Here is a 72,089-nt window from a genome sequence, read left to right on the forward strand (position 1 = left end):
ATGCACTTTAAGAATTCTACACCCTCTAAGCCTTTCACACTCTGACTATCCCAGTTAATATTGGGGAAGTTGAAATCCCCCACTATTATTACCCTATTATTTGCACATTTATCTGAGATTTGCCTACATATCTGGTCCTCTATCTCCCCCTGACTTTTTGGGGGCCTATAGTACACTCCCAGCAAAGTGCTTGCCCCCTTTTTGTTTTTAAGTTCTACCCATATGGCCTCATTAGAGGAACCTGTTAATATATCATCCCTCCTTACAGCAGTAATTGACTCCTTAATTAATATTGCGACACCCCCTCCTCTTTTACCACCCCCCCCCCCGTCTCGCCTGAAGATTCTACACCCCGGAATATTGAGCTGCCAGTCTTGCCCCTCCCTCAACCATGTCTCCGTGATAGCAACAATATCATACTCCCATGTGTTCATCAACACCTTCAGTTCATCCACCTTATTCGCAAGACTCCTTGCATTAAAATAAATGCCATCCAGCCTTGCCCTACTCCCTTGTGCCGTTACATATTTGCTCTGCCTTCCAAGCTGACTTGTTTTTTCCTCTATATTTGGCTGTACATCACCCCCATTATAGCTCCACTCTATCCCATCCCCCTGCCAAGTTAGTTTAAACCCCCCCCCAACAGTGCTAGCAAACCTCCCCGCAAGGATATTAGTCCCGTTCTGGTTCAGGTGCAACCCGTCCGACTTGTACAAGTCTCACCTTCCCCAGAAGCAGACCCAGTGATCCAGCAAACTAAAGCCCTCCCTCCTGCACCAACTCATTAGCCACGCATTCATCTGCTCTATCCTCCTATTCCTATACTCACTAGCACGTGGCACTGGGAGTAATCCAGAGATTACAACCTTTGAGGTCCTACTCTTTAATCTGCTACCTAGCTCCCTAAATTCTTGCTGCAGGACCTCATCCCTCTTCCTACCCATGTCGTTGGTCCCAATGTGAACCACGACCTCTGACTGTTCACCCTCCCCCTTCAGAATGCCCTGAAGCCGTTCAGTGACATCCTTGACCCTGGCACCAGGGAGGCAACAAACCATCCTGGAGTCACGTCTACGGCCTCAGAAATGCCTATCTGTTCCCCTTACGATAGAATCCCCTACCACAATTGCTCTCCCCCTCTTTTTCCTCCCTTCCTGAGCAGCAGAAGCACCCCCGGTGCCAGGAAGTTGGCTGCTGCTGCCTTCCTCTGGTAAGTCATCCCCCTCAACAGTATCCAACAGTGTAGAGGGAGCTTTACTCTGTATCTAATCCCTTGCTGTACCTGCCCTGGGAGTGTTTGATGGGACAGTGTAGAGGGGGCTTTACTCCGTATCTAACCCATGCTGTACCTGCCCTGTGAGTGTTTGATGGGACAGTGTAGAGGGAGCTTTACTCCGTATCTAACCCATGCTATACCTGCCCTGGGACTGTTTGATGGGACAGTGTAGAGGGAGCTTTACTCCGTATCTAACCCATGCTGTACCTGCCCTGGGAGTGTTTGATGGGGCAGTGTAGAGGGAGCTTTACTCCGTATCTAACCCGTGCTGTACCTGCTCTGGGAGTGTTTGATGGGACAGGGTAGAGGGAGCTTTACTCTGTATCTAACCCGTGCTGTACCTGCCCTGGGAGTGTTTGATGGGACAGTGAAGAGGGAGCTTTACTCTTTATCTAACCCGTGCTATACCTGCCCTGGGAGTGTTTGATGGGACAGTGTAGAGGGAGCTTTACTCTGTATCTAACCCGTGCTGTACCTGCTCTGGGAGTGTTTGATGGGACAGTGTAGAGGGAGCTATACTCTGTATCTAACCTGTGCTACACCTGCCCTGGGAGTGTTTGATAGGACAGTGTAGAGGAAGGTTTACTCTGTATCTAACCCCGTGCTGCACCTCCCCTGGGGGTGTTTGATGGGACAGAGTAGAGGGAGTTTTACTCCGTTTCTAACCCATGCTGTACCTGCCCTGAGAGTGTTTGATGGGACAGTGTAGAGGGAGCTTTACTCTGTATCTAACCCGTGCTGTACCTGCCATGGCAGTGTTTGATGGGACAGTTTAGAGGGAGATTTACTCTGTATCTAACCCGTGCTGTACCTGCCCTGGGGTTTTTTGATGGGACAGTGTAGAGGGAGCTTTACTCTGTATCTAACCCGTGCTGTACCTGCCCTGGGAGTGTTTGATGGGACAATGTAGAGGGAGCTTTGCCCTGTATCTAATCCATGCTGTACCTGCCCTGGGAGTGTTTGATGGGACAGTGTAGAGGGAGCTTTACTCTGTATCTAACCTATGCTTTACCTGCCCTGGGGGTGTTTGATGGGACAGTGTAGAGGGAGCTTTACTCTGTATCTAATCCGTGCTGTACCTTCCCTGGGAGTGTTTGATGGGACAGTGTAGAGGGAGCTTTACTTTGTATTTAACCCGTGCTGTATCTGACCTGGGAGTGTTTGACGGGACAGTGTAGAGGGAGCTTTACTCTGTATCTAACTCGTGGTGTCCCGGCTCTGGGAGTGTTTGATGGGAATGTGTAGAGGGAGCTTTACTCTGTACCTAACCCGTGCTGTAGCTGCCCTGGGAGTGTTTGACGGGACAGTGTAGAGGGAGATTTTCTCTGTATCTAACCCGTGCTGTACCTGCCCTGGGAGTGTTTGATGGGACAGTGTAGAGGGAGCTTTACTCTGTATCTAAACCGTGCTGTACCTGCCCTGGGAGTGTTTGATGGGACAGTGTAGAGGGAGCTTGACTCTTTATCTAACCCGTGCTGCACCAGCCTTGGGACTGTTTGATGGGACAGTGTCGAGGGAGCTTTACTCTGTATCTAACCCGTGCTGTACCAGCCCTGGGAGTGTTTGATGGGATAATACAGAGGGAGCCTATTGCCCATGATGCACCCTCCAATTACTGCTCCGATGGTGTCAGCACTTGATCCCCCTGAAGATCCCTCCAATTATTGCCCATGGCGCCCTTCCTGTTACAGGGAATAGACTTGTTTCAGAGCACAAATGAGGGAGAGGTAATATCCTTGCCGTATCCCAAACACCATTCCCACAAACCATCTCTCTCTGCCAAAGCAGGAGGGAGACACACCGATATAAAGAGAGGGGAGACTTTCTGGAGTATAAAGAAAGAGGTAGAAATGGGGGCCTTTGAATAGTGGGACCTCACATTCAGAGGATGGGAGCGAGAATTTATCAGTGGTAATTTTGGGAGTCAGTGCTCCCTGCCTGGAGTCTCAGTACGCGGGAGCAGGGTTGGAGACGGGACTGATTGTACAACCTGCGTTCATGCCCAGTGAGACTGCACACCAGGAGCAGAGCCTGGTCATGTGACTCTGTAATACCGAGAGTGGGAGGGGTTTGGCTGCTTTGTGACATGGTCCCTGGCTCCTTTCTGATGTCACCTGGAGACGGTTTACGCCCCTGGTTACACAGCATCAGTGGGAGTCAGTGTGTGTGGAGCTGGACATGGCAGCTGACACTGCCGGTGAGTCTAGTCCATATAAATAGGGGAAGGGAAAGGAAAGAACAATTTAATATTAAGGTAAGTAATTCAACCTAATGTCATTAATTACAAATATATTCAAATTAAATCTAATCATAGTCACAAAAATTGTATTCCAATTACAGATTCTAGAATTAATAATAATCTGTTTTATGTTAAAGGATTCTTGGACTGAACAGTATCTCTGAAAAGTGGAGAGAGGAGTCGAATCATCGTCACACTAACTGGGACTGGATGGAGGTGGCTGGATTCACAGAGCCGATCAGGTGGGACTAAGACCCCTCCAGAGGTGAGAGTTTAAACAGCCACAGGGAGCTGCCTGACAGCTGCCAGAAGACTCGGCCTTTGATGCGACAAGTTGACCCGACTTAACTTGTGTGTGAAGCTACCTGGGAGTGCTTGACACTTACATGTAGAGGGATTTTTATTCTGCATTCTTACTCTGCATTACCTGAGCTGGTGTGCATCATTGGATAGTGTCAGAGGAGCTGTACGCTGCATTTAACACATGCTGGATCTGAGTTGGCTGTGTTTGGTGAACCAATTTAGAGGGAGCTTTACTCTGTTTCTAACCCGTGCTGTACCAGCCCTGGGAGTGTTTGACAGGACAGTGCAGAGGGAGCTTTAGTCTGTATCTAACCCGTGCTGTACCAGCCCTGGGAGTGTTTGACAGGACAGTGTAGAGGGAGCTTTAGTCTGTATCTAACCCGTGCTGTACCAGCCCTGGGAGTGTTTGACAGGACAGTGTAGAGGGAGCTTTACTCTGTATCTAACCCGTGCTGCACCTACCCTGGGAGTGTTTGACGGGACAGTGTAGAGGGAGCTTTACTCTGTATCTAACCCGTGCTGTACCTGCCCTGGGAGTGTTTGATGGGACAGTGTAGAGGGAGCTTTACTCTGTATCTAACCCGTGCTGTACCTGCCCTGGGAGTGTTTGATGGGACAGTGTAGAGGGAGCTTTAGTCTGTATCTAACCCGTGCTGTACCAGCCCTGGGAGTGTTTGATGGGACAGTGTAGAGGGAGCTTTACTCTGTATCTAAACTGTGCTGTACCTGCCCTGGGAGTGTTTGATGGGACAGTGTCGAGGGAGCTTTACTCTGTATCTAACCCGTGCTGTACCTGCCCTGGGAGTGTTTGCTGGGACAGTGTAGAGGGAGCTTTACTCTGTATCTAACCCGTGCTGTACCTGCCCCGAGAGTGAGTCGAGAAGGCTGTAAAGTGCCTAATCGAAAGAGGAGGTGCTGTTCCTCGAGCTTACGTTGAGCTTCATTGGAACAGTGTAAGAGGGCCGAGGACGGAGCGGTCAGAGTGGGAGTAGAGCGGAGAATTAGTGACAGGCGACCTGAAGCTCGGGGTGACCCTTACGGACTGAACGGAGGTGATCTGCAAAGCGGTCGCACAATCTGCGTTTGGTCTCCCCAATGTAGAGGAGAATTAAAGTGACAGACTAATCTAATTGAAATTTTTTGATGAAGTAACAGGGAGGATCGATGAAGGGAATGCAATGGATGTTGTCCACATGGATTTTCGGAAGGTGTTTGACAAAGTACCACATAGAAGGCTGGTTAACAAAATTGAGGCTCATGCAATAGGTGGGTCAGTGGCAGCTTGGATAAGGAATTGGCTTAAGGACAGAAAACAGTGAGTTGTGGTAAATGGCTGTTTTTCAAACTGGAGGATGGTAGACAGTGGTGTTCCCCAAGGGTCAGTGCTGGGGCCACTGCTTTTCTGGATAGATAGATAGATAGATAAATATCGATATAGTAGATGCATTGCTGGTCATCTTCCAAAATTCGATAGTCTCTGGAACAGTTCCCATGGATTGGAGGGTAGCTAATGTTACCCCACTGTTCAAAAAAGGTGGAAGAGAGAAAACAGGGAATTATAGACTGGTAAGCCTGACATCAGTACAGGTAGGGGTCGGGGTCGGTGGGGGGGTCGGCAGGGGGTCGGGGTTGGCGGGGGTCGGGGTCGGCGGGGGGTCGTTGGCGGGGGTCGGGGTCGTGCGCACGACTTACGCTGACCCTCTGCTCAGCGTAAGTCATGCGCCACTCTTTCCACAGTCAGAACATTTAAATGCTCTCTCATCAGTGTGAACATGCTGGTGTCTCAGCAGGTTGGATGAATCAGTGAATCCCTTCCCACACACAGAGCAGGGAAATGGCCTCTCCCCAGTGTGACACCTCACATGCACCCCATGGCCCCGCCCTCTCCTGCTCCACAGGCGCCCAGCCCGCACCGCGCATGCTCAGCGCACACCCTGGGCCCCTGTCAATCATCCTCCCCCCGTGCCTGCGCGCTGGGCCCCTGAGCTCCAGGCTGCCGCACGGGGCTTTCTTTGTAAAGTTGGTGTTGCTTAAGAGCTGCAATCAGTGAGGAAAACATAGAAACATAGAAGATAGGAGCAGGAGTAGGCCATTCGGCCCCTTGAGCCTGCTCCGCCATTCAATGAGATCATGGCTGATCATCCAAATTCAGTACCCTGTCCCTGCTTTCTCCCCATATCCCTTGATCCCCCTAGCCTTAAGAAATATATCCAACTGCTTCTTGAATATATTTAATGAATTGGCCTCTACTGCCTTCTGTGGTAGAGAATTCCACAGGTTCACCACTCTCTGGGTGAAGAAATTCCTCATCTCTGTCCTAAATGGCTTACCCCTTATCCTTAGACTGTGGCCCCTGGTTCTGGACTCCCCGACCATCGGGAACATCCTTCCAGCATCTAGTCTGTCTAGTCCGGTTAGAATTTTATAAGTTTCAATGAGATCCTCTCTCATTCTTCTAAACTCCAGCAATTACAAGCCCAATCGACGCAATCTCTCCTCATACGTCATTCCTGCCATCCCAGGTATCAGCCTGGTGAATCTTCGCTGCACTCCTTCCATGGCAAAAACATCCTTCCTCAGATAAGGAGACCAAAACTGCACACAATACTCCAGATGTGGTCTCACCAAGGCCCTGTACAACTGCAGCAAGACATCCTTGTTCCTGTACTCAAACCCTCTCGCTACGAAGGCCAACATACCATTTGCCTTCTTAACCGCCTGCTGCACCTGCATGCTTACTTTCAGCGACTGATGCACAAGGATGCCCAGGTCTCATTGCGCTTCCCATTCTCCCAATCTATTGCCATTCAGATAATAATCTGCCTTCCTGTTTTTGACACCAAAGTGGATAACCTCGCATTTATCCACGTTATATTGCATCTGCCATGCTTCTGCCCAATCACCCAACCTGTCTAAATCATACTGCAGTTTCTCTGAATCCTCCTCACAGCACACACGCCCACCCAGCTTTGTGTCGTCTGCAAACTTGGAGATATTACATCCAGTTCCCTCATCCAGATCATTAATATATATTGTGAATAGCTAGGGTCCAAGGACCGATCCCTGTGGTACCCAAGTAGTCACTGCCTGCCACTCGGAAAAAGAGCCATTTATTCAACTCTTTGCTTTCTGTCTGCCAACCAGTTCTCTATCCAAGTCAATTCCTTGCCCCCAATCCCATGTGCCTTAATTTTACACGCTAATCTCTTATGCGGGACCTTATCGAAAGCCTTTTGAAAATCGAAATACACCACATCCACTGGTTCTCCCTTATCTATTTTACCAGTTACATCCTTAAAAAATTCCAGTAGATTAGTCAAGCACTATTTACCTTTTGCAAATCCATGTTGACTTTGTCCCATCCGGTCATTTTTTTTCCAAGTGTTCTGCTATTACATCTTTATAATGGACTCTAGTATTTTCCCCACTACCGATGTCAGGCTTACCGGTTTGTAATTCCCCGTTTTTTCTCTACCACCCCTTTTGAACATTTGGGTAACATTAGCTACCCGCCAATCCATGGGTACTGTTCCAGACTCTATCGAATTTTGGAAGATGACCTGCAATGCATCTACTATTTCTAGGGCCTCTTCCTTAAGTACCCTAGGATGCAGATTATCAGGCCCTGGGGATTTATCAACCCTCAATGCCATCAATTTCCCTAACACCATTTCCCTAAATATACTGATTTCATTCAGTTCCTCCCTGTCATTAGACCCTATGTTCCCCGGCATCTCTGGGAGGTTATTTGTGTCCTCCTTTGTGAAGACAGAACCAAAGTAAGAATTTAGTTGGTCTGCCATTTCTTTGTTCCCCATTATAAATTCCCCTGATTCTGACTGCAAGGGACCTATGCTTGACTTCACCAATCTTTTTCTCTTCACATATCTATAAAAGCTTTCACAGTCAGTTTTTATGTTCCCTGAAAGCTTACTCTCATACTCTATTTTCCCCCTTTTAATTAATCCCTTTGTCCTCCTTTGTTGAATCCTAAACTACTCCCAATCCTCAGGTTTACTGCTTTTTCTGGCCAATTTATATGTCCTCTCCTTGGATCTTATGCTATCCCTAATTTCCCTTGTTAGCCACGGTTGAGTCACCTTTTTTGTTTTATTTTTATGCCAAATTGGGATGAACAAAGTTTGTAGTTCATCCATGCGGTCTTTGAATGTTTGCCATTGCCCATCCACCGTCAACCCTTTGAGCGTCATTCCCCAATTAATCCTACCCAACTCGCGCCTCATACCATTGTCATCTCCTTTATTTAAATTCAGGACCCTAGTCTCTGAGTCAACTATTTCACTCTCCATTTTAATGAAGAATTCTATCATATTATGATCACTCTGACCCAAGGGGCCTCGCACAACAAGATTGCTAATTACTCCTTTCTCATTACAGAATACCCAGTCTAAGATGGCCTGATCTCTAGTTGGTTCCTTGATATATTGGTCCAGGAATTCCTCTTCCACAGTATTGTTACTAATTTGGTTAGCCCAATCTATATGTAGATTAAAGTCACCCATGATAACTGCTGTGCCCTTATTGCATGCGTCTCTAATTTCCCGTTTGATGCCATCCCCGACCTCCGCATTACTGTTTGGAGGTCTATATACCACTCCCACTAACGTTTTCTGCCCCTTGGTCTGGCACTTCAAGTACATATCTGTTCGGGTGAAAATTATGTAGCTTAAAGCAGCAACATAAAGCTTTAAATGCTCCGGGGCACTGACCACACACCAGCGAGTTCACACTGATGAGAGAGCATTTCAATGTTCTGTCTGTCAGAAGAGCTTTAAAAGCCCCACAGACCTGAAGCAACACCAGCTTGTTCACACTGAAGACAGGCCATTTACATGTTCTGACTGTGAGAAGAGCTTTAAATGCTCCAGGGCTCTGACCAAACACCAGCGAGTTCACACTGGGGAGAGTGAGTTCACCTGCTCTGTGTGTGGAAAGGGATTCTTGCAGTCCACCAACCTGCTGGCACACCAGCTTGTTCACACTGATGAGAGAGCGTTTACATGTTCTGACTGTGGGAAGAGCTTTAAAAGCTCCAATGACCTGCTGAGACACCAGCGAATTCACACTTCTGTAACGCAGGGCCCTGCAGACAGCTGGGGTGACGAGAACGTGGAATGGATGAATGTTTTATAAATTTTGTACTATTGTTTAATCTTTCAATCTGTTGTGCTGATGATTCCCTTGATTTGACTGTTAATGTTATTTTTGTTTTTCTCCTTATCACAGGCAATTGCCTATTAAAAGTCAACCATCACAACCAATAAAACCTGTAACATAACAAAAAAAGTTTAATGGAAACTTAAATGAAATTAAAATTCTATTTTCGGTGGTGATGATGCACGCCAGTCCCTCCGGTACCCACCGGTCACGGAAGGCCTCGAGCACGCCGGTGGACTGTTCATGTTATTACATTGAATGTACATCACAGAAACAGGCCATTCGGCCCAACTGGTCCATGCCGGGGTTTATGCTCCACACGAGCCTCCTCTGACATATCCTCCTATGTTTATCTGGCTTCTCCTTAAATCCATCAATGCCATTCACCTCAACTACTCCTTGTGGGAGTGAGTTCCACATTCTCATCACTCTCTGGGTAAAGACGTTTCTCCTGAATTCCCTCCTGGATTTATTAATGACTTATATTTATGGCCCCATAAATATGATGAGATTCTGTTAAGCTGCCCAGTATGTTGTTGTACTTTGTCTTTTTCTGATAAATGAAACATTACTGAGCCCCTGTACCCGTGTTATGGGATGAAGTGTGGGTGTGAATCTGATAATAACCTCATGGACCATATAGGTGTGATAACCAGACGGGCTTGTGGTTATAGTCTGGTCACAGATGGACTAAATTCCCTGAATTAGCAGGAGTTCAGGAGGCGGTCAACAGACGGGTCCAAACAATCCCATTTCCTGAGCGGTAACCAAGCTTGTGTATAAGAACAGGCCACTTAAGCCATTGTCAGTTGGAACAGACTCGAGAAGATCGCGAGTGAATCCACTGTACTTCTATTCTCCAGATTGAGGGAATTATCACCTGACCTGTGTTATGCAGCGCTCTTAATAAAGCCTGGAGAGACAATTTGTGTTCTTGTGAGCTTGATTATCTGGTGTCCGAAACCCTGGGACTCCCGATCATTAGAGTCAACCTCAGTGTGTGGAAAGGGATTCCCTAGTGTATCCCACCCACTGACACACCAGAGTGTCCACATTGTGACTGCGGTGGGTCGATTACACTGTTTCCGATGCCTTTAATCACATCCAGGACTGAACCATGTTAATTCGGGCAACTGGGGCTTGTTAATGTTAAGAGCCCCCAATAACTGGGCTGGTTTTAAAGATTCTTCCCTGTTCTCTCAGTACTCGTGAGCAGAGAGAAGCTGATGTTATAGAATCATAGAGCACAGTAGGATGCCTTTCGGCCCATCGTGCTGGTGCCGGCTCTCTGAAAGAGCGATGCAATTAGTCCCACTGCCCTGCTCTTTCCCCACAGCCCTGCAAATTTCTGCCTTTAGTATATATCCAATTCTCTTTTGAAAGTTACTATTGAATCTGCTTCCACCTCCCATTCAGGCAGTGCATTCCAGATCATCACAATTCGCTATGTAAAAAAAGTCTCCTCATTTCCTCTCTCGATTCTTTTGCCAATGATCTGAAATCTGTGTCCTCTCGTTACCGACCCTCCTGCCAGTGACAACAGCTTCTCCTTGTTTGCTCGATCAAAACCCCTGATAATTTTGAGCAGCTCGATCACAGCTCCACTTAACTGTCTCTGCTCCAAGTTATATTCTCCCAATCTATTGCCGTTCAGATAATAATCCGCCTTCCTGTTTTTGCCACCAAAGTGGATAACCTCGCATTTATCCACGTTATATTGCATCTGCCATGCTTCTGCCCAATCACCCCTGTCCAAATCATCCTGGAGTTTCTTGGCATCCTCCTCACAGCACACACGGCCACCCAGCTTTGTGACGTCTGCAAACTTGGAGATATTACATCTAGTTCCCTCGTCTAGATCATTAATATATATTGTGAATAGCTGGGGTCCTAGCACCGATCCCTGCGATATCGCTCTAGAATTCTTTAAAATAGGCTTTGCTGACTCAGCAAACCTGGTTTGCTTTGCTGTTTTTTGGTTGACTAAATAAAAGTTTTTTTATGGCTGCATGCAGGTATTTAATTGAGTTAGTCCAGGCTTGCTGTCAGTCCTGGCCCTGGTCCCGCCCCTTCCTGCACCTCATTGTCTGACACCGCTGTCAATCGACACCACGAGGGGGAAGGGAGGGTGATTGACAGGTGATGATTGATAGAATGGTATGTTGGCCTTCCCCTTCGCCTGGCACCTTCCCGTGCAAGCGGAGGAGATGTAACACCTGCCGCTATACCTCCCCCCTTCCCACTGTCCCGGGCTCCAAACACCCCTTCCAGGTGAAACAGCGATTTATTTGTACTTCACGCAATCTAGTATACTGTATTCGCTGCTCACGATGCGGTCTCCTCTACATTGGGCAGACCAAACGCAGATTGGGTGACCGCTTTGTGGAACACCTCCGTTCAGTCCGTAAGGGTGACCCCGAGCTTCCGGTCGCCTGTCATTTTAATTCACTGCTCCATTCCCACTTGGACCTCACCGTCCTTGGCCTCTTGTATTGTTCCACGGAAGCTCAACGTAAACTCGAGGAACAGCAGCTCATCTTCCGATTAGGCATTCTGCAGCCTTCCGGACTCAATATCGAGTTCAACAATTTCAGATCATAACCTCGGCCCCTATTTCATTTTTTCTTGTAATTTTTCCACTCTTTTCCCCCCCCCCCCCCCTTTCCTTTTGTTTCTCTCTCACACCTGGCAGCTATCTCTTGCCCTGCCGGTACACTTTACGCCTAATCTCAGCCTATTACCATCTCGTCTAGCTTCTAATCTCTTTTACTTCTTTTGTTTCTTTTATCCGATCGCAGCCCTGCCTTCAATCTAGTTTCTTTTCTTTCCAGTTTTGAAGAAGGGTTCGACCCGAAACGTCAACTCAAATTTCTCTCCACGGATGTTGCCTGACCTGCTGAGTTTTTCCAGCATTTTCTGTTGTTATTTCTGATTTCCAACATCTGCAGTATTTTGCTATCGTAGGAAGGTCCCGCCCCCTAGCCGCGCCGCCATTGGTTGGAGGACCAGGCCGCCCAGTTCAGTCCTCCCACCTCAGCCCTCTTCCTATTGGTCAGCGCTCCCGTCAGTCAGAATCACATTGCTCCGGCTCACTCCGCCACCCCGCGCGGCTCAATCCGCTCCGTTCGGCGTCTGCGAAGGTCCCGCCCGACTCTCAGGTTTGGTTTTTCTCGTATTTTACTTTATAATCTCGCTCTCCGCTCCCCCCTCACCTCGATTTAAATCGATTCCCCAACACTTGACTTTACCCCGGCCGCTGATTCCGCCTCTTCCCCGGGCCCGGCCTTCCGTCTGCTACCCGGAAGCCCCGCGCAGGCGCACTGGCAGCCTCGTGTTGCGCCTGCCCGCGCTGTGATTGGTGCAGAGGAAGGCAAGTGGGCGTGTTCGGGCCCCGGGCCCACGTGGGGGAGTCAAAGGCTGGCTGCAGCGCATGCGCAGCCCGCCTCGCACCGTTGGGAAGCTTTTCAAATTTTTTGTTTTGCGAAACAAATTGAAAACACTCATTAATTACCCCAACCTCCTCCCCTCTAAAGTGCGATTATTATTATTTTTGTTTTTCCTCATTTGTGTGCGGTGTCTTTTTTTTTACTTTGCGGTGGCGTGCGCCGATCCAACCGACCCCTGGGCGTTGCGTGCTGGCGTCAGCGCGTAATCGGGGGGGGGGTGTGATTGACGCGAGCCGCCCGCCAATCAGGAGCGAGGAATACGCTGGGCGGACCGGGCGGGCTGACGGTCCTCCAACCAATGGCGGCGTGGGGGGCGGGACCTCGGTGGGCTGCAGGCCGCTTTCCTGCTTTCATTGTCTGCAGGAGCTGTTACAGGGAAGGGGAGGAGGGGGTGGAAAAAACCCAGCTTGTGAGTGTTTATTCCTTTGTATTACCTTTATTGCAAGGCTGTTCATCAACTGCATTCATTTAAAAATAAGTGAACCTTTTCTCTTTTTGACTTTTATCCAGAACAAAGAGCCCTGGTGCTGTGAACATTTTGGTGGGCAGCCACTTTTAAAGGGACAAAGACCAGCATTCTTCCTCCTCTCTCTCTCTCGTATTTGTGGTGGGTGAGAGGGTGGGGGGGTGAGTCAAAGGGGACTGCGGCCCCTTTTCAACAAAAACAATTCCTTGGCCATTTAAAGGGGAATGGGTGCCCCCCAGGTATTTAAAGGGGCAGTGCCTCTCTGTTTCTGTATCATGTAAGAGCAGGGAGGTTCTGCTTGAACTGTACAAAACACCAGTTAGGCCACCGGCTAGAGTGCTGCGTGCAGTTCTGCTCGCCCCATTGCAGGAGTGATGTGACTGCTCGAGACAGGAGACTTACGAGGATGTTGCCAGGACTAGAGAATTTCAGCTACAAGGAAAGATTGAATACATAGAAACATAGAAGATAATCTACATCCTGGGGTACTTAAGGAAGTGGCCCTAGAAATAGTAGATGCATTGCTGGTCATCTTCCAAAATGCGATAGACTCTGGAACAGTACCCATGGATTGGCACGTAGCTAATGTTACCCCACTGTTCAAAAAAGGTGGTAGAGAGAAAACGGGGAATTACAGACCGGTAAGCCTGACGTTGGTAGTGGGGAAAATGCTAGAGTCCATTATAAAAGATGTAATAGCAGAGCACTTGGAAAACAGTGACTGGATCGGACAAAGTCAACATGGATTTACAAAAGGTAAATCGTGCTTGACTAATTTGGTCCTTGGACCCCAGCTATTCACAATATATATAAATGATCTGGACAAGGGAACTAGATGTAATATCTCCAAATTTGCAGACGACACAAAGTTGGGTGGGCGTGTGTGCTGTGAGGAGGATGTCGAGAAACTCCAGGATGATTTGGACATGTTGGGTGATTGGGCAGAAACATGGCAGATGCAATATAATGTGGATAAATGTGAGGTTATCCACTTTGGTGGCAAAAACAGGAAGGCAGATTATTATCTGAATGGCAATAGATTGGGAGAAGGGGTTAGTGCAACGAGACCTGGGTGTCCTTGTGCACCAGTCGCTGAAGGTAAGCATGCAGGTGCAGCAGGCGGTTAAGAAGGCAAATGGTATGTTGGCCTTCGTAGCGAGAGGGTTTGAGTACAGGAACAAGGATGTCTTGCTGCAGTTGTACAGGGCCTTGGTGAGACCACATCTTGAGTAGTGTGTGCAGTTTTGGTCGCCTTATCTGAGGAAGGATGTTCTTGCCATGGAAGAAGTTCAGCAAAGATTCACCAGGCTGATACCTGGGATGGCAGGAATGACGTATGAGGAGAGATTGGGACGATTGGGCTTGTACTCGCTGGAGTTTAGAAGAATGAGAGGGGATCTCATTGAAACTTATAAAATTCTGACAGGACTGGACAGAGTAGATGCAGGAAGGATGTTCCCGATGGTCGGGGAGTCCAGAACCAGGGGTCACAGTCTAAGGATAAGGGGTAGGCCATTTAGGACAGAAATGAGGTGGAATTTCTTCACCCAGAGAGTGGTGAACCTGTGGATTTCTCTACCACAGAAGGCAGTAGAGGCCAATACATTAACTATATTGAAGAAGGAGTTGGATATATTTCTTAAGGCATAAGGGATCAAGGGGTATACATAGATACATAGATACATAGAAGATAGGAGCAGGAGTAGGCCATTCGGCCCTTCGTGCCTGCTCCGCCATTCGATGAGATCATGGCTGATCCTTTAATTCAGTATCCCGTCCCCGCCTTCTCTCCGTAACCCTTAACCCCTTTTGCCCGTAGAAATATATCTAATTCCCTCTTAAATATATTTAATGAGCTGGCGTACACTGCCCTCTGTGGCAATGAGTTCCACAGGTTCACCACTCTCTGAGTGAAGAAATTCCCCCTCATCTCTGTCCTAAATGGTTTAGCCCTTATCCTTAAATTATGTCCTCTAGTTCTGTTCTCACCCGCCAAGGGAAACATTCCTTCTGCATCCAGTCTGTCTAGACCTGTCAGAATTTTATACACTTCTATGAGGTCCCCTCTCAATCTTCTAAACTCCAGTGTGTACATCCCTAAACTACATAGTCTCTCCTCATAGGTCATTCCCGCCATTCCTGGTATCAGCCTGGTGAATCGCCGCTGCACCCCCTCCATGGCAAGAACATCCTTCCTCAGATGAGGCGACCAAAACTGTACACAGTACTCGAGGTGTGGTCTCACCAGTGCCCTGTACAGCTGCAGCAAGGTATCCCTGTTCCTGTATTCTAACCCTTTTGCTATGAAGGCCAGCATACCGTTTGCCTTCTTGACCGCCTGTTGCACCTGCATGCTCGCCTTCAGCGACTGGTGTACAAGAACACCCAGGTCTCTCTGTACTTCCCCCTCTCCCAATCTATTGCCATTTAAATAATAATTTGCCCTCCCGTTCCTGCACCCAAGGTGGATAACTTCGCACTTGTCCACATTATAGTGCATCTGCCATTTATCCGCCCAATCGCCCAGTCTGTCCAAATCGCTCTGGAGCTTCCTGGTCTCTTCCTCTGAGCCCACCCCCCCTCCTAGTTTAGTGTCGTCTGCAAATTTGGAAATGCTGCATCCGACTCCCTGATCCAGGTCATTAATGTAAATTGTGAACAGCTGGGGGCCCAGGACAGATCCCTGTGGTACCCCACTTGTTACTGCCTGCCATTCAGAAAATGAGCCGTTTATTCCAACTCTCTGTTTTCTATCTGACAGCCAGTTCCCTATCCACGCCAAAACTTTCCCCTTTATCCCATGAGCCTCAATTTTCCATGCTAATCTTTTATGTGGGACCTTATCGAAGGCCTTTTGGAAGTCCAGGTACACCACATCTACTGGCTCTCCCCCATCTATTCTACCAGTTACTCCCTCAAAAAATTCCAATAGATTAGTCAAGCACGATTTACCCTTTGTAAATCCATGTTGACTCTGTCCTATCCTGTCCCCATTTGCTAAGTGCTCCGCTATTTCATCCTTAATGATGGACTCCAGCATTTTGCCCACAACTGATGTAAGGCTTACAGGTCTGTAATTACCTGCTTTTTCCCTACCCCCCTTTTTGAATAGTGGGGTAACGTTAGCTACCCTCCAATCCATCGGCACTGTTCCCGAGTCTAATGAATTCTGAAAAATCATCCTTAGTGCATCCGCTATCTCTAGGGCCACCTCCTTCAGTACCCTAGGATGCATGTTATCAGGCCCTGGGGATTTGTCCACCTTCAATCCCTTTAGCTTCCTTAACACCATATCCTTAGAGATATTGATTTGCGTCAGTTCCTCCTTTGCCAATGTCCCTATTTTTCCCGATATCCCAGGGAGGTTTTTTGTGTCTTCCTTCGTAAAGACTGACCCAAAGTATGCATTTAGTTGATCTGCCATTTCCTTATTTCCCATTATATATTCCCCCGTATCTGACTGCAATGGACCAACTTTGGTTTTCACCAGTCTTTTCCTTTTGATATATTTATAAAAGCTTTTGGAGTTAGTTTTTATATTTTCCGCCAGCTTGTTTTCGTAAGCTATTTTGCCCCTCTTGATCATGCCCTTTGCCCTCCTTTGCTCTATCTTAAACTGTTCCCAATCTTCCGCTCTGGCGCTTTTTTTGGCTATTTTATACGCCCTATCTTTGGATTTTATGCTGTCTCTAATTTCCCCTGTTATCCACGGTTGAGTCACCTTTTTAGATTTCCTTTTATGCCAGATTGGTATAAACAATTTTTGCAATTTTGTCATTCTATCTTTAAATGTTTGCCATTGTTTATCTACCTCCAGTCCTCCCAGGAACGTTGTCCAATCAGACCTACTCAGTTCCCGTCTCATGGCATCATAATTCCCCTTGTTTAAATTCAGGACCTTAGTCTCTGAGTCAATTTCTTCGCTCTCCATTTCGAGTGAGAAATCATCAGAATAACAGTTATATAATATTTTTGATATATAAAAATGACCTGGATATTGGAATGCAGAGTAGAATTTCTAAATTTGCCGATGACACAAAACCTTGGGGGTGTGGCAAACAGTGAGGATGATACCAATCGACTGCATCAGGACATAGAAAGGCTAGCAGAATGGGCAGACAAGTGGCAGATGGAATTGAATACAGAGAAGTGTGAGGTGATGCATTTTGGCAGAAGGGACAGGGAGAGGCAATATACACTTAATGGCACAGTTTTAAAGAGTGTGCAGGGACAGAGGGATTTCCTTCTTGGGGAGAAAGCAGGGACCAGGTACTGAATTTGGATGACCAGCCATGATCGCATTGAATGGCGGAGCAGGCTCGAGGGGCCGAATGACCTACTCCTGCTCCTATCTTCTATGTTTCTATGTTTCTCTACTTTTGTACTCAGTGTCTCTATTTATGAAGCCCAAGATCCCACATGCTTTGCTAACCACTCTCTCAATATGTCCTGCCACCTTCAGGGACCTATGCACATTAACTCCCAGGTCCCTCTGTCCCTGCACACTCTTTAAAACTGTGCCATTAAGTGTATATTGCCTCTCCCTGTCCCTTCTGCCAAAATGCATCACCTCACACTTCTCTGTATTCAATTCCATCTGCCACTTGTCTGCCCATTCTGCTAGCCTTTCTATGTCCTGATGCAGTCGATTGGTATCATCCTCACTGTTTGCCACACCCCCAAGGTTTTGTGTCATCGGCAAATTTAGAAATTCTACTCTGCATTCCAATATCCAGGTCATTTTTATATATCAAAAATATTATATAACTGTTATTCTGATGATTTCCTTCTTTTGACTGTTCTTGGTGCTCCATAGAATGTACAGCACAGAATCAGGACATTCAACTGAACTGGTCCATGCCAGTGTTTATGCCCCACACCCACCCTACTTCAATTAACCTGATCATCATATCCTCCTATTCCTTACACACTCATGTGGCTTCCCCTTAAATGCATCTGTACTTTTAGCCTCAACTACACTTTGTGGTAGCGAGTTCCACATTCTCACCACTCTCTGGGTAAACAAGTTTCTCCTGAATTCCCTCCTGGATTTATTGGTGACCATCTTATATTTCATGGATGTTAAAACCCCAATAACTGGACTGGATTTTAATATTCTGTATAAATAAATAAGCTATTGAGGCCCTGTTTCTAAGATAAGCCAAGAGCTAATTGATGACTTGTTACAGACATTCCCTGTCCTCTCAATGTCGGTGTCCAGGGGAGAAGCTGATGGGTTTGTGCTCCTTTCTTGAAGTGAATTTTTGTGCTCAAGCTGCTGGATGTCACTGTGGGGAAAGGAACATTTTAACATTCTCAGCACCTAGTGTCAACATCAAACACTCTTAGGGCAGGTACAGCACGGGTTAGATACAGAGTAAAGCTCCCTCTACACTGTCCCATCAAACACTCCCAGGGCAGGTACAGCACGGGTTAGATGCAGAGTAAAGCTCCCTCTACATTGTCCCATCAAACACTCCCAGGGCAGGTACAGCACAGGTTAGATACAGAGTAAAACTCCCTCTACACTGTCCCATCAAACACTCCCAGGGCAGGTACAGCACGGGTTATATACAGAGTAAAGCTCCCTCTACATTGTCCCATCAAACACTCTTAGGGCAGGTACAGCACGGGTTAGATACAGAGTAAAGCTCCCTCTACACTGTCCCATCAAACACTCCCAGGGCAGGTACAGCACGGGTTAGATGCAGAGTAAAGCTCCCTCTACATTGTCCCATCAAACACTCCCAGGGCAGGTACAGCACAGGTTAGATACAGAGTAAAACTCCCTCTACACTGTCCCATCAAACACTCCCAGGGCAGGTACAGCACGGGTTAAATGCAGAGTAAAGCTCCCTCTACATTGTCCCATCAAACACTCCCAGGGCAGGTACAGCACGGGTTAGATACAGAGTAAAACTCCCTCTACACTGTCCCATCAAACACTCCCAGGGCAGGTACAGCACGGGTCAAATACAGAGTAAAGCTCCCTCTACACTGTCCCAAACAACACTCCCAGGGCAGGTACAGCACGGGTTATATACAGAGTAAAGCTCCCTCTACATTGTCCCATCAAACACTCCCAGGGCAGGTCCAGCATGGGTTAGATACAGAGTAAAGCTCCCTCTACACTGTCCCATCAAACACTCCCAGGGCAGGTACAACACGGGTTAGATAGAGAGTAAAGCTCCCTCTACACTGTCCCATCAAATACTCCCAGGGCAGGTCCAGCACGGGTTAGATACAGAGTGTCAGCCGTGGCTCAAGCGGCAGCACTCTCCCCTCTGAGTCAGAAGGTTGTGGGTTGAAGTCCCACTCCAGAGACTGGAGTCTAAAACTCTGCGCTGCCCCTCCAGTGCAGTGCTGAGGGAGTAAAGCCCAGTGCAGAGTAAAGTTCCCTCTGCACTGCTCCACTTACAGGCCTGAGCCCCAAACTCAGAAGAGTGCCCTCTGCTGCATTCCACTTGTCTCAGCAGCGGGAGAAGCAGGCGGTGGAAGTCCCGCCCCTCGGACAGCCTGATTGGTTGGAGGACCCACCGCCACCTCAGTCCTCCAAGCTCCGCCCTCTCTCTCCCTATTGGTCGGAGCTCCCGTCAGTCACCGCCGTGGAGTTGGTGACGTGCCCCAGTCCGGCTCCCTGCAGAAGACAAGGGGCTGCGGCTGCTCAATCCACGCTAGGAGGGCGCTGGGACGGTGCGGTTTGTATTTTTATTTATCTCCCCGCCCGTGCTTCTCTCCGCTATATATAAAAAAAACCTCATAAAACTCACTTTCCGCCGGTGATCCGGACTCTCGCAGTTGCCCGGGCCGACCCAGAATGCAAGGCCCTACGCAGGCGTGGTCGCGGCTCATCCTCGGGAGCGGGCCCCGGTGGCGCATGCAGAGCAGGGGGAGGGGGCGGAGCCTGTTCAGAGCCCGCGCTCACCTTTGGAGCGGCACAAGCGGAGTAGGGGGAGGGGGCGGGGCCTGTTCAGAGCCCGTGCTCACCTTGGAGCGGCACATGCGGAGTAGTGGGAGGGGGCGGGGGCCTGTTCAGAGCCCGCACTTACCTGGAGCGGTGCATGCGGAGTAGGGGGAGGGGTCGGGGCCTGTTCAGAGCCCGCACTCACCTGGAGCGGTGCATGTGGGGGAGGGGGCGGGGCCTGTTCAGAGCCCGCACTCACCTTGGAGCGGTGCATGCGGAGCAGGGGGAGCGGGCGGGGCCTGTTCAGAGCCCGCGCTCACCTTGGAGCAGTGCATGCGGAGTGGGGGGAGGGGGCGGGGTCTGTTCAGAGCTCACCGCCAACAATGAGAACAACAACAACTTGTATTTCTATAGCGCCTTTAACGTAGGAAAACGTCCCAGGGCGCTGCACAGGAGTATTGTAAGACATTGAAAAATGTGACCCCGAGCCACAGAAGGAGAAATTAGGGCAGATGGCCAAAAGATTGGTCACAGAGGTGGGTTTTGATCAGCCATGATCTCATTGAATGGCGGAGCAGGCTCGAGGGGCCGAATGGCCGACTTCTGCTCCTATTTTCTATGAAAGAGAGGCGGAGAGGTTCGGGGAGGGAATTCCAGAGCTTTGGGCTGAGGCAACAGAAGACACGGCCACTGATGGTGCAGCGATTATAATCAGGGATATTCAAGAGGGCAGAATTGGAGGAGCGCAGATGTCTCAGGGGGGAGGAGGTTGTTTTCTTTGGAACCGAGGAGGCTGAGGGGAGACCTGATTGAGGTGTATAAAATTCTGAGGGGCCGAGATAGGAAGGACCTATTTCCCTTGGCAGAGGGGTCCACAACCAGGGGACGTAGATTTAAAGAAATTGGTCGGAGCTTTAGAGGGGAGTTGAGGAGAAATGTTTTCACCCAGTGGGTGGTGGGGGTCTGGAACTCACTGCCTGACAGGGTGGTAGAGGCAGAAACTCTCATCACATTTTAAAAGTACTTGGATGTGCACTTGAAGTGCCGTAACCTACAAGGCCACGGACCAAGTGCTGGAAAGTGGGATTAGTGTGGATAGCACTTAATCGGCCGGCACAGACAAGATGGGCCGAATGGCCTCCTTCTGTGCCGTAATTTTTCTGTGATTCTATCGCGGGGCGGGTGGTTGTGAGGCTGAAGGGAATAACTAAGATAGGGAGGGGCGAGGCCATGGAGGGATTTGAAAACAAGGATGAGAATTTTGAAATCGAAGCATTGCTTAACCGGGAGCCAATGTAGGTCAGTGAGCACAGGGGTGATGGGTGAACGGGACTTGGCGTTGAGTTACGACACGGGTAGTTTTGGATCACCTCAAGTTTACGTGGGGTAGAATGTGGGAGGCCAGCCAGGAGTGCGTTGGAATAGTCGAGTCTCGAGGTAACAAAGGCCCGGGTGAGGGTTTCAGCAGCGGATGAGCTGAGGCAAGGGCGGAGACGGGCGATGTTACCGAGGTGGAAGTAGGCGGTCTTTGTTATGCTGCGGATATGTGTTCGGAAGCTCATTTCAGGGTCAAATATGACAGCAAGGTTGTGAACAGTGTGGTTCAGCCTCAGACAGATGTTAGGGAGAGGGATGGAGCCAATCGGTCTTCCCGATATTTAATTGGAGAAAATTTCTGCTCATCCAGAACTGGATGTCGGACAAGCAGTCTGACAATTTAGACACTGTGGAGGGGTCAAGAGAAGTGATGGTGAGGTCGACCTGGGTGTCGTCAGCGTACATGTGGAAACTGCTGCTGTATTTTCAGATGGTGTCGCCAAGGGGCAGCATTTAGATGAGAAATAGGAGGGGCCCAAGGATAGATCCTTGGGGGACACCAGAGGTAACGATGCGGGAGCGGGAAGAGAAGCCATTGCAGGTGATTCTGTGGCTACGATTAGATAGATAAGAATGGAACCAGGTGAGTGCAGTCCCACCCAGCTGGATGACGGTGGAGAGGCGTTGGAGAAGGATGGAGTGGTCAACCGTGTCAAAGGCTGCAGACAAGTCAGGAAGGACGAGGAGGGATAGTTTACCTTTGTCACAGTCACAAAGGATGTCCTTTGATGAGACTTGATTTGACTTCAGGGCCAAGTCAGTGAGGTGGATTGGGCTGTTTCTGGCCCGCTGGTTATTGTGGGTCCAGATGTACCCTGTTTGTTCGTTGAGGCAAAATAAGCCAAAAAAATTCCTGCTTTCCCCCCTTACCCTTTCTACACTCCTTTTACAGGGTTTTAGAAGTGGAGCATTTACAGACAGGAAGCTCAAACCAAACATCACATCAAATTCTGAGTTACACGATTCATCAGGACCTGATTCAGTCGCTCCTCCAATCTGCTGGCACACCCGTGAGTTCACACTGGGGAGAGAACTTTTAAATGTTCTGAAAGAGCTTCAAAATCTACGAATACCTGAAACGACACCAGTGGCCACACACTGGGGGAAACCCAGGCCCCGTGTGTGGGAAGGGATTCACTCAGCCATCCGCTCCGATGATACACCAGCAAGTTCACACTAGGGAGGGACCTTTAACCCGCTCCGTGTGTGGGACGGGATTAAGTGCACCCTCCGTGCTGCTGAGACACCAGCTCATCCACACCGATGAGAGACCGTTGACCTGCTCCGTGTTTTTGAAGCGATTCTCTCATTCTGCCACCCTCCTGAGACACAAACTTGTTCACATTAAATGTTCTGACTGTGGGAAGAGATTTAAAAGGTCCCAGGATCTGAAGAGACACCAGCTGGAGAGAGCAGGAGAGATTCTGTTCGCCTGCTCCGTGTGTGGGAAGAGATTCACTCGGTCCTCGAATCTGCTGGCACACCAGCAAGTTCACACTGGGGAGAGGTCGGTAAAACATTCCGACTGTGGGAAAAGCATTAGAAGGTCCCAAGAGCTGAAGGGTCACCAGCTGGAGACATTAGGAAAGAGACCGTTCACCTGCTGTGTGTGTGGGAAGGGATTCACTCAGCCATCAAGCCTGGTGAGACACAAGCGATATCACACCGGGGAAAGGCCGTTCACCTGCTCTGTCTGTGGGAAGGGACTCACTCAGTCATCCCACCTACTGACACACCAGCGAGTTCACACTGGGGAGAGACCGTTCACCTGCTCTGTGTGTGGGAAGGGATTCACTCAGTCATCCCACCTGTTGAGACACCAGCAATATCACACTGATGAGAGACCATTTAAATGTTCCAACTGTGGGTGGAGCTTTAAAACCTCTGGGGATCTGAAGGGCCACCAGCGAGTTCACACCGATGAGAGACTATTTAAATGTTCCGACTGTGAGAAGAGCTTTAAAAGCGTCAGGGATCTGAAGCAACACCAGCTTGTTCACACTGATGAGAGACCGTTTACATGTTCTGTCTGTGGGAAGAGCTTTAAAAGCTCCGGGAATCTGAACGGACACCAGCGAGTTCACACCGGGGTGAGGCCATTCACCTGCTCCGTGTGTGGGAAGGGATTCACTCAGTCATCCCACCTGCTGGCACACCAGCGGGTTCACACTGATGAGACACCATTTAAATGCTCTGACTGTGGTAAGAGCTTTAAAAGCTCCGGGGAGCTGAAGAGACACCAGCGAGCTCACACTGTTCTTTAGTGCAGGGCCCTGCAGACAGTTGGAGTGACAGAAACATGGAATGGATGAATGTTTTGAAATTCTTGTATTGCTGTTTAATCTTTAAGACTGCTGTGCTGATGATTCCCTTCGATTGACTGTTTATGGTGTGGAGATGCTGGAGTTGGACTGGGGTGGACAAATGTAAGAAGTCACACAACACCAGGTTATAGTCCAACAGCTTTATTTGAAATCACAAGCTTTCGGAGCGCTGCTCCTTCGTCAGGTGAAGTGGAGAGATGCATAAAACACAGCTTATATAGTTAGAGAATAATGTCAGATGTTTACAGGTAATCTTTCTAACTGCCATTTATCACACCTTGGCAGAGAGATAATCACAGCAATCAAAGGTGTGAATGGTGTCCAAACAGGTCAGTCAGGAAAACATTACATCAAAGAACAATGAGGTGGGGCCACAAGGGGTCAAATGTTGCAGATGCTGGGGTCTGTATGAAAAACACAAAAACAGACAAAAAACCTTTTTTTGCTGGAAATCACAGCAGGTCCGGCCGCATCTGTGTGGAGAGAACAAGCCAATGACAACTCGAGTCTGGATGACCCTACGTCAGGGAGCACTTCAGCAGTCAAGGACATTCAGCCTCCGATCTTCGGGTAAGCATTCTCCAAGGCGGCCTTCGAGACACACGACAACGCAAAATCGTCGAGCAGAAACTGAGAGCCAAGTTCCGCACCCATGAGGACGGCCTCAACCGGGATCTTGGGTTCATGTCACGCTACATGTAACCCCACCTGACGTAGGGTCATCCAGACTCGAGTCATCATTGGCTTGTTCTCTCCACACAGATGCGGCCGGACCTGCTGTGATTTCCAGCAAAAAAAGTTTTTTGTCTTTTTTTGTTTTTCATACAGACCCCAGCATCTGCAACATTTGACCCCTTGTGACCCCACCTCATTGTTCTTTGATGTAATGTTTTCCTGACTGACCTGTTTGGACACTATTCACACCTTTGATTGCTGTGATTATCTCTCTGCCGAGGTGTGATAAATGGCAGTTAGAAAGATTACCTGTAAACATCTGACATTCTCTGACTATATAAGCTGTGTTTTATGCATCTCTCCACTTCACCTGACGAAGGAGCAGCGCTCCGAAAGCTTGTGATTTCAAATAAAGCTGTTGGACTATAACCTGGTGTTCACAGAATCACAGAATCCCCACAGTGCAGATAGAGGCCATTTCGGCCCATCTAGCCTGCACCGACACATATCCCACCCTATCCCCGTAACCCCACATATTTAATCCCCTAACACTAAGGGTCAATTTATCATAGCCAAATCAACCTAACCCGCACATCTTTGGACTGTGGGACGAAACCGGAGCACCCGGAGGAAACCCACGCAGACACAGGGAGAATGTGCAAACTCCACACACTCCATGACTTCTTAAATTTGACTGTTCATGGTGTTCCATAGAATGTACAGCACAGAAAGAGGCCATTCGGCCCAACTGGTTCATGCCAGTGTTTATGCTCCACATCCACCCTACTTCAATTAACTCGATCAACATCTCCTCCCATTCCTTTCTCCCTCATGTGGCTTCCCCATAAATCCATCTGTGCTGTTCACCTCAACCACTCCTTGTGGTAGCGAGTTCCCCATTCTCACCATTCTCTGGGTAAAAAAGTTTCTCCTGAATTCCCTCCTGGATTTATTAGTGACTATTTTAAGTTTGTGGCCTCATAAATATGATGAAATTCTGTTAATCTGACCAGTATGTTGTACTTTGTCTTTTTCTGATGAATTAAACATTACTGAGCCCTTGTACGCGTGTTATGGGATGACATTTTTTTTAATGCGTTCATGGGATGTGGGCGTCGCTGGCAAGGCCAGCATTTATTGCCCATCCCTAACTGCCCTCGAGAAGGTGGTGGTGAGCTGCCTTCTTGAACCGCTGCAGTCTGTGCGGTGAAGGTACTCCCACAGTGCTGTCAGGGAGGGAGTTCCAGGACTTTGACCCAGCGATGATGAAGGAATGGCGACACACTTCCAAGTTAGAATGGTGTTTGACTTGGAGTTGGGAGTCATAGAGTTATACAGCACAGAAAGAGGCCCTTCGGCCCATCGTGTCCGCGCTGGCCATCAAGCCCTGTCTATTCTAATCCCATTTTCCAGCACTTGGTCCGTAGCCTTGTATGCTATGGCGTTTCAAGTGCTCATCTAAATGCTTCTTGAATGTTATGAGGGTTCCTGCCTCTACCACCCTTTCAGGCAGTGAGTTCCAGATTCCAACCACCCTCTGGGTGAAAAGGTTTTTCCTCAAATCCCCTCTAAACCTCCTGCCCCTTATCTTGAAACTATGCCGCATGGTTATTGGCCCCTCTACTAAGGGGAAAAGTTCCTTTCTATCTACCCTATCTATGCCCCTCATAATTTTGTACACCTCAATCATGTCCCCCCTCAGCCTTCCCTGCTCTAGGATCCAGGAAGGATGTTTCTGATGGCCGGGGAGTCCAGAACCAGGGGTCATAGTCTAAGGATAAGGGGTAAGCCATTTAGGACTGAAATGAGGAGGAATTTCTTCACCCAGAGAGTGGTGAACCTGTGGAATTCTCTGCCACAGAGGGCGGTGGAGGCCAGTTCATTAAATATATTCAAGAAAGAGTTGGATATATTTCTTGAGGCTAAAGGGATCAAGGGATATGGGGAGAAGGCAGGGACAGGGTACTGAATTTGGATGATCAGCCATGATCTCATTGAATGGTGGAGCAGGCTCGAAGGGCCGAATGGCCTACTCCTGCTCCTATCTTCTATGTTTCTAAGGAAAACAACCCCAGCCTGTCCAGTCTCTCCTCATAGCTGAAGCGCTCCAGCCCAGGTAACATCCTGGTGAATCTCCTCTGCACCCTCTCCAATGCAATCACATCCTTCCTATAGTGTGGCGACCAGAACTGCACACAGTATTCCAGCTGTGGCCGAACCAGCGTTTTGTACAGCTCCATCATAAACTCCCTGCTCTTATATTCTATGCCTCAGCTAATGAAGGCAAGTATCCCATATGCCTTTTTAACCACCTTATCTCCCTGTCCTGCTGCCCTCAGTGATCTATGTATTCTATCAGGTGTTCCCATGCGCCTGCTGTCCTTGTCCTTCTAGGTAGAAGAGGTCGAGGCTTTGGGAGGTGCTGCCGAAGAAGCCTTGGCGAGTTGCTGCAGTGCATCTTGTAGATGGTACACACTGCAGCCACGGTACACCGGTGGTGGAGGGAGTGGATGTTTAAGGTGGCAGATGGGGTGCCAATCAAGCGGGCTGCTTTGTCCTGGATGGTGTCGAGCTTCTTGAGTGTTGTTGGAGCTGCACTCATCCAGACCAGTGAAGAGTATTCCATCTCACTCCTGACTTGTGCTTTGTAGATGGTGGAAAGTCTTTGGGGAGTCAGGAGATGAGACACTCGCCGCAGAATACCCAGCCTCTGACCTGCTCTTGTTGCCACAGTATTTATGTGGCTGGTCCAGCTAAGTTTCTGGTCAATGGTGAACCCCAGGAAGTTGATGGTGGGGGATTCAGCGATGGTAATACCGTTGAATGTCAAGGGGAGGTGGTTAGATGCTCGCTTGTTGGAGATAGTCATTGCCTGGCACTTGTGTGCTGCGAATGTTACCTGCCACTTATCAGCCCAAGTCTGAATGTCATCCAGGTCTTGTTGCATGCGGGCATGGATGGCTTCATTATCTGAGGAGTTGCAAATGGAACTGAATACTGTGCAGTCATCAGTGAACATCCCAACTTCTGACCTTATGATGGAGGGAAGGTCACTGATGAAGCAGTTGAAGATGGTTGGGCCTAGGACACTGCCCTGAGGAACTCCTGCAGCGATATCCTGGGGCTGTGATGATTGACCTCCAACCACCACAACCATCTTCCTTTGTGCTCGGTCTGACTCCAGCCAGTGGAGAGTTTCCCCCGATTGTTTAGCATTGAGGTAATAGTGAGAGTAATAAGGGAAGCGAAACAGGACATTAGAAGTAAATGAGAGACAAGGAAAGAAAAACTAAAGCTCAAAGTAAGAAAGAGACAAATGAAGGAGATGAGAAGAAAAGAATTTGAGGAGAAAGTGAGTGATGATAAGAAACATTGACATTTCAAAAATGAGACAGGAGGGAAGATAAGTACGAAGAAAGAAAGATCTTGGATATGTATCGCACCTTTCACAATTTCAGGACATCTCCAAGCGCTGTGCAGCAATTGCAGGACTTCTGATGTGTGGTCATGTAGGGATGTAATGTAGCAGTCAATTAGAGAGAGATGTGGATAGGAAAGGCAAGAAGAGAAAGAGCAGGAAAGGAAAATATACGGACAAAATCAGGGAGGTCGTTTTTATTTTATTCGTTCATGGGATCTGGGTGTCGCTGGTAATGCCAGCATTTATTGCCCATCCCTAATTGCCCTTGAGAAAGTGGTGGTGAGCCGCCTTCTTGAACCACTGCAGTCCGTGTGATGAAGGTATTCCCACAGTGCTGTTCAGGGGCGAGTTCCAGGATTTTGACCCAGCGATGATGAAGGATCGGTGATATAGTTCCAAGTCAGGATGGTGTCACATGGAGGGGAACTTAGAGGTGGTGGTGTTCCCATGCACCTGCTGCCCTTGTCCTTCTAGTTGGTAGAGGTAATAGAGTCATAACGGCATAAAAAGGAGGCCATTCTGCCCATCGAGTCCGTGCCAGCTCTCTGTATACAATCCAGTCAGTCCCATTCCCCCGCTCTATCCCTGTAGCCCTGCAAGTTTATTTCCCTCAAGTGCCTATCCAGTCTCCCCTTGAAAACATTGAGTGTCTCCGCTTCCACCACTTCCGTCTTAAGCGAGTTCCAGGTCCTCACCACTCGCTGCGTAAAAAAGTTTTTCCTCACGTCCCTCCTGTATCTCTTCCCAAAACCTTAAATCTGTGTCCCCTACTCCTTGTACCATCAACTAGTGGGAACAGCCTTTCCCCGTCTAGCCTATCCAAACCGGTCATAATCTTGTACACCTCTGTCAAATCAGCCCTCAACCTCCTTTGCTCTAATGAAAACAAATCCAGCTTCTCCAACCTGTCCTTGTAGCTAAGATCCCCCATCCCCGGAACCATTCTGGTAAATCTCCTCTGCACCATCTCAAGGGCCTTCACATCCTTCCTAAAGTGTGGTGACCAGAAATGGACGCAATACTCCAGTTGTGGCCTAACCAGCGCTTTATAAAGGTTCAGCAGAACCTCTCTACTTTGGTACTCAATACCTCTATTTATGAAGCCCAAGATCCCAAATGCTTTGTTAACCACTCTCTCAATATGTCCCGCCACCTTCAGGGACCTACGCACATTAACTCCCAGGTCCCTCTGTCCCTGCACACTCTTTAAAACTGTGCCATTAAGTGTATATTGCCTGTCCCTGTTCCTTCTGCCAAAATGCATCACCCACACACTTCTCTGTATTAAATTCCATCTGCCACTTGCCTGCCCATTCTGCTAGCCTTTCTATGTCCTGTCGCAGTCGATTGGTATCATCCTCACTGTTTGCCACACCCCCAAGTTTGGTGTCATCGGCAAATTTAGAAATTCTACTCTGTATTCCAATATCAAGGTTATTTATATATATCAAAAAAAGCAGTGGCCCCAGCAGTGACCCTTGGGGAACACCACTGTCTACAATCCTCCAGTTTGAAAAACAGCCATTTACCACAACTCACTGTTTTCTGTCCTTAAGCCAATTCCTTATCCAAGCTGCCGCTGACCCACCTATTCCATGAGCCTCAATTTTGACATCCAGCCTTCTATGTGGTACCATAGGAACTTTCAAAGGCAATTGGACATGTCATTGAAGAGGACTAGTTTGGAGGTTATGGGGATAAAGCAGGGGAGTGGGACTAAATTCAACAGCTCTTTCAAAGAGCCGGCACATCACAATGGGCCCCAGAACCTTCTGTGCTGTAAGATTCTAGGAACAGTGTGAACTCGCTGGTGTCTCTTCAGGCTCTTCGAGCTTTTAAAGCTCTTCCCACAGTCAGAACATTTAAAGGGTTACTCTCCAGTGTGAACTCGCTGGTGTCCCTTCACCTCCCCGGTGCTTTCAAAGCTCTTCCCACAGTCAGAACATTTAAATGGTTTCTCATCAGAGTAAGCTCGCTGGTGTGTCAGCAGGTGGGATGAATAAACAAATCCCTTCTCACACACGGAGCAGGTGAACGGACTGTCCACGGTGTGACTGCACCGATGAACATCCGACGGACGGGGAACTGAATCCCTTCCCGCCGTCCCCACCTTTACCCGGTTTCTCCCCGGTGTGACGGTGCACGTGTCTCGCCAGGTCAGGCGATCGGCTGAATCCGTATCCACACACGGAACACATGTGCGGTTTGTCCGCGCTGTGATCGCTGCTCTGTCCTTCCATGTACAAAGGCCGATGATATTCAGGTCCCGATGAATCGAGCGATCTGTCAGATCTTAACGTCAATTCTGCATCTGCCCTGGGAGTGTTTGATGGGACAGTGTAGAGGGAGCTTTACTCTGTGTCTAACCCATGCTGTACCTGCCCTGGGAGTAATTGATGGGACAGTTTAGGGGGAGCTTTACTCTGTATCTAACCTGTGCAGTACCTGCTCTAGGAGTTTGATGGGACAGTGTAGACGGAGCTTTACTCTGTATCTAACCTGTGCTGTACCTGTCCTGAGATTGTTTGATGGGACACTGTAGAGGGGGCTTTACTCTGTATCTAACCCATGCTGTACCTGCCCTGGGAGTGTTTGATGGGACAGTGCAGAGGGAGCATTACTCTGTATCTAACCCGTGCTGTACCTGCCCTGGGAGTGTTTGATGGGACAGTGTAGAGGGAGCTTTACTCTGTATCTAACCCATGCTGTACCTGCCCTCGGAGTGTTTGATGTTGACACCAGGTGCTGAGAATGTTAAAATGTTCCTTTCCCCATAATGACATCCAGAATCTCGATGAGCACAAAAATTCACCCCACGAAATTAGCAGAAGCCCCTCAGCTTCTCTGCTGGACACAGTTATTGAGGACAGGGAATGTCTGTAACAAGTAATCAATTGGCTCTCGACTTATCTTAGAAACAAGGACTCAATCGACTGTGTTTCTAACGAAACTGATTTATTGATACAGAATATAAAAATCCAGTCCAGTTATTGGGGTTTTAACATTAACAAGTCCCAGTTGCCTGAATTAACATGGTTCAGTCCTGGATGTGATTAAAGGCATCGGAAACAGTGGAATCGACCCACTGCAGTCACACTGTGGACACTCTGGTGTGTCAGCGGGTGGGATACACCAGGGAATCCCTTTCCACACACTGAGGTTGACTCTAATGATCGGGAGTCCCAGGGTTTCGGATACCAGATAATCAAGCTCACAAGAACACAAATTGTCTCTCCGGGCTTTATTAAGAGCGCTGCATAACACAGATCGGGTGAAAATTCCCTCAATCTGGAGAATAGAAGTACAGTGGATTCGCACGCGATCTTCTCGAGTCTGTTCCAACTGACAGCAGCTTAAGTGGCCTGTTCTTATACACAAGCTTGGTTACCGCTCAGGAAATGGGATTGTTTGGACCCATCTGTTGACCGCCTCCTGAACTCCTGCTAACTCAGGGAATTTAGTCCATCTGTGACCAGACTATAACCACAAGTCCGTCTGGTTATCACACCTATACGGTCCATGAGGTTATTATTAGATTCACACCCAGACGTTGTGCCTTTAGTTGTCTGGCACTTCATCCCATAACACGGGTACAGGGGCTCAGTAATGTTTCTTCCATCAGAAAAAGACAAAGTACAATATACTGGTCAGCTTAACAAAATCTCATCATAGTTATGGGGCCATAAATATAAAACTGTTACTAATTAATCCAGTAGTGAATTCAGGAGAAACTTCTTTACCCAGAGAGTGGTAGAATGGGGAACTATCACAGGGAGTAGTTGAGGTGAACAGCATAGATGCATTTAAGGGGAAGCCACGTGAGGGAGAAAGGAATGGGAGGATATGTTGATCGGGTTAATTGAAGTAGGGTGGGTGTGGAGCATAAACACTGGCATGGACCAGTTGGGCCGAATGGCCTGTTTCTGTGCTGTACATTCTATGTAACACCATGAACAGTCAATCGAAGAGAATCATCAGCACAACAATCTTAAAGATTAAACAGCAGTACAAGATTTATAAAACATTCATCCATTCCATGTTCATGTCACCCCAGCTTTCTACAGGGCCCTGCGCTACAGAACAGTGTGAACTCGCTGGTGTCTCAGCAGATTCGAGGACAGAGCGAATCCCTTCCCACACACGGAGCAGGTGAATGACCTCTCCCCAGTGTGAACTCGCTGGTGTCCCTTCAGATTCCCGGAGCTTTTAAAGCTCTTCCCACAGTCAGAGCAGTTAAATGGTCTCTCATCAGTGTGAACTCGCTGGTGTGTCACCAGGCTTGATGACTGAGTGAATCCATTCCCACACATGGAGCAGGTGAACGGTCTCTCATCAGTGTGAACTCGCTGGTGTCCGTTCAGATTCCCGGAGCTTTTAAAGCTCTTCCCACAGTCAGAACATGTAAATGGTCTCTGATCGGAGTGAACTCGCTGGTGTTTCTTCAGATCCCCAGAGGTTTTAAAGCTCTTCCCACAGTCAGAACAGTTAAATGGTCTCTCATCAGTGTGAACTTGCTGGTGTGTCCCCAGGTGGGCTGACCGAGTGAATCCCTTCCCACACACGGAGCAGGTGAACGGTCTCTCCCCAGTGCGAACTCGCTGGTGTCCCTTCAGATCCCCAGAGGTTTTAAAGCTCTTCCCACAGTCAGAACAGTTAAATGGTCTCTCATCAGTGTGAACTTGCTGGTGTTTCAACAGGGTGGATGACTGAGTGAATCCCTTCCCACACACGGAGCAGGTGAACGGCCTCTCCCCAGTGTGAACTCGCTGGTGTCCGTTCAGATTCCTGGAGCTTTTAAAGCTCTTCCCACAGACAGAACATGTAAATGGTCTCTGATCGGAATGAACTCGCTGGTGTTGCTTCAGTTCCACGGAGCTTTTAAAGCTCTTCCCGCAGACAGGACATGTAAATGGTCTCTCATCAGTGTGAACTCGCTGGTGTACCTTCAGTTCCACGGAGCTTTTAAAGCTCTTCCCACAGACAGGACATGTAAATGGTTTCTCATCAGTGTGAACTCGCTGGTGTGTCAGTAGGTTGAATGACCGAGTGAATCCCTTCCCACACACAGGGCAGGTGAATGGCCTCTTTCCTGCTTTCTCCAGCTGGTGTCCCTTCAGCTCCTGGGACATTTGAAAGCTTGTCCCACAGTCGGAATGTTTCACCGGTCTCTCCCTAGTGTGAACTCGCTGGTGTGCCAGCAGATTCGAGGACCGAATGAATCTCTTCCCACACACGGAGCAGGTGAACAGAATCTCTCCTGCTCTCTCCAGTTGGTGTCTCTTCAGATCCTGGGACCTTTTAAATTTCCTCCCACAGTCAGAACATTTAACGTGAACAAGCTGGTCTCTCAAGAGGGTGGCAGAATGAGAGAATCGATTCAAAAACACGGAGCAGGTCAACGGTCTCTCATTGGTGTGGACAAGCTGCTGTCTCGGCAGCACGGAGGGTGCAATTAATCCCGTCCCACACATGGAGCGGGTTAAAGGTCTCTCCCTCGTGTGATCTTGCTGGTGTATCATTGGAGTGGATGACTGAGTGAATCCCTTCTGGAACACGGGGCCGGTGAACGGGCTCTCCCCAATATGTAGCCACTGGTGTCGCTTCAGGTGCTTGTAGATCTTGAAGCTCTTCCCACACTCAGAACATTTAAAAGGTCTCTCAGTGTGAACTCTGGTTCACTGGCGTGCCAGCAGATTGGAGGACCGATTGCATCAGGTCCTGAGGAATCCTGTAACTCTGTCAGATCTTGACGTGATGTTAGGTCTCAGCCTCCTGTCTGTAAAGGCTCCACTTCTAAAACCCTGTGAAAGGAGTGTAGAAAGGGGTAAGAGGGAGAACGTGGTCTCCATTTTATTTATATAATCATTCATAGAAACATAGAAGATAGAAGCAGGAGTCGGCCATTCTGCCCCTCGAGCCTGCTCCGCCATTCAATTGATCCCTTTAGCCTTCACGGGATGTGGGCGTCGCCGGCAACACCAGCATTTATTGCCCATCCCTAGTTGCCCTTGAGAAGGTGGTGGCGAGCCGCCGCCTTGAACCGCTGCAGTCCGTGTGGTGAAGGTGCTCCCACAGTGCGGTTACACTTCTTTGCAGTGGTTTGGTACAACTGAGGGGCTTGCTAGGCCGCTTCAGAGGGCAGTGAAGAGACAACCACATTGCTGTGAGTCTGAAGTCACATCTAAGCCAGTCAGATTAGTGAACCAGATGGGTTTTTAACGACGGTTTCATGGTCACCATTACGAGCCTTTTAATTCCAGATTTATTTAATTAACTGAATTTAAGTTCTGCAGCTGCCGTGCTGGGATTACATAGAAACATAGAAGATAGGAGCTGGAGTAGGCCGTTCGGCCCCTCGAGCCTGCTCCACCATTCAATGAGATCATGGCTGATAATCCAAATTCAGTACCCTGTCCCTGCTTTCTCCCCATATCCCTTTAGCCTTAAAAAATATATCTCACTCCTTCTTGAATATATTTAATGAATTGTTAAATATATTCAAGGAGTTAGATATAGTTCTCACTTGAACTCACTTCTCCAGATCACTAGTCCAGGCCTCTGGATAACTAGTCCAGTAACATAACCACAATGGTACGGTACCTGTACTCATGTCCCCCTTTTCCCAGCCCAGGGGCAGTGAAGCTAATTTTCAGGCCCCAGCTGCTGCACAGGTTGGTTGAAAGAATCAACAGTAATGGCGGCTACAATACCCACAAGCCCCCGCGCTCCAGAAAGCGTCCTGGCCGCCGCGCTGAGTTGTGACTGACCCCGCGTATGCACCCAATGGCCCCGCCCTCTCCTGCTCCACAGGTGCCCGGCCCGCACCGCGCATACTCAGCACACACCCTGGGCTCCTGTCAATCATCCTCCCCCGCGCCTGCGCGCTGGGCCCGAGCTCCAGGCTGCCGCGCGGGGCTTTCTTTGTAAAGTCGGTGTTGGTGAAGAGCCGCAATCAATGAGGGAAAGTGAGTTTTCCCCCAGATCCGATTGAGATCAGAGGAGGGGAGAGAATAAAGGGGAATCCAAACTTGAGGGTCCGAGGGCTCCGCAGACACCGAATGGAGCGACTTCACTCGGGCAGAGCCGGAGAGCGCCTCAGGGGCACGTGACCGCGGGCAGCGGGCGTGATTGACGTGTCCGCCGACCAATAGGGAGACAGATCCTGGGATCAATGGGCGGGTGGCGGGTGACGCGCTCTGGGACATCTTGACGTCATAAAAGGTGCAGACATCATGACGTCAATAGAACGTGTTCTGCTGATTGGTCCATATCAATGAGTTGGTCTTGAATGTAGGGGGTATGATTAAGAAGTTTGCAGATGATGCAAAAGTTGGCCGTGTGGTTGATAATGAAGAAGAAAGCTGCAGACTGCAGGAAGACATCAATGGACTGGTCAGGTGGGCAGAACAGTGGCAAATGGAATTCAATCTGGAGAAGTGCGAGGTAATGCATTTGGGGAGGGCTAACAAGGCAAGGTATAAAATTATAAATGGTAGGACACTGAGAAGTGCAGAGGATCAGAGGGACCTTGGAGTGCATGTCCACAGATCCCTGAAGGTAGCAGGACAGGTAGATAAGGTGGTTAAGAAGGCACACGGGATACTTGCCTTTATTAGCCGAGGCATAGAATATAAGAGCAGGGAGGTTATGCTTCAACTGTATAAAACACTAGTTAGGCCGCAGCTAGAACACTGCGTGCAGTTCTGGTCACCACATTACAGGAAGGATGTGATTGCACTAGAGAGGGTGCAGAGGAGATTTACGAGGATATTGCCTGGGCTGGGGAATTTTAGCTATAAGGAAAGATTGGATAGGCTGGGGTTGTTTTCTTTGGTACAGAGGAGGCTGAGGGGAGACATAATTGAGGTGTATAAAATTATGTGGGGCCTAGATAGAGTGGATAGGAAGGACCTATTTCCCTTAGCAGAGAGGTCAATAACCAGGAGGCATAGATTTAAAGTAATTGGTCGGAGGTTTAGAGAGGATTTGAGGAGAAATTCTTTCACCCAGAGGGTGGTGGGGGTCTGGAACTCACTGCCTGAAAGGGTGGTAGAGGCAGAGACCCTCATCACATTTAAAAAGTACTTGGATATGTACTTGAAGTGCCGTAACCTACAAGGCTACGGACCAAGTGCTGGAAAGTGGGATTAGGGAGGATAGCTCTTTGTCGGTCGGCACGGACAAGATGGGCCGAATGGCCTCCTTCTGTGCTGTAAATTTCTATGAGTGAGGGAGTCTGGGGGTCAAGATTGACTGACATTCGGTGCTGACCCCTGACTCCCTTTCCCCCACTCCCCAGGATAGGTTGCACATTCCAGCTGCTCACTGTGGGGGTGCTCAGCTGATCCCGGCCTGGGATGCAGTTGGGGAGACTGCAGTTAGCCTCAGTGCCCTAGGCTCCTGCTACTGATCACTGTCCAGTCACCCCCCAGCAGCAAAGGCCGAGTCTGCAAAGGGGGCTTGATTTTGTCTGTGATGCCCCCAAGGTTGAATAGGCTGCCAACAATCACTGCACACCCTCACACATTGCGATCCCTGTGGTACCCCACTAGTCACTGCCTGCCACTCGGAAAAAGAGCCATTTATTCCAACTCTTCGCTTCCTGTCTGCCAACCAGTTCTCTATCCAAGTCAATACCTTGCTCCCAATCCCATTTGCCTTAACTTTACACGCTAATCTCTTATGCGGGACCTTATCGAAAGCCTTTTGAAAATCCAAGTACACCACATCCACTGCCCCTCCGACAGTGCGGCACTCCCTCAGTACTGCCCCTCCGACAGTGCATCGCTCCCTCAGTACTGCCCCTCCAACAGTGCGGCGCTCCCTCAGTACTGCCCCTCCGACAGTGCGGTGCTCCCTCAGTACTGCCCCTCCGACAGTGCGGAGCTCCCTCAGTACTGCCCCTCCGACAGTGCAGCGCTCCCTCAGTACTGCCCCTCCGACAGTGCGGCACTCCCTCAGTACTGCTCCTCCAACAGTGCGGCACTCCCTCAGTACTGCCCCTCCAACAGTGCGGCGCTTCCTCAGCACCGCACTGGAGTGTCAGCCTCGCTTTATATGCTCAAGTCCCTGGAGCGGGATTTGAACCCACAACCTTCTGACTCTGCTATCCACTGAGCCACAGCTGACTCCAGTCTTTTACACAGTTTCATCATAACTTCCTTGCTTTTGCACTCTACGCCTCTTCTAAAGCAGGGGAGTTATGATGAATTGTTAAACAGTTTTTTGCAGAGTGACCAAGGCTGTGTGTAGGAAACAATTGTGCATTTGAAAGAATCACAGAATCACAGAATCTACAGTGCAGATAGAGGCCATTTCGGCCCATCGAGCCTGCACCGACACATATCCCACCCTATCCCCGTAACCCCACGTATTTAATCCCCTAACACTAAGGGTCAATTTATCATAGCCAAATCAACCTAACCTGCACATCTTTGGACTGTGGGAGGAAACCGGAGCAACCGGAGGAAACCCACGCAGACACAGGGAGAATGTGCAAACTCCACACAGACAGTCGCCCGAGGCCAGATTTGAACTTGGGTCCCTGGCGCTGTGAGGCAACAGTGCTAACCACTATGCCACCGTGCCCCCATTGTATTGGGAAGCTTGTGCCCCTTTGCCAGGCCCGCTGCCTGCGACCCCTCTCCCAGATTCCAGCCCCAGCTCTGTGCTGACTGAGCTGCTCTCACCTGGGGACAACGCGTCACAATCGGCCCCAGCGCACCTGAGCTGGAGAGGAGGCCCCGCCCCCTTTGGTTGGAGGACCAGGCCCGCCCTCGTCCTATTGGTCAGAGCTCCCGTCAGTCACAGGCCGGTGCCGGGCCTCCATCCACCTGAATGGGCCTCTTCCTCGGATGACGTCACAATCGGGCTCCAGCCTACCAGCGCCGGGGAGGGAAGGTGCCACCCCCTAGCCGCGCCGCCATTGATTGGAGGACCAGGCCGCCCAGTTCAGTCCTCCCAGCTGAGCCCTCTTCCTATTGGTCAGAGCTCCCGTCAATCAGAATCCCATTGCTCCGGCTCACTCCGCGACCCCGCGCGGTTCAATCCGTTCCGTTCGGCGTCCGCGGAGGTGCCGCCCGCCCGACTCTCAGGTTTGGTTTTTCTCGTATTTTACTTTATAATCTCGCTCTCCGCTCCCCCTCCCTCACCTCACCTCGATTTAAATCGATCCCCCAGCACTTGACTTTACCCCGGCCGCTGATTCCGCCTCTTCCCCGGGCCCGGCCTTCGGTCTATTTCCCGGAGGCCCCGCGCAGGCGCACTGGCAGCCTCGTGTTGCGCCTGCCCGCGCTGTGATTGGTACAGGGGAAGGCAAGTGGGCGTGTCCGGGCCCCGGGCCCACGTGGGGGAGACAAAGGCTGGCTGGAGCGCATGCGCAGCGCGCCTCGCACCGTTGGGAAGCTTTTCAAATATTTTTTTATTTCCGAAACAAATTGAAAACACTCATTAATTCGCCCAACCTCCTCCCCTCTAAAGTGCGATTATTATTATTTTTGTTTTTCCTCATTTGTGTGGGGTGTCTTTTTTTTACTTTGCGGTGGCGTGCGCCGATCCAACCGACACCTGGGCGTTGCGTGCTGGCGTCAGCGCGTAAACGGAGGGGGGTTGTGATTGACGCGAGGCGCCCACCAATCAGGAGCGCGGAAAACGCTGGGAGGACCGGGCTGGCCGACGGTCCTCCAACCAATGGCGGCGCGGGAGGAAGGGGGGCGGGACCTCGGTGGGCTGCAGGCCGCTTTCCTGCTTTCATTGTCTGCAGGAGCTGTTAAAGGGAAGGGGAGGAGGGGGTGGAAAAAACCCAGCTTGTGAGTGTTTATTCCTTTGCATTACCTTTATTGCAAGGCTATTCATCAACTGCATTCATTTAAAAATAAGTGAACCTTTTCTCTTTTCGATTTTTATCCAGAACAAAGAGCCCTGGTGCTGTGAACATTTTGGTGGGCAGCCACTTTTAAAGGGACAAAGACCAGCATTCTTCCTCCTCTCTCTCTCTCTCTCTTGTGAGTATTTGTGGTGGGTGAGAGGGTGGGGGTGAGTCAAAGGGGACTGCGGCCCCTTTTCAACAAAAACAATTGCTTGGCCATTTAAAGGGGAATGGGTGTCCCCAGGTATTTAAAGGGGCAGTGCCTCTTTCTTTCTGCATCACGTAAGAGCAGGGAAGTTCTGCTTCAACTGTACAAAACACCAGTTAGGCCACCGGCTAGAGTGCTGCGTGCAGTTCTGCTCGCCCCATTGCAGGAAAGATGTGACTGCTCGAGACGGGAGATTTACGAGGATGTTGCCAGGACTAGAGAATTTCAGCTGCAAGGAAAGATTGAATACATAGAAACATAGAAGATAATCTACATCCTAGGGTACTTAAGGAAGTGGCCCTAGAAATAGTAGATGCATTGCTGGTCATCTTCCAAAATTCGATAGACTCTGGAACAGTACCCATGGATTGGCGGGTAGCTAATGTTACCCCACTGTTCAAAAAAGGTGTGAGAGAGAAAACGGGGAATTACAGACATCGGTAGTGGGGAAAATGCTAGAGTCCATTATAAAAGACGTAATAGAAGAGCACTTTGGAAACAGTGACAGGATCGGACAAAGTCAACATGGATTTACAAAAGGTAAATCGTGCTTGACTAATCTACTGGAATTTTATGAGGATGTAACTGGTAAAATAGATAAGGGAGAACCAGTGGATGTGGTGTATTTGGACTTTCAGAAGGCTTTCGATAAGGTCCCGCATAAGAGATTAGCGTGTAAAGTTAAGGCACATGGGAATGGGGGCAAGGTATTGACTTGGATAGAGAACTGGTTGGCAGACAGAAAGCAAAGAGTTGGAATAAACGGGTCTTTTTCCGAGTGGCAGGCAGTGACTAGTGGGGTACCGCAGGGATTGGTCCTTGGACCCCAGCTATTCACAATATATATTAATGATCTAGACAAGGGAACTAGATGTAATATCTCCAAATTTGCAGATGACACAAAGCTGGGTGGGCGTGTGTGCTGTGAGGAGGATGCCGAGAAACTCCAGGATGATTTGGACAGGTTGGGTGATTGGGCAGAAGCATGGCAGATGCAATATAACGTGGATAAATGTGAGGTTATCCACTTTGGTGGCAAAAACAGGAAGGCAGATTATTATCTGAATGGCAATAGATTGGGAGAAGGGGAAGTGCAACGAGACCTGGGTGTCCTTGTGCACCAGTCGCTGAAGGTAAGCATGTAGGTGCAGCAGGCGGTTAAGAAGGCGCTCCCTCAGTACTGCCCCACCGACAGTGCGGCGCTTCCTCAGTACTGCCCCGCCGACAGTGCGGCGCTCCCTCAGTACTGCCCCTCCGACAGTGCGGTGCTCCCTCAGTACTGCCCCTCCGACAGTGCGGTGCTCCCTCAGTACTGCCCCTCCGACAGTGCAGTGCTCCCTCAGTACTGCCCCTCCGACAGTGCAGCGCTCCCTCAGTACTGCCCCTCCGACAGTGCAGTGCTCCCTCAGCGCTGCCCCTCCGACAGTGCGGCGCTCCCTCAGTACCGCCCCTCCGACAGTGCGGCACTGCCTCAGTACTGCCCCTCCGACAGTGCGGCGCCGCCATTGGTTGGAGGAGCAGGCCGCCCAGTTCAGTCCTCTCACCTCAGCCCTCGTCCTATTGGTCAGAGCTCCCGTCAGACACAGGCCCGGGCCAGCCTCCACCTGAATGGCCTCATCCTCTGATGACGTCACAATCGGGCCCCAACGCACCAGCGCTGGGAGAGCAAGGTCCCGCCCCCTAACCGCGCCGCCATTGGTTGGAGGACCAGGCATCCCAGTTCAGTCCTCCCATCTGAGCCCTCGTCCTATTGGTCAGAGCTCCCGTCAGTCACAGGCCCGGTCCTGCCTCCACCTGAATGGCCTCATCCTCTGATGACGTCACAATCGGGCCCTAGCCTCAGCGCCGGGGAGGAAGGTCCCGCCCCGCCAATGGTTGGAGGACCAGGCCGCCCAGTTCAGTCCTCCCAGCTCAACCCTCCCGTCAGTCACAATCACATTGCTCCGGCTCACACCGACACGTCCGCGGAGGTCCCGCCCGCCCAACTCTCAGGTTTGGTTTTTCTCGTATTTTACTTTACAATCTCGCTCTCCGCTCCCCCCCTCAGCTCGATTTAAATCGATTCCCCAACACTTTACCCCGGCCGCTGATTCCGCCTCTTCCTCGGGCCCAGTCTTCCGTCTGCTCCCCGGAGGCCCCGCGCAGGCGCACTGGCAGCCTGGTGTTCTGGTGAGAGGGCTGAATGAGCATGCGCGGCCCCGCCTCTCCACATTTAAAGGGACACCCACCCCCTCCACATTTAAAGGGACACCCACCCCCTCCACATTTAAAGGGACACCCACCCCCTCCACCTTTAAAGGGACACCCACCCCCTGCACATTTAAAGGGACACCCACCCCCTCTACATTTAAAGGGACTCCCTCCCCCTCTCTCATGTGTTCTTCAGATTAAACAAAGAAGCAACATAGAAGATAGGAGCAGGAGTCGGCAATTCGGCCCCTCGAGCCTGCTCCGCCATTCAATGAGATCATGGCTGATCATCCAAATTCAGTACTCTGTCCCTGCTTTCTCCCGATATCCCTTGATCCCTTTAGCCTTAAGAAATATATACAACTCCTTCTGGAATATATTTAATGAATTGGCCTACTGCCTACGGCCTCTGTCCTAAATGGCTTACCCCTTATCCTTAGACTTAGAGATGAGGAGGAATTTCTTCACCCAGAGAGTGGTGAACCTGTGGAATTCTCTACCACACAAGGCAGTTGAGGCCAATTCATTAAATGTATTCAAGAAGGAGTTGGATATATTTCTTAAGGCTAAAGGGATCAAGGGATATGGGGAGAAGGCAGGGACAGGGTACTGAATTTGGATGATCAGCCATGATCTCATTGAATGGCGGAGCAGGCTCGAAGGGCCGAATGGCCTACACCTGCTCCTATCTTCTATGTTTCTATGTTTTGAATATATTTAATGAACTGGCCTCAACTGCCCTCTGTGGTAGAGAGTTCCACAGGTTCACCACTCTCTGGGTGAAGAAATTCCTCCTCATCTCTGTCCTAAATGGCTTACCCCTTATTCTTAGACTGTGACCCCTGGTTCTGGACTCCCCCCGCCATCGGGAACATGCTTCCTGCATCTAGTCTGTCCAGACCTGTCAGAATTTTATAGGTTTCGATGAGATCCCCTCTCATTCTTCTAAACTCCAGCGAGTACAAGCCCAATCAACCCAATCTCTCCTCATACGTCATTCCTGCCATCCCAGGTATCAGCCTGGTGAATCTTCGTTGCACTCCTTCCATGGCAAGAACATCCTTCCTCAGATAAGGCGACCAAAACTGCACGCAATACTCCAGATGTGGTCTCACCAAGGCCCTGTACAACTGCAGCAAGACATCCTTGTTCCTGTACTCAAACCCTCTCGCTACGAAGGCCAACATACCATTTCCCTTCTTATCCGCCTGCTGCACCTGCATGCTTACTTTCAGCGACTGGTGCACAAGGACGCCCAGGTCTCGTTGCACTTCCCCTTCTCCCAATCTATTGCCATTCAGATAATAATCTGCCTTCCTGTTTTTGACACCAAAGTGGATAACCTCGCATTTATCCACGTTATATTGCATCTGCCATGCTTCTGCCCAATCACCCAACCTGTCCAAATCATACTGGAGTTTCTCGGTATCCTCCTCACAGCACACACGCCCACCCAGCTTTGTGTCGTCTGCAAACTTGGAGATATTACATCTAGTTCCCTTGTCCAGATCATTAATATATATTGTGAATAACTGGGGTCCAAGGACTGATCCCTGCAGTACCCCACTAGTCACTGCCTGCCACTCGGAAAAAGAGCCGTATATTCCAACTCTTTGCTTTCTGTCTGCCAACCAGTTCTCTATCCAAGTCAATTCCTTGCCCCCAATCCCATGTGCCTGAATTTTACATGCTAATCTCTTATGCGGGATCTTGTTGAAAGTCTTTTGAAAATCCAAATACACCACATCCACTGGTTCTCCCTTATCTATTTTACCAGTTACATCCTCAAAAAATTGCAGTAGATTAGTCGAGCACGATTTACCTTTTGTAAATCCATGTTGACTTTGTCCAATCCGGTCACTTTTTTCCAAGTGCTCTGCTATTACATTCTTTATACTGGACTCTAGCATTTTCCCCACTACCGATGTCAGTAATTCCCTGTTTTCTCTCTACCACCCTTTTTGAACAGTGGGGTAACATTAGCTACCCACCAATCCATGGGTACTGTTCCAGAGTCTATCGAATTTTGGAAGATGACCAGCAATGCATCTACTATTTCTAGGGCTACTTCCTTAAGTACCCCAGGATGTAGATTATCAGGCCCTGGGGATTTATCAGCACTCAATCCCATCAATTTCCCTGACACCATTTCCCTACAAATACTGATTTCTATCAGTTCCTCCCTGTCATTAGACCCTATGTTCCCCGACATCTTTGGGAGGTTATTTGTGTCCTCCTTTGTGAAGACAGAACCTAAGTATGTATTTAATTGGTCTTCCATTTCTTTGTTCCCCATTATAAATTCCCCTGATCCTGACCGCAAGGGACCTACGCTTGACTTCACCAACCTTTTTCTCTTCACATATCCATAAAAGCTTTTACAGTCAGTTTTTATGTTCCCTGCAAGCTTACTCTCACACTCTATTTTCCGCCTTTTAATTAATCCCTTTGTCCTCCTTTGCTGAATCCTAAACTGCTCCCAATCCTCAGGTTTACTGCTTTTTCTGGCCAATTTATATGTCCTCTCCTTGGATCTTATGCTATCCCTAATTTCCCTTGTTAGCCACGGCTGAGTCAACTTTTTGTTTTATTTTTATGCCAAATTGGGATGAACAAATTCTGTAGTTCATCCATGCAGTCTTTGAATGTTTGCCATTGCCTATCCACCGTCAAGCCTTTGAGTGACATTCCCCAATCAATCCTACCCAACTCGCACCTCATACCATTGTAGTCTCCTTTATTTAAATTCAGGACCCGAGTCTCTGAGTCAACTATTTCACTCTCCATCTTAATGAAGGATTCGATCATATTATGATCGCTCCGACCCAAGGGGCCTCGCACAACAAGATTGCTAATTAATCCTTTCTCATTACATAATATCCATTCTAAGATGGCCTGATCTCTAGTTGGTTCCTCGACATGTTGGTCCAGGAATTCCTCCGCCACAGTATTGTTACTAATTTGGTTAGCCCAATCTAGATGTAGATTAAGGTCACCCATGATAACTGCTGTGCCCTTATTGCACGCGTCTCTAATTTCCCGTTTGATGCCATCCTCGAACTCCGCATTACTGTTTGGAGGTCTATATACCACTCCCACTAACGTTTTCTGCCCCTTGGTATTTGTCAGTTCTACCCATACAAATTCCTCATCATCAGAGCTAATATCCTTCCTTTCAATTGTGTTAATCCCCTCAGAGCCTTCCTCAGATAAGGTGACCAAAACTGCACACAATACTCAAGATGTGGTCTCACCAAGGCCCTGTACAACTGCAGCAAGACATCCTTGCTCCTGTACTCGAATCCTTTCGCTATGAAGGCCAACATACGATTTGCCTTCTTAACCGCCTGCTGCACCTGCATGCTTACCATCACCTTCGATAGACTCTGGAACAGTTCCCATGGATTGGAGGGTAGCTAATGTTACCCCACTATTCAAAAAAGGTGGTAGAGAGAAAATGGGGAATTATAGACCGGTAAGCCTGACATCGGTAGTGGGGAAAATGCTAGAGTCTATTATAAAAGATGTAATAGCAGAGCACTTGGAAAACAGTGACAGAATCAGACAAAGTCAACATGGATTTACAAAAGGTAAATCGTGCTTGACTAATCTACTGGAATTTTTTGAGGATGTAACTGGTACAATAGCTAAGGGAGAACCAGTGGATGTGGTGTATTTGGACTTTCAGAAGGCTTTCGATAAGGTCCCGCATAAGAGATTAGCGTGTAAAGTTAAGGCACATGGGATTGGGGGCAAGGAATTGACTTTGATAGAGAACTGGTTGGCAGACAGGAAGCAAAGAGTTGGAATAAACGGGTCTTTTTCCGAGTGGCAGGCAGTGACTAGTGGGGTACCGCAGGGATCGGTCCTTGGACCCCAGCTATTCACGATATATATAAATGATCTAGACGAGAGAACTAGATGTAATATCTCCAAGTTTACAGAAGACACAAAGCTGGGTGGGCGTGTGTGCTGTGAGGAGGATGCCGAGAAACTCCAGTATGATTTGGACAGGTTGGGTGATTAGGCAGAAGCATGGCAGATGCAGTAAAATGTGGATAAATGCGAGGTTATCCACTTTGGTGACAAAAACAGGAAGGCAGATTACTATCTTAATGGCAATAGATTGGGAGAAGGGGAAGTGCAACGAGACCTGGGTGTCCTTGTGCACCAGTCGCTGAAGGTAAGCATGCAGGTGCAGCAGGCGGTTAAGAAGGCAAATGGTATGTTGGCCTTCGTAGCGAGAGGGTTTGAGTACAGAAACAAGGATGTCTTGCTGTAGTTGTACAGGGCCTTGGCGAGACCACACCTTGAGTATTGTGTGCAGTTTAGGTCGCCTTATCTGAGGAAGGATGTTCTTGCCATGGAGGGAGTGCAGCGAAGATTCGCCAGACTGATACCTGGGATGGCAGGAATGACGTATGAGGAGAGATTGGGTCGATTGGGCTTATACTCGCTGGAGTTTAGAAGAATGAGAGGGGATCTCATTGAAACTTATAAAATTCTAACAGGACTAGACAGACTAGATGCAGGAAGGATGTACTCGATGGCCGGGGAGTCCAGAACCAGGGGTCACAGTCTAAAGAAACGGGGTAAGCCATTTAGGACTGAGATGAGGAAGAATTTCTTCACCCAGAGAGTGATGAACCTGTGGAATTCTCTACCACAGAAGGCAGTTGAGGCCAAATCATTAAATATATTCAAGAAGGAGTTAGATATAGTTCTTAAGGCTAAAGGGATCAAGGGGTATGGGGAGAAGGCAGGGACAGGGTACTGGGTTTGGATGATCAGCCATGATCTCATTGAATGGCGGAGCAGGCTCGAGGGGCCGAATGGCCTACTCCTATCTTCTATGTTTCTGTGTCACAATCGGCCCCGGCACACCTGAGCTGGAGAGGATGTCCCGACCCTTGCAGCTCCGCCATTGATTGGAGGACCCACCGCCAGTCAGCTCCGCCCACCTCCGCACGCCCTCTTCCTATTGGTCACGTGCTCTGGTTCACTCTGCCCCCTCGCCACCCCACGTGACAGGCGCGGCTGAATCCATTCGGTGTCCAGGGAGTTTCCACCCGGCTCTCAGGTTTGGATTTCCCTTTATTCTCTCCCCTCCTCTGATCTCAATCGGATCTGGGAGAAAACTCACTTTCCCTCACTGATTGCGGCTCTTCACCAACACCGACTTTACAAAGAAAGCCCCGTGCGGCAGCCTGGAGCTCGGGCCCAGCGCGCAGGCACGGGGGAGGATGATTGACGGGGGCCCAGGGGGTGTGCTGAGCATGCGCGGTGCGGGCTGGGCGCCTGTGGAGCAGGAGAGGGCGGGGCCATGGGGCGCATGCGCGGGGTCAGCCACAACTCAGCGTGGCGGCCGGAGCGCTTTCTGGAGCATGGGGTCTTGTGGGGATTGCAGCCGCCATTACTGTTGATCCTTTCAACCAACCTGTGCAGCAACTGGGGCCTGAAAATCAGCTTCACTGCCCCTGGGCTGGGAAAGGGAGACATGAGGCAACATTCTCCCTCTTACCCCCTTTCTAAACTCCTTTTACAGGGTTTTAGAAGTGGAACATTTACAGACAGGAAGCTCAGACCAAACATCACATCAAGATTGACAGAGTCACTGGCTTCATCAGGACCTGAATATCATCGGCCTTTGCACATGGAAGGAAAGAGCAGCGATCGCAGTGCAGAAAAAGTGCACACGTGTTCCATGTGTGGACGTACATTCAGCCGATTGCCCGACCTGGAGGGCCCCAAGGGCAGGCACACTGGAGAGAAACGGTATGAATGTGAGGACTGTGGGAAGGGGTTTGCCCAGCTGACTAGCCACGAGCGCAGTCACAGTGGGAACCGATTGCATAAATGCGAGGACTGCGGGAAGGGATACCTTCACCCGTATGCACTGGAAGCTCATCGGCGAACTCACACCGGGGAGAGGCCGTTCACCTGCCCCGTGTGTGGGAAGGGATTCGCTTGGTCATCCAATCTGCTGAGACACCAGCGAGCTCACACCGGGGAGAGGCCATTCACCTGCTCCGTGTGTGGGAAGGGATTCGCTCAATCCTCCCACCTGCAAACCCACCAGAGAGTTCACACCGGGAAGTCGCTGTTCACCTGCCCAGTGTGTGGGGAGGGATTCGCTCAGTCCTCCAACCTGCGGACACACCAACGAGTTCACACCGGGGAGAGGCCGTTCACCTGCCCCGTGTGTGGGAAGGGATTCGCTTGGTCATCCAATCTGCTGAGACACCAGCGAGCTCACACCGGGGAGAGGCCATTCACCTGCTCCGTGTGTGGGAAGGGATTCGCTCAATCCTCCCACCTGCAAACCCACCAGAGAGTTCACACCGGGAAGTCGCTGTTCACCTGCCCAGTGTGTGGGGAGGGATTCGCTCAGTCCTCCAACCTGCGGACACACCAACGAGTTCACACCGGGGAGAGGCCGTTCACCTGCTCCGTGTGTGGGAAGGGATTCGCTCATTCATTCAGCTTGCGAACCCACCAGCGAGTTCACACCGGGAAGACGCCGTTCACCTGCCCCATGTGTGGGAAGGGATTTGCTCAGTCCTCCCACCTGTGGAGACACCAGCGAGTTCACACCGGGAAGAGGCCGTTCACCTGCCCAGTGTGTGGGAAGGGATTCGCTCAGTCCTCCCACATGCGGAGACACCAGCGAGTTCACACTGGGGAGAGACCGTTCACCTGCCCCGTGTGTGGGAAGGGATTCGCTCAGTCGACCAACCTGCAGATACACCAGCGAGTTCACACCAGGGAGAGGCCGTTCACCTGCCCCGTGTGTAGGAAGGACTTCACATGTTTGTCCAACCTGCTGAGACACCAGCGAGTTCATTCTGACGAGAGACCCTTTAAATGTTCAGACTGTGGGAAGAGCTTTAAATGCTCCCAGTACCTGATGAAGCACCAGCGGCTGCACACTGGAGAGAGACCATACGGCTGCTCTCACTGTCACAAGAGGTTTGTGAACTCTGCGGACCTGCTGACGCATCAGCGAGTTCACACCGGGGCGAGGCCGTTCACCTGCTCCGTGTGTGGGAAGGGATTCGCTCGGTCCACCCTCCTGCTGATGCATCAGCGAGTTCACACCGGCGAGAGGCCGTTCACCTGCTCTGTGTGTGGTAAGGGATTCGCTTGGTCATCCAATCTGCTGAGACACCAGCGAGTTCACACTGGGGGAGGCCATTCACCTGCTCCATGTGTGGGAAGGGATTCACATAGTCCACCCTCCTGTTGATACACCAGCGGGTTCACACTGGAGAGAGTCCGTTCACCTGCTCCGTGTGTGGGAAAGGATTCACTCGGTCCACCCTCCTGCTGATACACCAGCCTGTTCACACCGGCGCGAGGCCGTTCACCTGCTGTGTGTGTGGTAAGGGATTCGCTTGGTCATCCAATCTGCTGAGACACCAGCGAGTTCACACTGGGGGAGGCCATTCACCTGCTCCATGTGTGGGAAGAGATTCGCTCAGTCCACCGTCCTGCTGAGACACGAGCAAGTTCACACCGGGGAGAGGGCGTTCACCTGCTCCGTGTGTGGGATGGGATTCGCTCGGTCCACCCTCCTGCGAAGAAACCAGCGAGTTCGCACTGGGGAAAGACCGTTCACCTGGTCCGTGTGTGGGAAGGGATTTGCTCAGTCCACCCTCCTGCTGATACACCAGTGAGTTCACATCGGGGAGAGACCGTTCACCGACTGCATAGGCGGCACGGGATTGACTCAGTTCTCCAGCCAACTGAAACAGCAGTCACTTTGAAGTAGAGAGAGGCCATTCACCTGCTCCCAGTGAAGGAAGGGATAAACTCAGTCGTCCAGCCTGCTCGGACACCAGCGAGTTCACACCGGACAGTCGCCGTTCACTGAGCGTCCTGCAGTGGGGAAAGACTTAAACTGACATCGCTGGCAGTTTCACTGAATGGTGTAACAAAGACAATAATCTAATAGGCCTTTTGCAGTAGTATGCTTTTTCTAAGTTGCTGAACTGACAGTTGAGATAACCTAGCTGGACATGGAACCATGAAGAGGCCTAGAGGATGTAAGTTCTGTTCTGGCAGGAAAGTAAAACAATGAAAGAGGCCTAGAGAGGCAGGAAAGGAGGACAATGAGTCAGAAGTACAATGTTGACGAGACCCATTTGGCATAAATAAAGGTCATAGGTACAACAACAGCTTGGGGGATAACGGCCAATAATAAAGGCGGTACTTTAATGTAACGCGGCATAGGCAACCAATCAGTGAAGATGCATGCGGGCTGTGGTGTATGTGCCTTTAAGAGCCCCTGTGTACTGTAATGCCGGTAATGACCACTCGGGCTATATAAGCCTGTATAGTGTTTTGTATCTTTTAGTTCACCTCCAGACTTTGTTCAATAAACACCTGTGAAACCTACTCCTGCCTTCCGTGTCTCTATTAACACACGGATACAACAGTGGCGACGAAGTGGAAACGGACTTACCTGCTATTCGGCAGCACCTCAAGAAGATCGATTCCTCAGACGAAAGTCAAAGAAAAGCAAGAAAAAAAAACGAGAAAAAAAGCTGTGGTTTCACCAGCTAGCCGAGCTGGCAGGTACTGCAATAATCCTTCCTGGGCGGCGGGCTGGGGCTCCATCGGCTGGCTCTGCAGCGGGGCCGAGCAGCGAAGGCAGAGGCAAACACAGACAGAGGGGGGGAGCACTCGGGAGACGGCCGGCGCTGCAAAGCAGGTCGGCGTTCGGAGAAGCAGAGGGAGGGAATAGTCCCAGAGAGTCCGGCGGGAACGAGTCTCCACCTGTAAATAAAAACCGCGGAAAACAGCGTTGTCAGCAGCAGCAGCGGCGGGAAAGCGCGGGAAGCACCATTTTTTCTGCAGGAAAGCGCGGGAGGCGCCATTTTTTTTTTCAAGATGCCTAAGGCTGGCAATATTAATGCTTTCGATAACGATATAGAGAATTGGACCACATATGTGGAAAGAGTGGAGAAATATTGCACAGCGAATGAAATAAAAGATGATAAGGCATTGGTACTTCTAAATCTAATGGGCGCAAGGACATACGGGCTGTTACGAAACTTAATCACTCCAGCCAAACCGATGGACAAGAATTTTGAGGAGATTGTTGATACCCTACACTGCCAATTCGGGACAGGACTGGCAGATTCTCTACGAGACAAAGTCGTCTGCGGTCTCCTAAGTGAAGGAACACAAAAAAAGCTACTTTCTGAGAAAGATTTTGACACTGGACAGGGCTTTCAGTGTGGCTGTATCATACGAAGCAGCAGCAAGAGGAGCTGCAAAGATACAGCAAAAGCCACAGCACTTCGGCACCCATGAAATGACACGGGGTTTTGAGAGATGTTATCGCTGCGGCAGATCCACCCATGACCAGAGGGACTGCTGGTTCAAGGACAAAGCATGCAGGCAAAGCGGAAAGATGGGACACATTACACGTGTATGCCGATCTGGAAACAAAAAATCCACCGACAGAAAAAAAATCAATAAGGAAAAGTACAGAAAGGTACAAATTATGACGGACAGTAGCTCCAAAGACCAGAAGAGCAATAGCGACTCCGGAAACAAGAGACTAAGCTCTCTCAAATTACATAATGTAATTGCCAAAGAAGATTACCAGACCATTTGGATTACCCTCATGATAGCGGGGTCCCTAGTTAAAATGGAGCTAGATACAGGATCAGCCCTAACCGTCATAAGTCGACGGGATTACGAGCGCCTATTTCCGCATATACCTTTGAAAGACACATCCATTATCTTGAAAACATATACGGGGCAGAAAGTATACCCAAAAGGGAAAATAAAGGTGCCTGTTGTATACAACGGCAAGGAAATTCAGAAGTTGTATTTATACGTTCTGCAAGATAGTGGCCCACCGCTGTTGGGACGTGAATGGATCAGGAAGATACGTTTGGACTGGCACTCCATTCAGGCACCGACGGTGACCAGTAAGAAAAAAAATGATGATGACATCATACCTGAACAATTAAAAGACATCTTGGCTAACACCAAAGAAGTGTTCCAACAGGAACTAGGAACCTTGAAAGGCGTCACCGCCTCAATAAAGGTGGAAGATACAGCAATTCCCAAGTTTTTTAAGGCAAGGCCGGTGCCATACGCAATTCGTCCAGCAGTCGAGGCAGAGCTGGAGAATTTGGAAAAGACAGGCGTGTTATCCAAGATAGATTGGAGCGAGTGGGCAACACCCATCGTCCCGGTCATGAAGAAAACGTTAAATAATGATAAATCTGAACAGAGAAAAATCGCATCTATGGGGACTTCAAGGTGACTGTAAACCCAGTCCTTCACACGGTACAGTATCCTCTTCCGAGGATAGAAGATATTTTTGCCTCACTATCCAGAGGGAAACGTTTCACAAAAATTGACTTGGCACAGGTATATCTACAGATGGAGGTTGAGGAGGCCTCTAAAAAGTATCTCACAATAAACACACACAAAGGCCTGTACCAGTACAATCGACTGGTTTTCGGAATAGCATCAGCTCCAGCTATCTGGCAAAGAGCTATGGAACAAGTCCTGCAAGGGATTCCTGGGACTCAATGCTACCTCGACGACATCCTTGTAACAGGAGAAAACGACAACGAACACCTTGCCAATTTGGAGAAGGTGCTCACTAGGCTGAGAGAACGGGGCCTATGAGCAAACTGCCCCAAGTGCGAATTTTTCCAGAAACAAATATCATATTGTGGCCACATAATTAACGAAGAAGGGTTGCATAAGTCCCCTGAGAAAATTGAAGCGGTCATAAAAGCACCAGCACCTGAAAATGTCTCACAATTAAGGTCGTTCCTGGGATTGATAAATTACTACCATAAATTTTTACCGAACTTGTCAACTGCTCTGCACCCTCTTAACGAACTGCTACAAACGGGAGTAATTTGGGAATGGAGCGAGGACTGTAAACGTGCCTTCCATAAATGTAAAGGCTTGATCACGTCCAAGGAAGTTTTGGCTCATTACAACCCATCACTGCCAATCAGACTGGCGTGCGATGCATCCCCTTACGGCGTAGGAGCGGTATTATTACATAGATTCCCTGATGGCTCAGAACGGCCGATAGCTTTTGCGTCACGCTCATTGAACTCAGCTGAGCGTAACTATGCCCAGATCGACAGGGAAGCACTCAGCCTGGTATGGGGAGTGAAGAAATTCAACCATTACCTACACGGACAAAAATTTACCTTGTTGACTGACCATCAACCCCTCGTCTCCATATTCATCCCTAAAAAGGGCGTTCCCATTATGACAGCACAAAGGCTACAGAGGTGGTCCCTTTTCCTAGGGGCACACCAATATGACATAGCATTTCCATGCTGTTTTGATCCTTTGCATTCTGACGGTTTATCGCGTCTACCATTGCCAACGGTAGAAGAGGCACCTAGAGTGGACCCAGTGGAAATGTTCCACTCTACCATAGTAGAATGTCTACCAGTAACAAATTCTGCCATTGAAAAGGAAACGAGAAATGACCCGACTCTCTCACGAGTCTACGATTTAACGGTGAAGGGATGGCCAGCACATGGTGAACCACTGTTGCCAGCATTCTCGCAAAGAAGGGAACAGCTGTCAGTGTGCCGAGGAACCTTGATGTGTGGATCCAGAGTGGTGATTCCACCCAAACTCCAGGATAAAGTGCTAAAGGAGCTTCACGAGGGGCATCTGGGTGGAGTGAAAATGAAGAACCTAGCCAGAGCATTTGTGTGGTGGCCAGGTATCGATGGAGACATTGAAGAACTGACCAAGGGCTGTCTAGGATGCCAGAAGGTCCAAAACGCCCCACCACAAGCCCCTCTACATCCATGGGAGTGGCCCTCATCTCCATGGCAAAGGGTACACATCGACTTTGCTGGTCCATTTATGGACTCAATGTTCTTAATCGCGGTTGATGCACACTCCAAGTGGCCAGAGGTAATAAAGATGTCCTCCACCACCACGGAAAAAACCATCACAGTATTAAGGACCATATTTGCCAGGAATGGGCTGCCTGAACAGATCTGTTCTGATAATGGACCACAATTTGTGTCCAAAGAATTCAGGAAGTTCTTAAAAAACAATGGGGTTAAGCACTACGCGTCCGCCCCATACCATCCCGCCACCAATGGATTGGCTGAAAGGTTTGTCCAGACCTTCAAGAAGGCCATAAAAGCCATGGGTAATGAAGACATAAATCTACAGCATAAGGTAGATAACTTCTTGTTTGCATACAGGAATTCAACCCATATGGTTACAAACCAGACTCCCGCCATGATGTTTTTCAACAGAAGACTAAGATGCCGGCTGGATTTGATCAAGCCAAACATCAGAAGGGACGTAGAGAACTGGCAATTTCAAGGCATGAATGAAAGGCCAACTAGAACCTTCCAGATAGGTCAACAAGTTTTGGCCCGGGACTACCGTACCGAGAAATGGCAGCCTGGAACTATTTGCACACGACTAGGACCACTGATGTATACAGTGGACATTGGAGAAAGCATAATAAGGCGCCATGCTGATCAGATCATAGAGTCATCCGAAAAGGGACAACCTACACCACAACTCTATACACCTGATGATGAAGCAGAGATACCCATAGTATCTACCTCCGATCCAGTGATGCCAGAACCAGATGAACCCGACACTGGCATTCCAGCCGAATCAACCTTGCCAAAAGAACCTACTACACCACCGAAAACTACTACACCACCGAGGCGTTATCCGGACCGAGTCAGGAAGCCTCCAGAGAGACTGACTTATAATTGATTAACTGCAGCAATATGTATATTATTGTTCTTGTAAACATGTTAAATAACAATTACTTCAAATGTTATGTGCTGGTTGTCTAAAAGGGGAGGAATTGTGGTGTATGTGCCTTTAAGAGCCCCTGTGTACTGTAATGCTGGTAATGGCCACTCGAGCTATATAAGCCTGTATAGTGTTCTGTATCTTTTAGTTCACCTCCAAACGTTGTTCAGTAAACACCTGTGAAACCTACTCCTGCCTTCCGTGTCTCTATTAACACACGGATACAACACGGGCCAAGGTCCAATCAGGTGGCAGGAATGACATGTGTATTTAATGTATAAAAATGTCGTGTTTGCTGTACCAATTTGGAGAAGTCTGGCTAAGACAGAGCAGACTGTTTCCCCACCGGTGTAATAAAGACAACTTGACTATTGACCTAAAACCTTGTGTCGAGTGTTGGTTTAAAATACTCCACAACAGTCCAACCTATTTAGAGAGCTGCGAGTTACCACTGAGACCCTGTAAAATGTTCTGACTGTGGGAAGAGATTTAAAAGCTCGCAGGAACACTATCGCACTGAGGAGAGACCATTCAGCAGGGCTTCAGGAGGAGGTGAATGGACAGGTCCGAGCAATCCCATTTCCTGACTGCTACATCGAGTGTACAGCCCAGAGAGGGGCCATTCGGCAGGGCTTCAGGAGGAGGTGAATGGACAGGTCCGAGCAATCCCATTTCCTGACTGCTACATCGAGTGTACAGCACAGAGAGGGGCCATTCGGCCCAACAGGTCCATGCTGGTGTTTATGCTCCACGAGCCAACTTCATCAAACCCCAGCAGCATATCCTGCTCTTGTTGCCACTGTATTTATGTGGATGGTCCAGTTAAGTTTCTGGTCAATGGTGACCCCCAGGATGGTGGGGGATTCGGCGATGCTATTGCCCTTGAATGTCAAGCAGAGGTGGTTAGACTCTCCCAGAACATGGTCCTGATCACTCTCGGTTCTGAGTGGTGCACCCCAGAATAAGGTTGTATCACTTTGTTATCGGGTGAAACAGTCATGTCTGAATGTCAGTAAAGATAATTTATATCAGTTCTAGAGTCTCACGTAGTTCTTCCATGGCAGGTACAGCACGGGTTAGATACAGAGTAAAGCTCCTTCTACACTGTCTCATCAAACACTCCCAGGGCAGGTACAGCACGGGTTAGATACAGAGTAAAGCTCCCTCTGCACTGTCCCATCAAACACTCCCAGGGCAGGTACAGCACGGGTTAGATACAGAGTAAAGCTCCCTCTACACTGTCCCATCAAACACTCCCAGGGCATGTACAGCACGGGTTAGATACACAGTGTCAGTCGTGGCTCAGGCAGCAGCACTCTCGCCTCTGAGTCAGAAGATTGTGGGTTGAAGTCCCACTCCAGAGACTCGAGTCTAAAACTCTGTGCTGCCCCTCCAGTGCAGAGTAAAGTTCCCTCTGCACTGCTCCACTAACATGCCTGAGTCCCAAACTCAGAAGAGCGCCTTCTGCTGCATTCCACTTGTCTCAGCAGCGGGAGAAGCAGGCGGCGGAAGTCCCCACCCCTCGGACACCCCGATTGGTTCGAGGACCCGCCGCCAAGCTCCGCCCGCTCTCTCCCTATTGGTCGGAGCTCCCGTCAGTCACCGCCATGGAGTTGATGATGTGCCCCAGTCCGGCTCCCTGCAGAAGACAAGGGGCTGCGGCCACTCAATCTGCTCCACTCGGTGCCGGGAGGGTGCTGGGACAGTCCGGTTTGTATTTTCTTTTTATTTATCTCCCCGCCCGCGCTTCTCTCCGCTATATATAAAAAACCCCTGATAAAACTCACTCTTTGCCGGTGATTCAGGCTCTGAGGCGGGGTGTGTGCTGAGCCTGCGCGGTGCGGGCCGGGCGCCTGTGGAGTAGGAGAGGGCGGGGCCATGGGACGCATGCGCAGTGTCAGCCACAACTCAGCGCGGCGGCCGGAGCGCTTTCTGGAGCGCGGGGGCTTGTGGGGATTGCAGCCGCCATTACTGTTGATCCTTTCAACCAACCTGTGCAGCAGCTGGGGCCTGAAAATCAGCTTCACTGCCCCTGTGCTGGGAAAGGGCGACATGAGACAACATTCTCCCTCTTACCCCCTTTCTAAACTCCTTTTATAGGGTTTTAGAAGTGGAGCATTTACAGACAGGAAGCTCAAACCAAACATCAACTCAAAATCTGACAGAGTCGCTTGATTCATCACGACCTGAATATCATCGGCATTTGCACATGGAAGGAGAGAGCAGCGATCACAGCACGGACAAACCGCACATGTGTTTCGTGTGTGGACTTGGATTCAGCCGATCGCCTGCCCTGGCGAGACACGTGCACCGTCACACCGGGGAGAAACCGGGTAAAGGTGGGGACTGCGGAAAGGGATTCAGTTCCCTGTCTGCATCGGAAGTTCATCGGCACAGTCACTCTGGGGACAGTGCGTCCACCTGCTCCGTGTGTGGAAAGGGATTTGTTTATCCATCCCAACTGCTGAGAAACCAGCTTGTTCACACTGACAAGAAATCATAAAACTGTTCTTACTGTTCGCAGAGTTTTAAAAACTCCAGGGCTTTGAAGGAACACCAGCTTATTTACACCGATGAGAGGCCGTTTGTGTGTTCTGACTTTGGGAAGAGCTTTAAAAGCTCTCGGAATCTGATGACTCACCAGCGAGTTCACACTGGGGAGAGGCCGTTCACCTGTGTGTGTGGGAAGGGATTCACTAAGACATCCATCCTGCGAACATACCAGCGAGTTCACACTGATGAGAGACCATTTAAATGTTCTGACTGGGAAAAGGTTTAAAAGCTCCGGGAATTTGACGACACACCAGCTTGTTCACACTGGGGAGCGGCTGTTCACCTGCTCCGTGTGTGGGCAAGGATTCACTCGGTCCTCGAGACAGCTGGAACACCAACAAGTTCACACTGAGGAGAGGCCATTCTCCTGCTCCGTGTGTGGGAAGAGATTCACTCAGTCCTCGACGCTGATCGAACACCAGTGAGTTCACACTGGGGAAGAGACCGTTCACCTGCTCTGTGTGTGGGTTGCGATTCACCTGCTCATCCAACCTGCTGAGACACCAAAGAGTTCACACTAATGAAAGGCCTTTCACCTGCTCCGTGTGTTGGAAGGGATTCACCTGGACATCCAACCTGCTGATACACCAGCGAGTTCACACTGGGGAGAAGCCGTTCTCCTGCTGTGTGTGTGGGAAGCAATTAGAAACATAGAAACGTAGAAGATAGGAGGAGAAGTAGGCCATTCGGCCCCTCGAGCCTGCTCCGCCATTCAATGAGATCATGGCTGATCATCCAAACTCAGTACCCGGTCCCTGCTTTCTCCCCATATCCCTTGATCCCTTTAGCCTTAAGGAATATATCCAACTCCTTCTTGAATATATTTAATGAATTGGCCTCTACTGCCTTCTGTGGTAGAGAATTCCACAGGTTCACCACTCTCTGGGTGAAGAAATTCCTCCTCATCTCAGTCCTAAATGGCTTACTCCTTATCCTTAGACTGTGACCCCCTGGTTCTGGACTCCCCCGACATTGGGAACATCCTTCCTGCATCTAGTCTGTCTAGTCCTGTTAGAATTTTATAAGTTTCAATGAGATCCCCTCTCATTCTTCTAAACTCCAGTGAGTATAAGCCCAATCGACACAATCTCTCCTCATATGTCATTCCTGCCATGCCAGGTATCAGTCTGGTGAATCTTCGCTGCACTCCCTCCATGGCAAGAACATCCTTCCTCAGATAAGGCGACCAAAACTGCACACAATACTCAAGGTGTGGTCTCACCAAGGCCTTGTACAACTGCAGCAAGACATCCTTGTTCCTGTACTCAAACCCTCTCGCTACGAAAGCCAACATATCATTTGCCGCCTTAACCGTCTGCTGCACCTGCATGCTTATCTTCAGCGACTGGTGCACAAGGACACCCAGGTCTCGTTGCACTTCCCCATCTCCCAATCTATTCAGCAATCTGCTGCTGTCCAATTCAGTCTGTCCTCGACTCTGGTTGAACACCAGTGAGTTCACACTGGCGAGAGGTCGTTCACCTGCTCCATGTGTGGGAAGGGATTCACTCAGCCATCCAACCTGTTGGCATACCCACGAGTTCACACTGGGGAGAGGCCTCTTAAATGTTCTGACTGTAGGAAGAGTTTTAAAAGCTCCCAGGAGCTGAAGATTCTCGAGCTGGAGCGAGCAGGAGAGAAGACGTTCAGCTGCTCCATGTGTGGGAAGGGATTCACTCAGTCATTGAATCTGCTGAGACACCAGCGAGTTCACACTGTTCTGCAGCACAGGGTCCTGTAGACAGCTGGGGCGACATGAACATGGAATGGATGAATGTTTCAGAAATTCTTGTACTGCTGTTTAATCTTTAAGACTGTTGTGCTGATGATTCCCTTTGATTGACTGTTCATGGTGTTACATAGAATCTACAGCACAGAAACAGACCATTTGGCCCAACTGGTCCATGCCAGTGTTTATGCCCCACACCCACCCTACTTCAATTAACCCGATCAACATATCCTCCCATTCCTTTCTCCCTCATGTGGCTTCCCCATAAATGCATCTGTGCTGTACACCTCAACTACTCCTTGTGGTAGCGAGTTCCCCATTCTACCACTCGCCAGGTAAAGACATTTCTCCTGAATTCCCTACTGGATTTATTCGTGACTTTTATATTTATGGCCCCATGAATATGATGAGATTCTGTTAAGCTGTTGTTGTTGTACTTTGTCTTTTTCTGATGAATGAAACATTACTGAGCCCCTGTCCCCGTGTTATGGGATGAGGTGTGCAGTGGGGAAAGAGTTAAACTGACATCGCTGGCAGTTTCACTGAATGGTGTAATAAAGACCATCTTTTTCTAAGTTGCTGAATTGGCAGTGGAGATAACATAGCCGGACATGGAACCATAAGAGGCCTAAGAGGATGTAAGTTCTGTTCTGGCAGGAAAGTAAAACAATGAAAGAGGCCTAGAGAGGCAGGAAAGGAGGACAATGAGTCAAAAGTACAATGTTGATGAGACCCATTTGGCAGAAACAGAGGTCATAGGTGAAACAACAGCTTGGGGGATAATGGCCAATAATAAAGGCGGTACTTTAATGTAACGCGGCGTAGGCAACCAATCAGTGAAGATGCATGCGGGCCAAGGTCCAATCAGGTGGCAGCAATGAATTTTGACATGTGTATTGTAATGTATAAAAATGTAGTGTTTGCTGTACCAATTTGGAAAGGTCTGGCTAAGAAAGAGCAGACTGTTTCCCCACCGGTGCAATAAAGACAACTTGACTATCGATCTAAAACCTTGTGTCAAGTGTTGGTTTAAAATGCTCCACAACAATTGGTGCTCTTGTCCAGCAGGTTCGAGGTTCTTACTCCCTGTGGGGACGGGAGCAGGGACTGCAGGGAGGATGAGCAACCTAGCCACAGCACCGTGGAACGGGGGGCCATTCAAGAGGGGGGAGTAACTAGAAATGTTGTAGTGGTAGGGGATAGTATTATTAGGGGGATAGATAGAGTTCTCTGCAGCCGAGAGTGAGAGTCCCGAAGGCTGTGTTGCCTACCCGGTGCCAGGGTTAAGGCCATCTCCTCTGGGCTGGAAAGAAACTTGCAGTGGGAGGGGGTGGATCCAGTTGTCGTGGTCCATGTTGGTACAAACGACGTAGATAGGACGAGGAAGCTGGTTCTGTTAAAGGAGTATGAATAGCTAGGGGTCAAATTAAAAAACAGAACCTCAAGGGTAAGAGCCACGAGCGAAGTTGGCTAAGACAAATAAAATTAGAGAGTTAAATGCGTGGCTCAAAGACTGGTGTGGGAGAAATGGGTTTTGCTTCCTGGGACACTGGCACCAGTACTGGGGCAGGAGGGAGCTGTTCCGTTGGGATGGGCTTCACTTGGCCAGTGCTGGGACGAGAGTCCTGGTGGATCATATAACTAGGGCTGTAGAGAGGGCTTTAAACTAACTAGTGGGGGGGAGGTTCCTAGAGAGCAAATAATAAAAATGACAACAGAGAAGGTCATAGACTTAGGTAGCAGTGGGGAAATTAAAAACCAGAGCGTGTCAGGAAGGGGCAGAAGGTATGGAGTAAAAGGTGAAGTAATAAAAAAGGCAAAAGCAGGAACTAAGTGTCACAAAACATATTTGAAAGTTCTCTATCTGAATGCATGTAGCATTCGTAACAAAATAGACGAGTTAATGGCATAAATAACTACATATGGGTATGATCTTGTGGCCATTACAGAAACATGGCTGCAGGGTGACAATGCCTGGGAATTAAACATACCAGGTTATTTAACAATCAGGGAGGACAGGCAGGAAGGAAGGGGAGGTGGGGTGGCTATGTTAATAAAGGAAGGAATCACTGTAATACAGAGAAATGATATTGGGTCAAAAGATCAGGATAATGAAACAGTTTGGGTGGAGGTAAGGAATAATAAGGGGAAAAAAACACTAGTGGGCGTAGTCTATAGGCCTCCGAACAGTTGCAACTATGTTGGACGGAGTATCAATCAGGAAATAGTTGAGGCTTGTAATAAGGGAACATCTATAATTATGGGGGATTTTAACTATCATATTAATTGGACAAATCAAATTGGGCAGGGCTGCCTTGAGGATGAGTTCATTGAGTGTATTAGGGATGGGTTTCTTGAGCAGTATGTAACTGAACCGACCAGGGGGCAAGCAACCTTAGATCTGGTCCTGTGTAATGAGACAGGATTAATTAAAAATGTCCTAGTAAAGGATCCCCTTGGAATGAGTGACCATAACATGGTTGAATTCCATATTCAATTAGAGGGTGAGAAGGTTGGATCTCAAACAAGCGTGCTAAGCTTGAATAAAGGAGACTATGAAGGTATGAGAGCGGAATTGAGTAGAGTGGTTTGGGAAAATAGATTAAAGGGTAAGATGATACATGATCAGTGGTGTACATTTAAGGAGTTATTTTACAACATGCAAAAAAAATATATTCCACTGAGAAGAAAAGGGTGTAAAAGAAAAGACAGCCATCCGTGGCTAAGTAAAGAAATTAAGGATAGTATTTGACTAAAAACAAGGGCATATAAGGTAGCCAAATCTAGTGGGAGGATAGAGGATTTGGAAAACTTTAAAAGACAGCAAAAAATAACAAAAAGATTGATTAAGAAAGGGAAGATAGATTATGAAAGTAAATTAGCAAAAAATATAAAAACATAGTAAGAGTTTTTATAGTTATATAAAAAGAAAAAGGGTGGCTAAAGTAAATGTTGGTCCCTTAGAGGATGAGACCAGGAAATTAATGGTGGGAAATATGGAGATGGCAAAAACACTGAATGAATATTTTGTATCAGTCTTTACAGTAGAAGACACTAAGAATATCCCAACACTGGACAAACAGGGGGCTATAGGGGGGGAGGAGCTAAACACAATCAAAATCAATAAGGAAGTGGTACTCGGTAAAATAATGGGACTCAAGGCGGATAAATCACCTGGACCTGATGGCTTACATCCTAGGGTCTTTGAGGGAAGTGGCGGTGGGGATTGTGGATGCATTGGTAATAATTTTCCAAAACTCCCTGGACTCAGCTAAGGTCCCGGCAGAGTGGAAAACTGCTAATGTAACACCCTTATTTAAAAACGGCAGCAGACAGAAGGCTGGAAACTATAGACCGGTTAGCCTAACATCTGTGGTAGGTAAAATTTTGGAGTCCATTATTAAGGAGACAGTAACAGGACATTTGGATAATCATCATTTAATAGGACAAAGTCAGCATGGTTTTATGAAGGGGAAGTCATGTTTGACAAATTTGCTGGAGTTCTTTGAGGAAGTAACATATAGGGTGGATAAAGGGGAACCAGTGGATGTAGTGTATTTAGACTTCCAAAAGGCATTCGACAAGGTGCCACACAAAAGATTATTGCTTAAGATAAAAAATCACGGGATTGGGGGTAATATTCTGGCATGGATAGAGGATTGGCTATCTAACAGAAGGCAGAGAGTTGGGATAAATGGTTCATTCTCAGAATGGCAATCAGTAACTAGTGGTGTTCCACAGGGGTCGGTGCTGGGTCTCCAACTCTTTACAATCTATATTAACGATTTGGAGGAGGGGACCGAGTGTAACATATCAAAGTTTGCAGATGATACTAAGATGGGAGGGAAAGCAGTGAGTGAGGAGGACATAAAAAACCTGCAAGGGGACATAGACAGGCTAAGTAAGTGGGCAGAGATTTGGCAGATGGAATACAATACTGGAAAGTGTGAGGTTATGCACTTTGGCAGGAAAAATCGTAGAGCAAGCTATTATCTTAATGGCAAGAAACTGGAAAGTACTGAAGTGCAAAGGGATCTGGGGGTCCTGGTGCACGAAACTCAAAAGGTTAGTATGCAGGTGCAGCAAGTGATTAAGAAGGCCAATGGAATGTTGGCTTTCATTGCTAGGGGGATAGAATATAAAAATAGGGAGGTATTGCTTCAGTTGTACAAGGTATTGGTGAGACAGCACCTGGAATACTGCATACAGTTTTGGTGTCCATACTTAAGAAAAGCCATGATCTTATTGAATGGCGGAGCAGGCTCGAGGGGCCGATTAGCCTACTCCTGCTCCTATTTCTTATGTTCTTATGTTCTTATTTTCTTATGAACAGGATCCACACGGATGGGAGGCACGGGCGAGTGAAGCTGAGCCAAAACCGTGAGTATTTTTAAATACCACATACAGTTAGGGCAAGGCAACACCGTCTCATGTCCACCGCCCCCTTTGGAATCAAAGAACTAAAAGGTTTGCATGGATAAGTCAAGCGGTCTTGGGGTTAGGATGAAATGTGTGGAAGTATAGGCGTGGTATGAGTTGCAAGTAGTGCATTAACTTTGGAGTAAAAGTCTAAAGCATACCTCTGACAATTCGCCAGAACAAAATTGTTGCAAGTACTGTCTCACTCTGTGAGAGTAAAGTAAGGGACGTACCGCTGACAACTGGGGTTACAAGTACTGTCTCACTCTGCGAGAGTAAAGTAAGGGACGTACCACTGACAACTGTGGTTACAATACCGTCTCACACTGTGAGAGTAAAGTAAGGGACGTACCACTGACAACTGTGGTTACAAGTACCATCCCACACTGTGAGAGTAAAGTAAGGGACGTACTGCTGAGAACTGCGGTTACAAGTACTGTCTCACTCTGCGAGAGTAAAGTAAGAGACGTACCGCTGACAACTGTGGTTACAAGTACCATCTCACACTGAGAGTAAAGTAAGGGACGTACCGCTGACAACTGGGGTTACAAGTACTGTCTCACTCTGCGAGAGTAAAGTAAGGGACGTACCACTGACAACTGTGGTTACAAGTACCGTCTCACACTGTGAGAGTAAAGTAAGGGACGTACCACTGACAACTGTGGTTACAAGTACCATCCCACACTGTGAGAGTAAAGTAAGGGACGTACCGCTGAGAACTGCGGTTACAAGTACTGTCTCACTCTGCGAGAGTAAAGTAAGAGACGTACCGCTGACAACTGTGGTTACAAGTACCATCTCACACTGAGAGTAAAGTAAGGGACATACCGCTGACAACTGGGGTTACAAGTACTGTCTCACTCTGTGAGAGTAAAGTAAGGGACGTACCGCTGACAACTGCAGTTACAAGTACTGTCTCACTCTGCGAGAGTAAAGTAAGGGACGTACCGCTGACAACTGCGGTTACAAGTACTGTCTCACACTGCGAGAGTAAAGTAAGGGACGTACCGCTGAGAACTGCGGTTACAAGTACTGTCTCACTCTGCGAGAGTAAAGTAAGGGACGTACCGCTGACAACTGTGGTTACAAGTACTGTCTCACTCTGCGAGAGTAAAGTAAGGGACGTACCACTGACAACTGGGGTTACAAGTACTGTCTCACTCTGCGAGAGTAAAGTAAGGGACGTACCGCTGACAACTGTGGCTACAAGTACTGTCTCACTCTGCGAGAGTAAAGTAAGGGACGTACTGCTGACAACTGTGGTTACAAGTACTGTCTCACTCTGCGAGAGTAAAGTAAGGGACGTACCGCTGACAACTGTGGTTACAAGTACGGTCTCACTCTGCGAGAGTAAAGTAAGGGACGTACCGCTGACAACTGTGGTTACAAGTACTGTCTCACTCTGCGAGAGTAAAGTAAGGGACGTACCACTGACAACTGGGGTTACAAGTACGGTCTCACTCTGCGAGAGTAAAGTAAGGGACGTACCACTGACAACTGTGGGTACAAGTACTGTCTCACTCTGCGAGAGTAAAGTAAGGGACGTACCGCTCACAATAATTAACCATGGGAAGTGAGAAACTCGAGTGGGGACCGGTGGGGTCTCTGACACACTATTTAGTGACCAAAAATAAAAGATGAATTGATAAAATGGTTAAAAACGATTGGCAACCGAATGACCCACCGGCCAAGCAAAGAGAATGGTGGGCTAAAGAAACAAAATTAAAGGAAGAAAAGGCCATAATTTTAGTGGCTCGCACATATTATGAGTTGAGTAGATGTACTCGAATTTGGACCAAAAACGGGTGCCAAAATTGTAAACAAGTACCAGTAATTTAAGAAAGTGAATAAGGAAAAAAATTAAGTTTTCGCGACACAGATGATATCAGTTTTTGTCCAAAACAAGTAAAATACAGGATTTGCTGAGTGAAAGGCATCTTAAAAGGAATGCTGGAATCTCAGTGTGTGTGAAAGTGTGTGTTAAAAGTGTGGAAGTTTTCTGTCTTTGAAAAGAAAATATCTGTCGTGTTTGTTTTAGCTCCACCCACTCTTTTGCACAGAGAGCTAAAAGCTGTTTAACCCTTTGAAGACTTGTCTTGAATGATGGACAAGCGTGTGATGTTTTAAGTTTGTTAATTGTTTTACAAAAGATAAGCTTCAGCCTTGAAGTCACAGTCTCCAATGTGCCTGGAAGAAAATGAAGCTCTGGTTTCTTTCTTTTCCAAGTGATACTGGTTAGTTAAAAAAAATTGATTGGAGTTATTGAGGTTAATTAACCTATTAAAACCAAACTTTTATTGTGGCCATGGTGAAATTCTGGTTGGTGTAAATTTGTGTAGACCGCATTGAATAAGATATTTAATGGTCTGAAACCAGACTTTAAAATATTTACAGTCTTGGATATAGCGAACGGGTTCTGGTCCATACCATTGGTAGAGGAATCACAAGGGAAATTCACCTTTACTGTTGGGGATAGACAGTATACATGGACCAGGGTCCTGCAGGGGTTCCACAATAGTCCAAATATATTCCACCGTGTATGAGTCAAGCCTTAGACGAGTTAGACCTATCAAAGTACCAGAGCACCCTACTCCAATATGTTGATGATGAAATGATTGCATCAGAGGATGCCAAAGGACACATGGGAGCATTACTAGACACCCTCCAGACACTTAAGAAGGCTGCCTTTAAATTGAACTCCAAAAAAGCACAGGTTGGACTGTCCAAAGTAAAGTGTCCAGGGCACGAAATTAGCCAGGGGTATAAGGCACTCCCGCAGGAATGAAAGGCAGCCATAAAAGACATGTCAAGGCCAGTGACCGTCCGGGGAGTGAGGAAAGTGTTGGGACTATTTAATTACTGCAGGAATTTTATATCAGACTTTGCAGGGAAAGCAGAGCCGATTCAACGGTTAGTTAAAGGGGGGAGACCCGCCACTGATAAGATAGAATGGGAATCGGAGCAGGACGAGGCTTATGCAAAATTGAAAGCAGCCCTGATGTCCGCACCCGCACTAGGATTGCCAAATATAGTCAAATCATTCCATATATATTATATATATAGACAGGAACTTCTATAACGCTGTAGTCACCCAAGAGTACGGGGGAGATATGAGGCCAATTGTCTATTACTCCACCCAACAAACCCCCGTGGCTAAAGGAATGGTGAGATGCATGGCGGCCCTCGACTGCACCGCATGGGTGGTGCGGATATGCGAGCCTGTCACTATGTCAGGAGAGCTGATATTACACACACAACACACAGTGGTGGACCTACTAAACACAGGCAAAATGAAGGCTGTATCAGACAGGAGGGCGGCTTGGGAAGCAGTATTGATACCCAAGGACAGAGCAGTCCAGATTATAAGGGAAGATAGCATTCCCTCTGCGGGGCTGACTCTATCAGAGGGTGAGGCACTCGAGTATCAGTTAGTATTCAAAGAAGAGGTCAGAGGAACCGTATCAGAATCGCCCCTTGAAAATCCCGAAAACACCTTTTATGTAGATGGATCTCACCGATATATAAATGGGGAGCCACCCACTGGTTGGGCAGTAGTATCCAAGAATGGAGAAACAGTCGCAAAGGGAGGGCTTGAAGGAGGGACCTCAGCGCAGGTAGCAGAATTAGTGGCTCTCACAGAAGTATTGAAATTGGCAAAAGGAAAACACAGTAAATATATACACGGATAGTAGATATGCATTTGGGGTAGTGCATGATTATATGATAGCGTGGAATAGGTGAGGATATGTAACCTCCGGAGGAGGACAAATACAGCATGAGGAGGTAGTGAGAGACCTAGTAGAAGCGGTAAAGGGAGCAGAAGAGGTAGCAGTGATTAAAATAAAGGAAATATGTTAGCTGATCAGGCAGCAAGAGCAGCGGCGGACACAGAGATGCCTACACCAATAGCAGTAGGTAGAATAACAGCAGAGGGAAGAAATACTGCCTCGTGATCATAGACCAGTTTACAAGGTGGGTGGAAGCATTCCCTACCAGAGACTGTAGTGCTCAGACTGTGGCCCGAATATTTGCATACGACGTGATACCGAGATGAGGGGTCCCGTTGCAAATAGATTCAGATCAAGGTACCCACTTTACAGGAAAGGTAATGAAAGAAGCTTGTAAGCTACTAGGAGTAAGGCAGAAGTTCCATATCCTCTATCATCCGCAAAGCTCAGGCATGGTAGAGCGAATGAACAGAACCCTGAAAATAGCCTTAAGTAAGGCCATAGCCGAAACCGGACAGGGATGGGTGGATGTCCTTCCGTGTATCCTGATGAGGCTGAGAGCCACCCCAAACAGGGTGACCGGACTGACACCGTATGAACTCATGACTGGACGCGCAACGTGTCTGCCGGAAGGAGTAGCATCTGGTAGCGAGGGACTGGGACCCTTAAAAGATAAAATTAGGAAATACGTACAAACATTGGATAATCAATTGAAAGAGCTCAAACAAGAAGTTAAAGAACAAGACATCAGAGATAAAAATACACAAAAGCAGGGGGCCTCAGAGCCTCTACCCAAGGTGGACGAGCAGGTATTTGTTAAAATATTGCCAGAGAGATCGGGATTCTCACCTAGATGCACCGGACCATTTGAGGTTATCATGACCAGCGATACGTGCGCATGTATAGATATGAGGGGAAAGGGTAGATGGAAACATTGGACCCAATTAAAACGATAAAGCAATAACCCATCTGATCTTAAATCCCACAGGAACAATGGAATAAACACCGGAGATAAACTAACCTCTGGTGATGACCAGGCTTCTGCTCAATTTACAGGGAAACTTCACCTTGAAGGTGGGATTACTGCTGGGACATGAAATAAGCAAAGGGATATCCCACATTACACGACAAGTACACGATGAGAAAGCACCATGTTTTAATGGAACAATCACATTCAGAGTCTCATCCACGGCTCCCAATACACAGAAAGAAGAGGCAAGCGAACCGAGGATGCTACAATGTCCAGATATGAAACCTGGACCCATGAATGGACTAGTATTATTTACCGAGGGAGAACAATTGTATGGTAACGTGAGACACGAAATTGTACCGGTACTAATGAACTTAACCATGTTACAGTGGCCAGGATATTGTGAAAGATTCACTAAAACTAGAGTTGTATGCATATATGATAAGGAATGTAATTAACCAAGCTGCTGATGCGACAGGGGCTACTAGTTTCAGGGGACATGCTGCATTCCACCAAAGAATTAAGAGGGGCTTAGGAAACGATGTACTCACGGGGATAAATATAGGGACAAGGAGTCCAGAGTAGTGAGGAACAACTACGAAGGGTAATACAACAGATTTTAGAGAAAGAAACTGGTCTGACTCAAAAAGGACCGGAGTTGGGAGGACATACAATAAGGAAATTACTCGAGGGAATCAAGGTTATAGAGGACCATGCTAGCGTTATCAACAAACTAAACCATAGAGATGAGGAACAGGCAAAAGATGATGTAGGGAGAAGCTTGTGTCATGCCTATGGCCAATGGACCACCGGACAGTTAAAATACAATCTGGCACAGATACAATGAGGCGAGGTACCAGACTGAGTTAACAGCACACAGCTCTATGGCCTGAACCAGAATCCAGGCCCTCTGAGTGCTTGTTCCCTCAAAGGGATGACCAGAGTATATCCAGTGATACAAAAATGCAAAGCAGAAGTGACAGCAATGATAGGCATGGTGCTCCTGATACCAGTGGTGGGACTAGACATGACTCCATACCCACAGTACTAGGTAACAAACATAGGCATAGTGAGGGGTAAGACATCCCTCCAATACTATCCAATTGATACTTATGCCATCAGGAACTATAAGAGGAGTCTCCATAAACAGATGCCATGGGAAAGGTACGCTTACGATATGCCCACATCTGGTAGGAGAAGGCCCTAAGGATGAGTGCGGTGATAATAAGACAGAGGGGTGCATCTTGGAATTATCACATACCGATCACCATCACACCCGCTCAGGATATAGAGGCGAAGGGGAGTATTGTATAGCCACTACAGAAACTGAGTACCAATATAGTGACCATGTACGTGTAATCACGATGCCTAACTTCTGCTTCACACCAAAGATCCCTGTGACAATTGGACACACCAGATTGGTGTATGTACACTCAAGGGAGGTGAAACTAAACCTGCTGGATAATTTAAGAGATGAATTGGTCAATTATGAAGATCCGGTGGGGGCTCCGATACCCCACCTGCAGGAGGATCTGCTAGAGATAAAAGAGGGCTTAAGCAAAATGGTGAACCAATGCGTAATGTTACAAGGGGACCTTAGGGAACTAGGAAGGGACATAGAGGTAGAATTACAGGAGGTCCCATGGTATGAGAAGCAGTGGGATTGGGGGATGAATGTCAACATCCACCCCTGGATCCACATTACCTCCCACATACTAGTTGTCGTACAGTTGGTTTTGGCGATAGGAATGGGAATAACAGCATGCGCCGCCTGTAAAAAACGTAGAAAACAAAAAAGAAAGAGGGTAATGGAAGAAATGTACATGACATTGATAAAGTAGTAATACAGGCTGTCCAGTGGTAATTATTGCAGAAATCTCCTGGGCAGATTCCCATCGAGCAGACGGAATATTACTATGAACAAGAGAAGGCTGGGAGAAAGACCTGCTTAATGGATGTATAGTACTAATAACATCAATGTTTTAACCTATGTAACTGGGTGGATAATATGTCGATGGAAAGGATGTAGGGGGTGTCATAAATCTCATCATCGAGAAGCTACCTATGAAATAGCACTGGACGGCCAGCTGGTGGCGCCGTCCAAGGAGTATAAATACTCGGGCGTTGGCCCCAACTTTCCAGGGATATTTTGTAAAGACAAGGAACTAGTGAAGTACAACTAGACCTCCATGTTCTGAACCAAGTTGATTAAAGCCTTGCTTGATGCTCAAACCAAGTGTGTAGTGAGTTTTATTACATCAGGGGGCCGAGAAATCAGGATAATATGATTATATAAACAAGGTGACCCAATGGGGTGGATTTGATCACCACCCCGGCAGGACACCATAACAGGAGAAAGAATCGGGTTGGTCAATGATTAAAAAGGATTAATAAGGACCAAAAGGGGGGACTGAAAGAGTTAAAAGGGCTAAAATAAGGGAATTGAGGAACCGAGCATATATCCAACCATATAAGGAGTTGTTATGTACATGTCCTATAGGGAGGTATAAGAACATAAGAAACAGGAGCAGGAGTAGGCCAATCGGCCCCTCGAGCCTGCTCCACCATTCAATAAGATCATGGCTGATCTGATCCTAACCTCAAATCTTCTATCACTCTCCATCCACCCGAACCCATGTGATCATCCCGGGAGAGGCGAGAAACCAGACAAAAGACCCAATGCCCAATTTGGGAGAAAAAAATCTGGGAAATTCCTCTCCGACCCATCTAGGCGATCGAAATTCTTCCAGGAGATCACTCTGTCTCTATATTTTCTACAGTACTTACCTTCTCTCAATGTGATCTCCACCCCAGCCAGGAACAGGAATAAAAACATCTCCTGAAATCTAACAGAATTAGAACACAGTAGGAGCAGAACCAGGCTACACGGCCCCTGGGCCCACTCCACTACCCACAGGGCCATGACCATTCTGAACCTAGACTCATGTCCAATTTCCTGCCCGCTCCCCGTAACCCTTAATTCCCTTTACTTCTAGGAAACTTATCTATTTCTGTTTTAAATTTATTTAATGATGTAGCTTCCACAGCTTTCTGGGGCAGCAAATTCCACAAACCTACCACCCTCTGAGTGAAGAAGTTTCTCCTCATCTCAGTTTTGAAAGAGCAGCCCCTTATTCTAAGATTATGCCCCCTAGTTCTAGTTTCACCCATCATTGGGAACATCTTCACCGCATCCACCCGATCAAGTCCCTTCACAATCGTATATGTTTCAATAAGATCGCCTCTCATTCTTCTGAACACCCATGAGTAGAGTCCCAATCTACTCAACCTCTCCTCATATGACCACCCCCTCATCCCCGGGATTAACCGAGTGAACCTTCTTTGTACTGACTCGAGAGCAAGTATGTCTTTTCTTAAGTATGGACACCAAAACTGTATGCAGTATTCCAGGTGCGGTCTCACCAATACCTTGTACAACTGCAGCAATACCTCCCTGTTTTTATATTCCATCCCCCTAGCAATAAAAGCCAACATTCCATTGGCCTTCTTGATCACTTGCTGCACCTGCATACTAACTTTTTGAGTTTCGTGCACCAGGACCCCCAGATCCCTTTGCACTACAGTACTTTCCAGTTTCTTGCCATTAAGAAAATAACTTGCTCTATGAATTTTCCTGCCAAAGTGCATAACCTCACACTTTCCAGTATTGTATTCCATCTGCCAAATCTCTGCCCACTTACGTAGCCTGTCTATGTCCCTTTGCAGGTTTTTTATGTCCTCCTCACTCACTACTTTCCCTCCCATCTTTGTATCATCTGCAAACTTTGATATGTTACACTCAGTCCCCTCCTCCAAAACGTTAATATAGATTGTAAAGAGTTGGGGACCCAGCACTGACCCCTGCGGAACACCACTCGTTACTGGTTGCCAATCTGAGAACGAACCATTTATCCCAACTCTCTGCTTTCTGTTAGAGAGCCACTCCTCCACCCACGCCAGAATATTACCCCCAATCCCGTGATTTTTTATCTTGAGCAATAATCTTTTGTGTGGCAGCTTGTCAAATGCCTTTTGGAAGTCTAAATACACTACGTCCACTGGTTCCCCTTTATCCACCCTGTATGTTACTTCCTCAAAAAACTCAAGCAAATTTGTCAAACATGACTTCCCCTTCATGAAACCATGCTGAGTTTGTCCAATTAAATTATGTTTATCCAAATGTCCCGTTACTGTCTCCTTAATAATGGACTCTAACATTTTACCAACCACAGATGTTAGGCTAACAGGTCTATAGTTTCCAGCCTTCTGTCTACTGCCCTTTTTAAATAAGGGTGTTACATTAGCAGTTTTCCAATCTGCCGGGACCTTTGCTGAGTCCAGGGAGTTTTGGAAAATTATTACCAATGCAAACAATCCCTACCGCCACTTCCTTCAAGACCCTAGGATGCAAGCCATCAGGTCCAGGGGATTTATCCGCCTTGAGTCCCATTATTTTACCAAGTACCACTTACTTAGTGATTTTCATCATATTTAGTTCCTCCCCCCCTAGAGCCCCCTGTTTGTCTAGAGTTGGGATATTCTTAGTGTCCTCTACTGTAAAGACTGATACAAAATAATTGTTCAGCGTTTTTGCCATCTCCATGTTTCCCACCATTAATTTCCCGGTCTCATCCTCTAAGGGACCAACATTTACTTTAGCCACCCTTTTTCTTTTTATATAACTATAGAAACTTTTGCTGTCTGTTTTTATATCTTTTGCTAATTTACTTTCATAATCTATCTTCCCTTTCTTAATCAATCTTTTAGTTATTTTTTGCTGTCTTTTAAAGACTTCCCAATCTTCCATCCTCCCACTAGATTTGGCTACCTTATATGCCCTTGTTTTTAGTCGGATACTATCCTTAATTACTTTACTTAGCCACGGATGGCTATCTTTTCTTTTACACCCTTTTTTCCTCAGTGGAATATATATTTTTTGGAAGTTGTAAAATAACTCCTTAAATGTACACCACTGATCATGTACCGTCTTACCCTTTAATCTATTTTCCCAGTCCACT

The 72,089-nt window shown here is 48.3% G+C and overlaps 1 protein-coding gene across 1 annotated transcript; it reads left to right on the plus strand.

The window, feature by feature from the left end:
* Positions 1 to 38,524: 38,524 nt before the first annotated feature.
* LOC147118273 (uncharacterized) lies at positions 38,525 to 48,312 on the plus strand. The gene is made up of 2 exons (XM_085984351.1): positions 38,525 to 38,612; positions 46,420 to 48,312. Exon 2 carries the CDS (start codon positions 46,528 to 46,530, stop codon positions 48,118 to 48,120), a length of 1,593 nt encoding a protein of 530 aa, XP_085840477.1. The 5' UTR covers positions 38,525 to 38,612; positions 46,420 to 46,527; the 3' UTR covers positions 48,121 to 48,312.
* Positions 48,313 to 72,089: the final 23,777 nt, after the last annotated feature.

The sequence above is a fragment of the Somniosus microcephalus genome, chromosome 4, assembly GCF_052327205.1.
Source record: "Somniosus microcephalus isolate GS21.2 chromosome 4, FLI_Smic_1.0, whole genome shotgun sequence".
NCBI classification, from domain to species: Eukaryota; Metazoa; Chordata; class Chondrichthyes; order Squaliformes; family Somniosidae; genus Somniosus; species Somniosus microcephalus.

Coding starts and splice junctions, on each gene's coding strand:
- LOC147118273 (XM_085984351.1), top strand. CDS start 46,528: ATGGAAGGAAAGAGCAGCGATCGCAGTGCAGAAAAAGTGCACACGTGT.